Here is a 72,089-nt window from a genome sequence, read left to right on the forward strand (position 1 = left end):
CTATTAAAGTACACTCTTGTTGGGGAAAAAAGGAGAGGCAGAGGAGGATAATTTTGAAACGGGGTGGAATAAAACTAGTCTGTAACCCCGCACCATCTGTAGAACCCAATGGTCTTGTGTTATGTGCTCCCAATTTTAACCATGACTCTCCAACCTCCTGCCAAGGGTTGCCGCTGTAAAATGAATAATCCACACCTGAGCCAGAAGGATCTGTACTGCATTCAGCTCCTTTTCCTCTAAACCATGACCTCAGCCTCTTCTGGCCCTGGATGGATAGAATCGTGAAGAGGCCTGATAATAGCCTCTGCCTCTAGGGGCGTAGTTGTGGGAGGTCTGGTAAAAGCCTCGGCCTGACGCTCAACCCCGATAGCGTCCGGCCCTGGTAAAAAGGCCCCCACTGAACATTCTTTTCATTGAGGTATGGGCTTTGTCTAGAGTTGAAAAAGCAGAGACATATTTCCCCAGGTCCTTCACGAACATGTCTCCAAAAACAAGCCCATTAGCAATAGATCCTTGGTCAGTAGGAGCGGACTCCGCTAACTTGGAGTCAATGCACATTAGAAATGACTTTCCTCGTTCTGTGGACATAGCACAATTGGCGTTTGTAGCAGGCTGGTCTGGCTTATAGTGGGTACCTGATGGTACTTACACCTTGTGCCAGGTCCAGTTATCCCTTATTAGTAGATTAGAGGGGTTGTAGCAGCTTAGGCTGTTAGAGGTAGCTATAGCAAAGCAGCTTAGATACCACTTATATCATATAGGTACTATATCAGAAGAAACACAATACTCAGTGTTACTAAAAATAAAGGTACTTTATTTTAGTGACAATGTGGCAAAAATATTTCAGAGAATATACTCCCTTAGGAGGTAAGTAAAATACACAAAATATACACACAAACCAAAATCTGGTGAGTAAAACAGTCAGAAAGTAGTGCAAACACTGTAGAATACAATAGGATGCAATAGGCCTAGGGGCAACACAAACCATATACTAAGAAAGTGAAATGCGTACCATGCGTACCATGAATGGACCCCTAGGCTAGTGTAGTGTGTAGAGGGTCGCTGGGAGTGTTAGAAAACAGTAAGGATGTCCAAGATACCCCACCCCAAGACCCTGGAAAATAGGAGTAAAGTACTACTATTTCCCCAGAAACACACTAGACTCGTGATAGAGGATTTTGCAAAGACCACATTAGACTGCAAAGCACTGAAGACGGATTCCTGGACCTGAGGACCTGCAAAGGAAGGGGACCAAGTCCAAGAGTCGTGAAAGTGTCCAGGGGGGGCAGGAGCCCACTAAACCCTGGATGAAGGTGCAAAATGGCTGCCTCAGGATGGAAGAAGCTGAAGATTCTGCAACAATGAAAGGTACTAGGAACTTCTCCTTCGTGCAGATGACCCAAGGGTAGGTCGCTCCCCCTGCCGCTGCAGCTCCTCCAAGTTCCTGTGTTCCTGAGACCCACCTAACTGTAAGTACCCCCCTCCTCCCAGCCCCTCGCCCTGCCCCGCGCCACTCACCTTCTCTCCTGCTTCTTTTCCTCCTCTCTGTCTCTGTCTCTTCCTCCTCGCTCCCCCTCTGCAATCTTCTTCTGTGTTCTTCTGTTCTTCCCTTCTGTTCTTCCCTTCTGTTCTTCTGTGTTCTTCCGGTCTTCTGTGTTCTTCTTCTCTGTTCTTCTCTGTGCTTCTGTGTTCTTCTTCTCGGTTCTTCTGTGTTCTTCTGTGTTCTTCTGTGTTCTTCTGTGTTCTTCTCTGTTCTTCTGCTCTTCCGATCTTCTGTGCTTCTGTCTTCTGTTCTTCTGTCTTCTGCTCTTCCGGTCTTCTGTTCTTCTGTTCTTCTGTTCTTCTGTCTTCTGTTCTCCTGTCTTCGGCTCTTCTACCTCCTCCGTCTTCTTCCCCCGAGCCTGCCCTCCTGCTCCTTCCTCATCCCCCTCCCTCACTCGCCTCCCCCTCTCTCACCCCTAGCTAACCCGTTCGCTATCTACCTCCCTCACTCCTCCTATCTTCCTATCTCTCTAGCTCCCTATCTCACTATCTAACTCCCCCACTCTCCACCTCCTCCTACCTACCTATCTGTCTATCTATCTATTTCCCTATCTATCGACTTCTCTATCTATTTTCTCTATCTATTTCTCTATCTCTCCCCCCCTCCCGCCACCCCCTCTACTACCTATCTCCCTATCCTCTCACTCTACCTCTCTCCCTCACCCACCTCTACAACCCCCCCTCCCCTATCTTCACAACCCTACTCCTATCTCTCTCCCTAATCTCCAAACCTCCTAACACTCACCCTCCTCCACCCTAAACCCCCTCCCCCAGCTCCTCTCACTCTACCTGTCCCCCCCCTCCCTCGCGCTTTCCCGCCGCGACCTCCTGCACGCCCCCGCCCCCCAGCTCCCATTCGCCCCCAGCTGACCCCTCCCCCCCCTCCTACCTCTTATGGCGGCCGCTGCGCGACAGTGGTAGCGACCCTTGACCCAAGGGTAGGTCGCTCCCCCTGCCGCTGCAGCTCCTCCAAGTTCCCGAGTTCCTGTGTTCCTGAGACCCACCTAACTGTAAGTACCCCCCCTCCTCCCAGCCCCTCGCCCTGCCCCGCGCCACTCACCTTCTCTCCTGCTCCTGCTTCTTTTCCTCCTCTCTGTCTCTTCCTCCTCGCTCCCCCTCTGCAATCTTCTTCTGTGTTCTTTTGTTCTTCCCTTCTGTTCTTCTGTTCTTCCCTTCTGTTCTTCTGTGTTCTTCCGGTCTTCTGTGTTCTTCTTCTCTGTTCTTCTCTGTGCTTCTGTGTTCTTCTTCTCTGTGCTTCTGTGTTCTTCTTCTCGGTTCTTCTGTGTTCTTCTCTGTTCTTCTGTGTTCTTCTCTGTTCTTCTCTGTTCTTCTCTGTTCTTCTGCTCTTCCGATCTTCTGTGCTTCTGTCTTCTGTTCTTCTGTCTTCTGCTCTTCCGGTCTTCTGTTCTTCTGTTCTTCTGTTCTTCTGTCTTCTGTTCTCCTGTCTTCGGCTCTTCTACCTCCTCCGTCTTCTTCCCCCGAGCCTGCCCTCCTGCTCCTTCCTCATCCCCCTCCCTCACTCGCCTCCCCCTCTCTCACCCCTAGCTAACCCGTTCGCTATCTACCTCCCTCACTCCTCCTATCTTCCTATCTCTCTAGCTCCCTATCTCACTATCTAACTCCCCCACTCTCCACCTCCTCCTACCTACCTATCTGTCTATCTATCTATTTCCCTATCTATCGACTTCTCTATCTATTTTCTCTATCTATTTCTCTATCTCTCCCCCCCTCCCGCCACCCCCTCTACTACCTATCTCCCTATCCTCTCACTCTACCTCTCTCCCTCACCCACCTCTACAACCCCCCCTCCCCTATCTTCACAACCCTACTCCTATCTCTCTCCCTAATCTCCAAACCTCCTAACACTCACCCTCCTCCACCCTAAACCCCCTCCCCCAGCTCCTCTCACTCTACCTGTCCCCCCCCCTCCCTCGCGCTTTCCCGCCGCGACCTCCTGCACGCCCCCGCCCCCCAGCTCCCATTCGCCCCCCAGCTCCCATTCGCCCCCAGCTGACCCCTCCCCCCCCCTCCTACCTCTTATGGCGGCCGCTGCGCGACAGTGGTAGCGACCCTTGACCCAAGGGTAGGTCGCTCCCCCTGCCGCTGCAGCTCCTCCAAGTTCCCGAGTTCCTGTGTTCCTGAGACCCACCTAACTGTAAGTACCCCCCTCCTCCCAGCCCCTCGCCCTGCCCCGCGCCACTCACCTTCTCTCCTGCTCCTGCTTCTTTTCCTCCTCTCTGTCTCTTCCTCCTCGCTCCCCCTCTGCAATCTTCTTCTGTGTTCTTCTGTTCTTCCCTTCTGTTCTTCCCTTCTGTTCTTCTGTGTTCTTCCGGTCTTCTGTGTTCTTCTTCTCTGTTCTTCTCTGTGCTTCTGTGTTCTTCTTCTCGGTTCTTCTGTGTTCTTCTGTGTTCTTCTGTGTTCTTCTCTGTTCTTCTCTGTTCTTCTGCTCTTCCGATCTTCTGTGCTTCTGTCTTCTGTTCTTCTGCTCTTCCGGTCTTCTGTTCTTCTGTTCTTCTGTTCTTCTGTCTTCTGTTCTCCTGTCTTCGGCTCTTCTACCTCCTCCGTCTTCTTCCCCCGAGCCTGCCCTCCTGCTCCTTCCTCATCCCCCTCCCTCACTCGCCTCCCCCTCTCTCACCCCTAGCTAACCCGTTCGCTATCTACCTCCCTCACTCCTCCTATCTTCCTATCTCTCTAGCTCCCTATCTCACTATCTAACTCCCCCACTCTCCACCTCCTCCTACCTACCTATCTGTCTATCTATCTATTTCCCTATCTATCGACTTCTCTATCTATTTTCTCTATCTATTTCTCTATCTCTCCCCCCCTCCCGCCACCCCCTCTACTACCTATCTCCCTATCCTCTCACTCTACCTCTCTCCCTCACCCACCTCTACAACCCCCCCTCCCCTATCTTCACAACCCTACTCCTATCTCTCTCCCTAATCTCCAAACCTCCTAACACTCACCCTCCTCCACCCTAAACCCCCTCCCCCAGCTCCTCTCACTCTACCTGTCCCCCCCCTCCCTCGCGCTTTCCCGCCGCGACCTCCTGCACGCCCCCGCCCCCCAGCTCCCATTCGCCCCCAGCTGACCCCTCCCCCCCCCTCCTACCTCTTATGGCGCCCGTCCGCGCCTGGCCCGCGCCCAGCGCCACGACCCCTGGTCCCCAGCTCCCCCAAGCCCCGCTGATCCGCTACGACCCCACCACCCTCCACGCCCTCAACCCAGGGCGCTCCAAAACCTGCTTCCTAGCTCACCCCAAACGCACCCATGGACCCTTCGCCTGCAACTCCTGCAAACGCATCTTCCACCACGCAACTACCACGACCACAAGCCCACGCGCCATCAACCACCTCAAGTGCATCCTGGTCAACGCTCGTTCCGTCCACAAGCACGCCGTTGAACTTTGGGACCTCCTGGACTCCACAGCCCCGGACGTCGCCTTCATCACGGAGACATGGATGAACGCCTCCTCTGCTCCAGACATCGCTACCGCCATCCCCGAAGGCTACAAGATCTCCAGAAAAGACCGCACCAACCAAGTAGGAGGAGGTGTCGCCATCATCTTCAAAGACTCCATCAGCGTCACCACCTCCACCGAAGACCCCCCCCTCGCCGCTGAACACCTGCATTTTCAGATTCGCACCGACCCAAGGACCACCCTCAGAGGATCCCTCGTCTACCGTCCTCCCGGACCTCGCGCCTCTTTCAGCGACGCCATCGCCGACTTCATCTCCCCGCACGCCCTCGCCTCACCGGACTACATCCTCCTAGGCGACCTCAACTTCCATCTGGAACAAAACAACGACCCCAACACCACCACCCTGCTCGACAACCTCGCCAACCTCGGCCTCAAACAACTGGTGAACACCGCCACCCACATCGCCGGACACACGCTCGACCCTATCTTCTCCGCCAGCAAACACGTCTTCTTCAGCCACACCTCTGCCCTACACTGGACCGACCACAGCTGCGTCCACTTCACATTCCAACGCGAGACCTCCCACCTCCGCACTCAACCCATCCCTCGTCGACAGTGGAACAAGATCCCTGAAGAGCAACTCTTCTCCGCTCTCGCCGCCAACCAACCCACCCTCACCACCGACCCCAACGACGCAGCTCTCAACCTCACAAACTGGATCTCCAACTGCGCTGACAACCTTGCTCCCCTCAAACGCACGCATCGACAGACCAACACCAAAAAACCTCTCTGGTTCTCTGACACCCTCAAAGAATCAAAGAAAACCTGTCGTGCCCTTGAGAAGGCCTGGCGCAAGGACCACACCGCTGACAACATGACCGCCCTCAAGAACGCTACACGCGAACACCACCACCTGATCCGCACTGCCAAAAGGAACTTTTTCACCGACAGACTAGACAAAAACAGCCACAACAGCAGAGAACTCTTCAGCATCGTCAAAGAGTTCTCCAACCCCAGCGCCAGCGCCAACGCCGTCACGCCCTCACAGGATTTGTGCGAATCCCTCGCCACTTTCTTCCATCGCAAGATCAGCGACCTCCACGACAGCTTCGGACACCAGACCCAACCATACACCACTGAACCCGCTTCCCCGGACATCACCCTCAACAACTGGACCCACATCAACACGGAAGAAACCAAATCCATCATGAACTCTATCCACTCCGGCGCCCCTTCGGACCCCTGCCCGCACTTCATCTTTAACAAAGCCGACGACATCATCGCCCCGCACCTCCAGACCGTCATCAACTCTTCTTTTTCTTCTGCTACTTTCCCCGAATGCTGGAAGCACGCTGAAGTCAACGCCCTACTAAAGAAACCTACGGCTGACCCAAGCGACCTGAAAAACTTCCGCCCCATCTCTCTTCTACCTTTCCCAGCCAAGGTAATAGAAAAGACCGTCAACAAACAGCTGACCACCTTCCTGGAAGGCAACAACCTGCTCGACCCTTCACAAACCGGATTCCGAACCAACCACAGCACGGAAACCGCCCTCATCTCAGTCACAGACGACATCAGAACCCTGATGGACAACGGTGAAACAGTCGCCCTCATTCTCCTCGACCTCTCGGCTGCCTTTGACACCGTCTGTCACCGCACCCTAATCACCCGCCTATGCTCCACCGGGATCCAAGGCCAGGCCCTGGACTGGATCGCCTCCTTCCTCGCTAACCGCTCCCAAAGAGTTTACCTCCCTCCGTTTCGCTCAGAACCCACCAAGATCATCTGCGGCGTACCTCAAGGCTCATCGCTCAGCCCGACACTCTTCAATGTCTACATGAGCCCCCTCGCCGACATCGTACGCAAGCACGACATCATCATCACCTCCTACGCCGACGACACCCAACTTGTACTCTCCCTCACCAAGGACCCCGCCAGCGCCAAGACCAACCTACAAGAGGGTATGAAGGACGTCGCAGATTGGATGAGGCTCAGCCGCCTAAAGCTGAACTCTGAAAAAACGGAAGTCCTCATCCTCGGCAACACCCCGTCCGCCTGGGACGACTCCTGGTGGCCCACGGCCCTCGGCACCGCACCGACCCCCGCAGACCACGCCCGCAACCTCGGCTTCATCTTGGACCCTCTTCTCACCATGACCAAGCAAGTCAACGCCGTGTCCTCCGCCTGCTTCCTCACTCTCCGCATGCTCCGCAAGATCTTCCACTGGATCCCCGCCGACACCAGAAAAACCGTGACCCACGCCCTTGTCACGAGTCGCCTGGACTATGGCAACACCCTCTACGCCGGGACCACCGCCAAACTCCAAAACCGCCTGCAACGCATCCAAAACGCCTCGGCCCGCCTCATCCTCGACGTACCCCGCAACAGCCACATCTCCGCACACCTGAGACACCTGCATTGGCTCCCAGTCAGCAAAAGGATCACCTTCCGTCTTCTCACCCACGCACACAAAGCCCTCCACAACAAGGGACCGGAATACCTCAACAGCTTCTACGTCCCCACCCGCCCCCTCCGCTCCGCTGGCCTCGCACTTGCTGCCGTCCCTCGCACCCGCCGCTCCACGGCGGGTGGGAGATCTTTCTCCTTCCTGGCGGCCAAGACCTGGAACTCCCTCCCCACCAGCCTCAGGACCACCCAGGACCACTCCGCTTTCCGGAGACTCCTAAAGACTTGGCTGTTCGAGCAGCGATAACCCCCCTTTTCCCCCCTAGCGCCTTGAGACCCGCACGGGTGAGTAGCGCGCTTTATAAATGTTAATGATTTGATTTGATTTGATGTCCCACGGAGTGCTGAAGGATGCAGAGTTGTTTTTTTGGCAAAAGACTGCAAACAAGCCTTGCAAGCTGCAAAGGTCGCGTTTGAAGAAAAAGGGTGATGCCTGGGCCCAGGAAGGACCAGGATGTCGCCACTTGGGAGAGGAGGCAGAGGGGGGCCCTCAGCAACGTAGAGAGCCCAAGCACAAGAAGGTAGCACCCGCAGAAGTCCTTGAACACGGGTTCAAGTAGACTGAGCACAGCGGTCATCTCAGCACTACAAAAGACGGTCCCACGAAGCCGGAGGTCAACTCAGGGAGTTGAGCAATGCAGGACGGAGTGCTGGGGACCTGGGCTTGGCTGTGCACGAAGGATTCCTTGGAAAAGTGCACAGAAGCCCTAGCAGCTGCAGTTCATGCAGTGCACAGGATTACTGTCTGGAGAGGGGAGGCAAGGACTTAACTCCTGCGAATTTGGATAGTTGGACCACTGGACAGTCTGGGTCACTTGGGTCCACCACCTGTGTTCCAGGGGCCACGCTCGTCAGGATGAGACGGGTCCCAGAGTACCGGTGACGCTGAAGTTTGGTGCCTGCTGGAGCAGGGGGGAAGATTCCGTCGACCCACAGGGGATTTCTTCTTGGCTTCCAGTGCAGGGTGAAGGCAGACATCCCTCAGAGCATGCACCACCAGGAAACAGTCAAGAAAGCCGGCAGGATTAGGCGCTACATTGTCGCTGGTAGTCTTCTTGCTACTTTGTTGCAGTTTTGCAGCCGTCCTGGAGCAGTCAGCGGTCGATCCTTGGCAGAAGTCGAAGAGGGAGATGCAGAGGAACTCTGGTGAATTCTTGCAAGTCGTTATCTGAGGAAAAGCCCACTGGAGAGACCCTAAATAGCCCTCAGAGGAGGATTGGCCACCTAGTGAGGTAAGCACCTATCAGGAGGGGTCTCTGATGTCACCTGCTGGCACTGGCCACTCAGAGGCCTCACACCTCTGGATTCAAGATGGCAGAGGTCTGGGACACACTGGAGGAGCTCTGGGCACCACCACTGGGGTGGTGATGGACAAGGGAGTGGTCACTCCCCTTTCCTTTGTCCAGTTCCGTGCCAGAGCAGGGACTGGTGGTTCCCTAAACCGGTGTAGACTGGCTTATGCAAGGAGGGCACCATCTGTGCCCTTCAAAGCATTTCCAGAGGCTGGGAGAGGATACCCCTCCCCAGCCTTTAACACCTATTTCCAAAGGGAGAAGGTGTAACACCCTCTCTCAGAGGAAATCCTTTGTTCTGCCTTCCTGGGACTTGGCTGCAGAGAAAACCCCAGAGAGCTGGTTTGGCAGTACCCAGGGTCCAAAGTGGAGCCCTGGGGATGCATGAGATTGTCACCCCATTACCAGATTTGGCATGGGGGGACAATTCCATGATCTAGACATGTTACATGGCCATATTAGGAGTTACCATTGTGAAGCAATGTATAGGTATTGACCTATATGTAGTGCACGCATGTAATGGTGTCCTCGAACTTACAAAGTCTGGAGAAATTGCCCTGAATTGTGTGGGGGCACCTTTGCTAGTGCAAGGGTGCCCTCACACTTAGTAATTTTGCACCTAACCTTTACTAAGTGAAGGTTAGACATATAGGTGACTTATAAGTTACTTAAGTGCAGTGTAAAATGGCTGTGAAATAACGTGTGCGTTATTTCACTCAGGCTGCAGTGGCAGTCCTGTGTAAGATTTGTCTGAGCTCCCTATGGGTGGCAAAAGAAATGGTGCAGTTCATAGGGATCTCCGAGAACCCCAATAACCTGGGTACCTAGGTACCATATACTAGGGAATTATAAGGGTGTTTCAGGTTGCCAATTAGAATTGGTGAAAATGGTCACTAGCCTATAGTGGCAGTTCTAAAGGCAGAGAGAGCATAGGCACTGAGGTTCTGATTAGCAGAGCCTCAGTGACACAGTTAGTCACTACACAGGTACACACATTCAGGCCACAAACAATGAGCACTGGGGTCCTGGCTTGCAGGATCCCAATGAGACAGGCAAAAAAAAACTGACATACATGTAAAAATGGGGGTAACATGCCAGGCAAAATGGTACTTTCCTACACAACCCCCCCCCCCCCCAAAAAGAGGGACAATAAGGCTAACCTTGCTCAGATGAGTCTTCATTGTCTAAGTGGAAATATCTGGAGAGTCCATCAGCATTGAAGTGGGTACTCCAAGGTCTATGTTCCACTGTATAGTCCATTCCCTGTAGGGAGATGGACCACCTCAACAATTTAGGGTTTTCACCTTTCATTTGTTTAAGCCATAATAGAGGTTGGTGGTCTGTCTGAACAATAAAGTGAGTACCAAACAGGTATGGTCTCACCTTTTTCAGGGCCCAGACCACAGCAAAGGCCTCCCTCTCTATGGCAGACCAATGCTTTTCTCTAGGGGTCAAACTCCTGCTGATAAAAGCAACAGGTTGATCCTGGCACTCAGTGAACTGCCCTACCCCTAATTCAGAAGCATCAGTCTGGACTATGAAATGTTTGGAGTAACAAGGGCTTTTTAGGACAGGTGTAGAGCACATGGCCTGTTTGAGCTCATCAAAAGCCTTTTGACAGCTAGCTGTCCACAATACCTTTTTAGGCATCTTTTTGCTGGTGAGGTCATTAAGAGGGGCAGCTATATTGCCATAATTCTTTATGAACCTCCTATAGTGCCCTGTGAGGCCAAAGAAGGCTCTCACCTGGTTTTTAGTTGTAGGGGGAGCCCATTCCATAATGGTTTGGATCTTCCCCTGCAGTGGTGCAATCTGCTCCCCAGTCACCAGATGGCCCAGATAAACCACTTTCCGCTGCCCTATCTGGCTCTTTCAAGCCTTGATAGTGAGTCCTGCCTTTTGCAGGGCCTCCAAAACATTCCACAGGTGGACCAGGTGATCATCCCAGGTGGAGCTAAAGACAGATATATCATCTAGATGTGCTGCACTGAAGGCTTCTGATCCTTGCAGGACTGTATTCACCAACCTCTGAAAAGTGGCATGTGCATTTTTCAATCGAAAGGGCATAACAGTGAACTGATAGTGCCCTCCAATGGTTGAATATGCTGTTTTAGGTTTAGCATCTTCTGACAACTTAATCTACCAATACCCTGCAGTTAAGTCAAAAGTGCTTAGATACTTGGCAGAAGCCAGTGTATCTATTAGCTCATCTGCCCTGGGTGTAGGGTGAGCATCCGTTTTGGTGACTTGATTGAGACCCCTATAGTCAACACAAAACGTAATTTTCTCTTTACCATGAGGTTTGGGGACAAGCACCACTGGGCTAGCCCAGGGACTTCCAGAAGGCTCAATCACTCCCAGATCTAACATTTGATGTACCTCTTGTTTAATGCAATCTCTGACATGGTCAGGCTGCCTATAAATCTTACTTTTGACAGGCAAACTGTCTCCAGTATCGATTGTGTGCTCACACCAGGTAGTTGTACCTGGGATCAGTGAGAAGAGGTCAGAAAATAGATCCAAGAGATTTATGCAGTTCTCCTTCTGCTCAGCAGTAAGGCAATCTGCAAGCACAACTCCCTCCACTAAGGCATCAGCTTCAGTGGTGGAGAAGATGTCAGGGAGAGGGTCACTATCTTCTTCCTGCCCCTCATCAGTTGCCATGAGCAGGGTTAAGTCAGCCCTGCCATAATAAGGTTTTAGGCGATTGACATGGAGCACCATAAGGGGACTCTTGGCAGTGCCTAGGTCTACCAAATAGGTGACCTCACCTTTCTTTTCTACTATGACATGGGGTCCATTCAATTTGTCCTGGGGTGCTCTTGGGGCCACAGGCTCCAATACCCACACCTTCTGTCCTGGGTAGTACTGGGTCAGGACAGCCTTCTGGTCATGCCATTGCTTTTGGAGCTCTTGGCTGGCCTGAAGGTTTTTAGTGGCCTTTTTCATGTACTCAGCCATCCTGGATCTTAGTCCAAGTACATAATCCACAATGTCTTGCTTGGGAGCTTTTAAAGGTTGTTCCCAACCCTCCTTCACAGGAGCAATGGGACCTCTTACCGGGTGCCCAAAGAGGAGTTCAAAGGGGCTGAAGCCCACTCCTTTTTGTGGTACCTCCCCGTAAGCAAAAAGGAGGCATGGCAACAGGACATCCCATCTCCTTCTGAGTTTTTCAGGGAGTCCCATGATCATGCCTTTGAGAGTTTTATTAAACCTCTCAACCAGACCATTTGTTTGTTGATGATAAGGAGTAGTGAACTTAAGTTACACCACATTCCTTCCACATAGCTTTGAGGTATGCAGACATGAAGTTACTACCTCTGTCTGACACCACTTCCTTAGGGAAACCCACTCTGGAAAAGATTCCCAGGAGGGCGTTTGCCACTGCAGGAGCTGTAGTGGTCCTTAAGGGAATAGCTTCAGGATACCTAGTGGCATGGTCCACTACCACAAGGATAAAACTATTGCCTGAAGCTGTTGGAGGGTCAAGGGGGGCAACTATGTCACCCCTACCCTTTCAAAGGACACCCCAACAACAGGAAGTGGAATTAAGGGGGCCTTAGGTGTGCCACCAGTCTTGCCACTGGCTTGGCAGGTCACACAGGAGCGACACAACTCCTTAGTGTGCTCTGACATGTGAGGCCAGTGAAACAATCAAACAAGTCTGTCCCAAGTTTTACTCTGGCCCAAATGCCAAGCCAAAGGAATATCATGAGCTAAAGTAGTCAGAAGAAACTCCCTATACTTCAAAGAGATGACCAATTTCCTGGCAGCTCCAGGTTTAGGGTCCCTTGACCCAGTGTAGAGGACGTTATCTTCCCAATAGACTTTATGGCTATCAGTGATATCCCCATTCTGCTGTTTGACAGCTTGCTGCCTTAAACCCTCTAGTGTGGGACAGGTCTGCTGTGCCACACTCAGCTCTTCCCTAGCAGGCCCCCCTGCACCCAAAAGCTCAGCAGTGTCTTCTGCTAGTTCATCTGATGTAAGTTCTGCACAGGGAGAGGATTCCTCTTCCTCCAAAGGGGAATCTTCTGGAGAGGGAGGGATAGTGGGCAGGGATTTACCCATTCTACCCCTAGCTTTTGGGAGCACTTGGTCCATTTTCACAAGATCCAAGTTTCCCTGCCCTCCTTGCTTCTGGGCCTAAGCTTTTGTGAGAGCAAAGATATGCCCTTGATGCCCAGCATTGCTGCATGAGCCTCCAACTCCACTTCAGCCCAAGCTGATGTCTCCAAATCATTGCCTAGTAAGCAGTCCACAGGTAAATCAGTGACTACCGCAACTTTCTTTGGACCAGTAACCCTCCCCAGTTGAGATTCTCAACAGCCATGGGGTGGCTAAGAGTGTTGGTATGAGCATCAGTCACTTGGTACTGCTGACCAAGTAGGTGTTGTTCAGGGTGAACCAGTTTCTCAATCACCATAGTGACAGTGGCTCCTGTGTCCCTGCAGGCCTCAACCTCAACACCATTTATTAGGGGAAATTGCTTGTACTTACCCAAATTAAGGGGACAAGCAACCAAGGTGGCAAAGTCAATACCACCATCAGAGACGAAAACAGCCTCTGTGGTCTCCCTAACAAGACCAACCCCAACTACATTACCAATGGTGAGCCCAGCTACACCCTTTGATTGGCTATTTGTCGTATTCTTCCCACCACCCCTGCTATTACTAGGGGCACTAGAGGACACAGTTGGGGTGTTGTAGTGGGAGCCTTGGTGTTTTTCTTTGGACAAGTGGAATCACTTGCCCAATGGCCTTTACTCTTACATAAATAACACCATGGCTTCTTTTGATTGTTTGAAGAGGATTTGGACCCACCTCCCCCAGAGGAGTTTTGTGGGCCTGATGAAGACTCAGAATGCTTTTTATCTTTGTCCCCACCCTTGTCAGAAGACTGACCATCCTTCTTCTTGCCATCCTTGTCACCACCTATATGAGCTTTTCTGCTCACTCTTGTTCTGACCCATTTGTCTGCCTTCTTTCCCAATTCTTGGGGAGAGGTCAGGTCTGACTCTACCAAGTACTGATGCAACAAGTCAGACACACAATTATTCAAAATATGCTCTCTCAAAATAAGAATATATAGGCTTTCATAGTCACCTTATTGCCATGTAACCATCCCTCCAAGGCCTTCACTGAACAGTCTACAAAGTCTGTCCAGTCTTGAGAGGACTCCTTTCTGGTATCTCTGAACTTTATCCTGTATTGTTCAGTGGTTTAGCCAAATCCTTCTAAGAGTGCATCCTTCAAAACCTTGTAGTTGTTGGCATCTCTCTCTCTGACAGTAAGGAGCCTATCCCTACTCTTGCCAGTGAAAGATAGCCAGCCCACTACCTTTGAGGGACCAACTGTACCGTACAGGCCCTCTCAGGTGCAGCAAACCACTTTTTTATGTCATCCCCCTCCTTGTAAGGGGGGACAATTTTTTGTGCAGGTTTGTGAAATCTGTTTCTGTTACAGGATGACTATCAAGAACACTGCTGCTGCCACCATGGGGGACTAACCCCACCTTATGTCTTTCCCTCTCTACATCTAGAGACTCCCTGTCCAAGGTCAACTGCTGCTGTCTCAGCTTCAGTCTGGCCTCTTCCAACCTCAGATTTCTGAGTTCCCTGTCTAGGGTGTTATCCTCAGGGTGGGAGGTTTGGGAATTCTCTGCTACAGAGGTGATGTGGGAATTGGCAGAAGTGGACCTGTCTCTAACCGACTGAACTCTAGTTGCCTGGCCTTTTGGAGTGAAAGGTGCCCTACTGATGTGTGACCCCTCCCACTATCAGCTTCACTAGATGGCCTGTTAGCTGACAGGTCTTTGGAGGAACCCTAACCAGAGTCCTCAGGGCCCTCCCCTGATTCTGCCTGGGTACCCTCCTTCTCTACCTCCTGATCCTGGGATGGGCCAGACTGGTTATGGTCACTTTCAAGGAGAAGGCTAAGCAGAAGATCTTTGGTAGGGTTCTTAACAATACTTAAACTTATTTCTATGCAGAGACCCCTCAAACTTTTAAACATTAAATTGCCATACGTTTTCTCTGCAGATTTGGGAGTGGCCTCTACTACAGGCATAATTGCAAGAAAGAGTTTAGGATAGAGAGAAAAAAGTTTTGAAACTTTTCACAACTTTTTACAAACTTTTTAGAAAGTTTTTAGAAAGAGAGTTAGATGGTTTAAGTTAACTGTGTATATTTTTAAGTATTTGGAATATGGTTTTCTTATGAAAAGCCCCAATGACAAAGTGGTAAAGCAGTTACAAGTACTTATCCCACCGCTGCACCACCAATGTAGGAGGCTGGCCTGGCTTATAGTTGGTCCCTGATGGTACTTACACCTTGTGCCAGGTCCAGTTATCCCTTATTAGTAGATTAGTAGTGTTCTAGCAGCTTAGGCTGATATAGGTAGCTATAGCAGAGCAGCTTAGGCTGAACTAGGAGACAAGCAAAGCTCCTACTATACCACTTATATCATATATGTACTATATCAGAAGAAACACAATACTCAGAGTTACTAAAAATAAAGGTACTTTATTTTAGTGACAATGTGCCAAAAATATCTCAGAGGATATACTCCCTTAGGAGGTAAGTAAATACATTAAATATACACACAAACCAAAATCAGGTACGTAAAACAGTCAGAAAGTAGTGCAAAAACTGTAGCATACAATAGGATGCAATAGGCCTAGGGGCAACACAAACCATATACTAAGAAAGTGGAATGCGAACCACAAATGGACCCCTAGGCTAGTCTAGTGTGTAGAGGGTTGCTGGGAGTGTAAGAAACCACTAAGGGTGTCCAAGATACCCCACCCCAAGACCCTGGAAAGTAGGAGTAAAGTACTACTATTTCCCCAGAAACACATTAGACTTGTGATAGAGGATTTTGCAAAGACCACAACAGACTGCAAAGCACTGAAGACGGATTCTTGGACCTGAGGACCTGCAAAGGAATGGGACCAAGTCCAAGAGTCGTGAAACTGTCCAGGGGGGGCAGGAGCCCACTAAACCCCGGATGAAGGTGCAAAATGGCTGCCTCCGGATGGAAGAAGCTGAAGATTCTGCAACAACGAAAGGAGCTAGAAACTTCTCCTTCCTGCAGAAGATGTCTCACGGAGTGCTGAAGGATGCAGAGTTGTTTCTTTGGCAAAAGACTGCAAACAAGCCTTGTTAGCTGCAAATATCGCGGTTGAAGAAAAAGGGTGCTGCCCGGGCCCAAGAAGGGCCAGGATGTCGTCACTTGGGAGAGGAGACAGAGGGGGCCCTCAGCAACGTAGAGAGCTCACACACAAGAAGGTAGCACCTGCAGTAGTCCTTGAACATGGGTTCAAGAAGACTGAGCACAGCGGTTGTCTCAACATTACAAAAGAGGGTCCCACGAAGCCGGAGGTCAACTGAGGGAGTTGAGCAATGCAGGACGGAGTGCTGGGGACCTGGGCTTGGCTGTGCATGAAGGATTCCTTGGAAAAGTGCACAGAAGCCCTAGCAGCTGCAGTTCACGCAGTGCACAGGATTACTGTCTGGAGAGGGGAGGCAATGACTTACCTCCTCCAAATTTGGACAGTTGGACCACTGGACAGTCTGGGTCACTTGGGTCCACCACCTGTGTTCCAGGGGCCATGCTCGTCCGGATGAGAGCGGTCCCAGAGTACTGGTGACGCTGAAGTTTGGTGCCTGCTGGGAGGATTCCGTCAACCCACTGGAGATTTCTTCGTGGCTTCCAGTGCAGGAAAAAGGCAGGTATCCCCCAAAGCATGCACCACCAGGAAACAGTCGAGAAAGCCGGCAGGATTAGGCGCTACAATGTCGCTGGTAGTCTTCTTGCTACTTTCTTGCAGTTTTGCAGGTGTCCTGGAGCAGTCAGCGGTCGATCCTTGGCAAAAGTCGAAAAGAGAGGTGCAGAGGAACTCTGGTGAATTCCTGCAAGTCTTTATCTGAGGAAAAGCCCACAGGAGAGACCCTAAATAGCCCTCAGAGGAGGATTGGCCACCTAGTGAGGTAAGCACCTATCAGAAGGGATCTCAGACATCACCTCAATCAATCAATCAGTAATTTGTTAAGTGTGCTACTCACGCGGTAGGGTCTCAAGGCGGGGGGTGCTACTGCTCGAAGAGCCATGTTTTGAGGCACTTTTTGAAGGCTAGGAGGTCCTGGGTCTTGCGTAGATTGGTGGGGATCGAGTTACAGGTTTTGGCAGCGAGGTGGGAGAAGGATCTGCCTGCACTGGCCACTCAGAGGCCTCCAGAGTGCCCTCACACCTCTGGATTCAAGATGGCAGAAGTCTGGGACACACTGGAGGAATTCTGGGCACCACCTCTATCGTGGTGATGGACAGGGGAGTGGTCACTCCCCTTTCCTTTGTCCAGTTTCGTGCCAGAGCAGGGACTGGGGGTTCTCTAAACCGGTGTAGACTGGCTTATGCAAGGAGGGCACCATCTGTGCCCTTCAAAGCATTTCCAGAGGCTGGGAGAGGCTACCCCTCCCCAGCCTTTAACACTTATTTCCAAAGGGAGAGGGTGTAACACCCTCTCTCAGAGAAAATCCTTTGTTCTGCCTTCCTGGGACTGGGTTGCCCAGATCCCAGGCGGGCAGAACCCTGTCTATGTGGTGGCAGCAGAGAAAACCCCAGAGAGCTGGTTTGGCAGTACCCGGGGTCCATAGTGGAGCCCCGGGGATGCATGAGGTTGGCACCCCAATACCAGATTTGGCATGGGAGGACAATTCCCTGATCTTAGACATGTTACATGGCCATATTCGGAGTTACCATTGTGAAGCTACATATAGGTATTGACCTATATGTAGTGCATGCGTGTAATGGTGTCCCCGCACTGACAAAGTCCGGGGAAATTGCCCTGAACTATGTGGGGGCACCTTTGCTAGTGCAAGGGTGCCCTCAGTACTTTGCACCTAACCTTCACTAAGTGAATGTTAGACATATAGGTGACTTATAAGTTACTTAATTGCAGTGTAAAATGGCTGTGAAATAACTTGTGCGCTATTTCACTCAGGCTGCAGTGGCAGTCCTGTGTAAGATTTGTCTGAGCTCCCTATGGGTGGCAAAAGAAATGCTGCAGCCCATAGGGATCTCCTGGAACCCCAATACCCTGGGTACCTAGGTAGCATATACTAGGGAATTATAAGGGTGTTCCAGTGTGCCAATTAAAATTGCTGAAAATGGTCACTAGCCTATAGTGACAATTTTAAAGGCAGGGAGAGCATAAGCACTGAGGTTCTGATTAGCAGAGCCTTAGTGACACAGTTAGTCACTAGACAGGTACACACATTCAGGCCACAAACTATAAGCACTGGGGTCCTGGCTTGCAGGATCCCAGTGAGACAGGCAAAAACAAACTGACATACATGTAAAAATGGGGGTAACATGCCAGGCAAGATGGTACTTTCCTACAGCGTTGCCTAGAAGACAGATGGTTATAGGACCGAACAATCCAACATCTTATCCTGGTAATCTTTCCAGGCACGATCCAGTCCCTTCTTGGGATCTTTTGTAAACTTTTTCAAGAAGGTAGCCACACTAGGATCTAGCTCAGGAGTATCAGCTACTTTCCCAAGTAGCGAGGGCCGGGGACATTCCGAGCCCAATGTACTGCGCATGTCCTGTACATAATGAGCCACTTCCACACACTGCACCCATTCTGTAGACCTAGGATGAATAATGTTCTCAGGGTCAATAAGCAAATTTCTCTGCGTCACCTCCTCTTCCAGGGCGTGATGAGATTTACGCTTACGTTTACCCGGTTGTTTAGGTTCAGAGAGTTCTGAATCAGAATGAGAGTCAGATGATTGAGTCAGTTCCTTACGAGAATCTGAAGGAGGTGGAAACACGTCAGGACCATATTCATGATCGCTAAGGACCGCAGTTGCCATCTGCGAAAGAATCTCTGCTGAGGATAAAGATCCTAAGGACGCTCTAGGGGTCATACTTTCCTCATCAACCTGAGGTTCTCTAACCGTTGACCCAGAGGGTGGGGGTCCCATCAATTCTCTCTGCCCAAATCTAACCAAGGGCAGTGTAAAAGATTTTAAGACCTTAAAGCCTGATTAAGTAAGTCCTGTACATGGTGACCCAAACCCTGTACCAATCTTTCCTCCATCTGATCTTGGAAGGGAACTTCCACCTCTTCCTGATAATATTTATCCTCCTCAGCAAAATAAGACATGATAGGAGGCACAGAATGAGTTCAAGGGAGAGGAAAAACCCCTACAGGTCAAAATAGCAAATTTCTGCCCAAAATCTAATTGAGACACTGTCTCACAAAGAAGGCCCAAATAACTGTGGAGGGAGTACCTGTATAACCACCTAAGGCAAGGCTTTAATCATTTTTGCACCCCGTCGGGCATTCCAGGGGCTTAAAATGAAGTATTTTACACTGCGCGAGGCACACGATGAAATCCGATTCAAAAGATCGGTATTTTCGTCAGGTGCGCATGCACGAGGAAAAAAACATGGAAACAGAAAGCGGACAAGCTCTCCCTGCGGCACTCGGCGGATCTCTGACGGAGACCCACATTGCACGTTGTTGAAACTGGTTCGCCGCGCGCAATTGGAGGAGAGAAAAAACCCGCTGATTGCACGGTCGGCCACAGAGGTTCTGGTGTGTTGTCTGCCTCCCTCGCGCAACCGGTAGACGAAGTGTAACACTCTCCGGCTGCGTGGACGGTTATCAAACAATCAGGGCAGGGACCGCAAAGCGTGTCCCATGAAGTAAAGCCCTCAAAACAAGCACCGCTCAGCCCTGCTCCCTCTCCATGGGCCGGTGGAAACTAAACATAACAACAATACAATAAATATACAATGCAGAAAAAAGTAAAAAGTACTTATCTTTGGCTGCGCAGCAGCAAAAAAAGAGGAAGGACTTTTGTTATGGTGACTTTTATAGAGAGCAAGCCTGGGATTGATCAGGCTGGACTACAGCTGCTCTTGGGAAATGTAGTTTTGTTTTTTTCTGTAAGTTTATTGGCTGCTATTTAATGGAAAGACAAGCATAATCCGAAGCCTCGGGTCCTGCCATAGAATCAAACATTTTCTAGCTTATGCAACAAGAATTTTCAATTTTATTAAGGACATGGAGGCGAGGATTATGCTATTTCTTTCTTTACTGTCAACACACAGCAGCCAATAAAAAGTTAATCTACATTTCCCATGAAACCACAGCCTCGATATGACCCCCAATCAGGGCCTACCATCCCATATATATATATTAATCCTCAAAGTCGTCCTCTTTCTTTGCTCATCTAGAGAACTAAAACATCCAACGAAATCAAACTCCAACCATGCCCTCTTCTGGTCTAGGGAACAGCACAACCGGTGCAACATCGTCCAAGAAGAACATCAGGAACAATTCCCTCGAAGACGCTCAGGTAGTTGTCTCATCTGGAAAATAAAATCGCGCCATAATATCTCCAGTTGAAGAAAAAACATCATAATATTTTATAACACATCGGAAGGGACACTTTATACCATAATACATCATGTCATACATTAACTCTTAAGTTATTCATATCACAGGTGGGATAATCCTCGCCTCTGTGTCCTGAATAGAATTGAAAATTATTATCCTGTAAGCTAGAACATTTTTGATTCTATGTCAGGACCGGAGGTTTCTGATTATGCTAGTTTAAAGCTGATCCACAACCCCAGAGGCTACATCCACAATAGGTTTATGACAGAATAATTTAAAGGTGGAATCTGAAGTCCGATCTGTTGGCCCCAAAGACTGAAATGTCAATTCCTGCTTCTTGAAGTAACCACCTAACCCACCTGGCCAAAGTTGCTGAAGACACAGGCCCATAGGGTTTCTGCAAGGAAACAATAACTGCCAGGCTGAGTCCTACGTAATCCACGAGTGACATCCTCATACACCTTTAGACATTTGACCACACATAATTTAGACTTGTCTCTAAAACTTGGATAAGAAATAAATGTAGAATTTGATTTTGTGCATTTAGGAGTTCAGAAAGAAACTCTCGCAGTAAACACTCTACCTGCAATGTCCGCTTTAACGTCTGACACTCTCCTGCATGAAATCAGACAAAGTAACATAGCTAGTTTCGCTGACAGTTGTTTCCAGGATAAACCCTCGTTAGCTGGCCACGCTACCAAATATTTCAAGATTATATTAACATCCCACAAAATCAAATATTTAGGTTGGGTGAGATGCACCAAGGGAATACTGCGTAGAAGTTTACATATCAGTGGCTGTTCACCAACCGGTTTACCATCAATTCGGGGATGTTTAGCTGAAATAGCTGACCTAAAGTTATTAACCGTTCCATAGGCTAAGCCTTGAGTAGCCAAATGTGACAAAAAATCTGCAATCATTTGCACAGAGGCCCCGAAGGGATCCACACCCTCTGACTGCACCAATCCAACCATCGCTTCCATGTGGAAGCATATCTTTTATGTGTGCTAGGGGCAAAGGATTTGGCGAGAAAGAATTTAGTGCTCTCCGAAACCTGAGAGACTTGCTCTGATCCCCAATGATCCTCCATGCCATGAGAGATAACTGCCCTTCCAGAATGAGAGGATGTGGAAGGCCCATTGGATCCAATAAGAGATCCTCTGACCTCTGAATTTGTACCGGGGCTGCGCAACAAAGGGCCAAAACCACTGGGAACTAGGACTGCGCTTTCCATCAAGGTGTCACCAAGACCATCTCCGCCTTCTGATGAAGAAACTGGGAGAGAACTCGGTGAATCATAGAAAAAGAGGGAATTACCTGCTCCGAATAGGAAAGACCCCTGCGAAGATCAAGATCTTCATTCTCTGAAGAGCCCGATAATGAAAGGGCCCTGGAAAGATGGCCCAAATATAGGAAGCAAGAAGGCCCTCCAATCGGGCAAGAACCCTCAAGGAAACCGAAGGAACAGTCAATGCTTTCCTCAGTTCCTTCTTGATGGCCAATCTCTTGGTCAAGGGAAGCTTCAACTGAGTTGAAATTGAGTCTATCTTGAACCCCAAAAAATCTATCTGTTGGGAGGGAACCAACTGAGATTTCTCTGCATTTATGAGAAACCCCAGATCCCGGAGCAGCTGAATTGTCCAGGAAAGATGGAGGAGAACCAGACTTTCCTCTTGTGCTGTGATAAGAGTATCGTCGAGTTAAACTATAAGACGAGCACCCTTTTTCCTGAGTCACTGCACAACTGGACGCATAATCTTGGTGAAACACCAAGGGGCCGAGGACAGACCGAAGGGAAGAGCTGAGAACTCGTAACACCTCGTTTTCCAGAAGAACTGAAGAAAACGTCAATGAGGTGTGAAAATGGGAATTGTCAGGTATGTGTCTTTGAGATCTAGTCGGACCATCTAGTCTCCTTCCAACAAAAGATCGCGAAGGAGGTGGATGCCCTCCATTTTGAAATGTCGATACACAATCCATGAGAGGCGAAGGTTGAGCACTAACCAACAACCCCCTCCCTTCTTTTGGACCAAATATATTGTGCTGATGAACCCCCTGGGGTGAGGAAGGGAAGGAACAATCGCTCCTTTCTGAAGCAAAGCTTCAACCTCTTGATCTATAAGGGAATTCTCTTGTTGGGAAAAACGGGGAGGCGGGGGAATGGAAGACTGTTTGGGGTTTGAATAAAATTCCCGATGATGTCCCTGTATTGTTTCTGATACCCAAACATCTTGTGTGATTAGAGACCAATTGTGTACAAACAAACTCACTCTGCCCCCAAAATTACTTCCCCAGCAAGAAGAAGTGTTACCTGACTGGGCGGGGTTTTGGTTGTAATGTCCTCTTCTGTGAGGTCCTCTGGGGTTGCGACCCCTGTATCCTTGTCCTCTTGAAGGTTAGAAGTTAGAGTTAGATTGGAAGCCGGAGGATCTCTGCCTCTGTAGTATGGTCTGGAATTCTGGGGGCTGAAACGGCCTGACCTCCGAAGCGCCCGGCCCTACGAAAAAGGCCACTATTAAATACCTTCTTGATGGAAGTTTGGGCTTTATTCAAGGCCGAAAAGGTGGCCACATATTTGGCCAAATCTTTGACAAATCTATTGCCAAACAGAAGCCCGTTCGCTAAAGGACCTTCATCTGATGGCACTAACTCTGCCAATTTTGGAGTGATGCGAAGTAGAAGGGATTTTCTATGCTCCGTGGAAATGGAACAGTTAGCATTCCCTAAAAGACAAATGGCCCGTTAGGTCCATTCCAACAGAGTCTCAGGATCTATTATTTCCTGGGTCTCTTTTGCTTGCACTGCTAAGTCTAGAATCTTTGTAAGAGGTCCAGACATATCTAGCAATTTGTCCTGTCAACCTCTCCAGGCTCTGTCAATACCCTTCTTGGGATCTTTAGCTTATTTTTTCAGAAACGTTACCATATGAGGACCAAGTTCCGGGGTTTACGCAACCTTACCAGACAGAGCTGGACGAGGGTACTCAGACCGCAGGACATCTTTTTCAAAACCCTTTCTCAGTCTAGACTGTACATAATCTACCACTTCCTGACATGGAATCCATTCCGTGGCTCTAGGATGTACAATAGTGTCAGGATCAAATTGCTAATTTTTACTAGGTGGTGGCATTGAGGAGTCTTTGGCGTGGTGAGCCTTACGTTTACGCTTACCCTGGGGTTTATCTTGCACAGGAGACACGTCCGAATCAGAAGAGTCAGAAAAATGCGGACTAGTTTGGACGGAGGGAGGTTTGCGACTTCTGAAAGCCCCATGTTCATGATCACTCAGGACCGTGTTAACAGTCTGATTTAAATGGTCATGAGATGACCGGCCAGGCTAATTTACATTGACCTCTACCAGGATGGGGTTCCCCGAGCCTGCGCCAAAGCGCCTAACGCTAAAATTGAATATAGGTTGTGCAAAAGGACACAGTGCTTTCACTAAAGCTTTATTAACTTAGTCCTGAACGTGTAAGTTTAAGGCCTCCACAAGGCGCTCTTCCATGTGCTGGTCATCATCCATATATTGTTGGCCATGATATTCTGTGCACAAATAATATAATATGAGAGGTCCCAGATGCACAAATACCTTTATTGGGGGGAAAACCCAGGTGCCACGAATAAAAAAGTGTGTTTTCTGGTAAACTCAGTAAGAGGAGGAAGGCACCAGAAAATGTTTCCCTAGAGCAGACTCTGATGTATTTTTACAGTCCCGCCGTGCGTTTATATTCTGAAGGCACGCTGGTGTAAATTCAAAGGCATGAGAAGCCGATGTGGGAAAACTGTCTTCACTCGGTGAAAATGTGCTCACACAGAGAAAACACGTCTGTGCGCATGCGCGCTTACAGCGACTGAAAGCAGACTAATCGGGGAAGCCGCGCAGCCTTCAGAATTCTCTTCAATGGCAGGGCATATACAAAATACAACAAATCAATAGGCCTGGTCAAACGGCATGTTGCGAGCCGTCAATTTAAGAACAATAATGTTGAAAAACATGAACCCAAAAAGCGCATGAAGGCACAAGGCAACGCTGAATCTTTTGACTGGATTTGCATATACAAGTACAAGTCGTTAGGGAAATGAAAGTACTTAGCTCTGCGTTGCAGCAGCAAAGAAAGAGGACGGACTTCGAGGATTATGATATATATATGGGATGGTAGGCCCTGATTGGGGGTCAGACCGAGGCTGTGGTCTCATGGGAAATGTAGTTTGACTTTTTATTGGCTGCTGTGTGTTGACCGTAAAGAAAGAGATAGCATAATCAGAAGCCTCCGGTCCTGACATAGAATTGCCTCTTAGTTCACTACGGGCACCCTTGTCAGGGCAGAAGGAATTATTAATATTTCTAAATTCATATTTGAAAACAATAACTTAAAATACTTCTCAATGTAATACACTATTATCTGATATATTAAGGTGAATTGGTTTTGCCCTTTTGAATTCTGAAGAGACATTATCATATTTTTACACATTTATTGCAAGATGTCTTTAAAAATGAGGGAGTTACTAAAGTTAAGTGGCACAGGATACCCTAGTTACTTCCTTAGGTTCACTTCAGTTAAACTTTAGCTAAATGCTTCCCAGTTTATTTAATATATTTTAAAAATTAGTACTGAGTCGAGTAAACAGCAGCCCAGTGCCCCTGCTGATTAGAGGGCCACATGTAAAGGTAAGGGTCATACTTTGAAAATCTCAGCTGTAAACACTAGAACTCGTGTATTAGAATAGTGAGAAAACCTTTGAATGTATTTCATTACATATTGTTGTTTTTTTTGCTTAATTTCGATTGGTTGTGATCATGTGACCCATGTACTAATGTAGTGAATGTGTGACGCCTTGTGGAAAGCCCTATAAAAGGATGGGCTTTCCCTATGTAAGGAAGGGATCCCTGCCCCACTCTTTGAAGGCAAATCTATACTGGATATTGACCAGAACTCTCCTGAGTTTTGCTGTATTTTCTGTTGCATCTAGTGCTATTTGATTTAACCTAGATGGCCCAGCTTATGCATTTCTGTACTTTTAAATCTTAATTAAATCTAAAAAAACAATCCTTATCTGTTGTTCCTTACCAGAAATGCTTTGTTCTTGACTTCTGTACCTCTGTCACCTCACTTACTAAAAGAGAGATGGGTCCAGCGGGCAGCACCAAAGTCTAGTAGGGACTATTGTGAGAAAGTAGCCTCTTTCTAGCATAGTTACTCCCATTTTTGGCCTGTTTGTCAGTGCGTTTTGACTGGGTCACTGGGATCCTGCTAGTCAGGACCCCAGTGCTTATAGTTTGTGCCCTACATGTCAGTCTGTTTCACTGTTTTTTGTCAGTATGCTTGACTGTGTCACTGGAGTCCTGACAATCAGAACTCCAGTGCTTATGCTCTCTCTGTTTCTAAATTTGTCAAATTTGTCACTACATACTAGTGACTCTCTATTTCACTACAAATTTGCATACTGGACCCCCCTTATAAGTCCCTAGTATATGGTACATAGGTACCCAGGACATTGGGTTCCCGGGAATCCTTAAGGGCTGCAGCATTTCTTTTGCTACCCATGAGGAGACCATACAAACACTTCTTCAGGACTGTCATTGCAGCCTGAGTGAAATAGTATAAGCACTATTTCACAGCCATTTTCACTGCACCAGGTCACTTATAAGTCACCTATATGGCAGGCCTTCAGTCCCTGAAGGCTAGGTGCATAGTACCTGTGTGTGAGGGCACCCCTGCACTAGCAGAGGTGACCCCACGTCATCAGGCCCATTTTCCTGGACTTCGTGAGTGGGGGAGTGTCATTATAAGTGTGCGCTATATATAGGTCAATACATATATGTAACTTCACAATGGTAACCCTGAATATGGCCTTGTGAGGTGTCTAACAACTGGGAATTGTACCCCAATACTGATTCCAGTATTTGTTGCACAATCCCATGCACACAGGGGGCTCCACCATGTCCCCCCAGTACTGCGATACCAGACTTCTGAGGTTTTCACTGCAGCACCAGCTGCTGCCACCTCACAGACAGGCTTCTGCTTTCCTGCCGCTTGAGCAGCTCAATCCCAGGAAGGCTGAACAATGCATTTCCTTTAGGAGAGGGGTGTTACGCCGTCTTCCTTTGGAAATAGGTGTTCCAGGCATGGGAGGGCTATTCTCCCAAAGCCTCTGGAAATGCTTTGAAGGGCACAGATGGTGCCCTCCTTTCATAATCCAGTCTACACCGGTTCAGGGACACCCAGTCCCTGTTCTGACGCAAAACTAGACAAAGGATAGGGGAGTGACCACTCCCCCTGTGCATCACCAACCCAGGGGTGGTGCCCAGATCTCCTCTAGAGTGTCCCTGGGTTCTGCCATCTTGTTTGCTGGATGGTCAGGGAACTCTGGGAGCATCTGAGTGGCCAGTACCAGAAGGTGACGTCAGAGACCCCTCCTGATAGGTGCTTACCTGATTAAGTGACCAATCCCCCTCTCAGGGCTATTTAGGGCCTCTCCTCTGGGTGTTTCTTCAGATTCGGATTGCAAAACTCCAGCAGGACTCCTCTGCATCCTTTGCTTCACCTTCTACCGTCAGATCGACCGCAGAACTGCTCCAGGAACTCTACAACTTGCAACAAAGTATCCAAGACGAATACTGCAACTCTGTTACACCTGCTCCTGCCAACAACTGCAACAGTTTCCAGGCCGTGCACGCTCTGAGGACTGCCTGTCTTCATCCTGCACCAGAAGGACAGAAAAATCTCCTGTGGAGTGACGGAGTCACTTCCCTGCTTCAGCAGGCACCTCTCTGCAGTGATGACCAGTACTCTGGGTCCCGTCCACATTTGGTGAGGTAAGAGCTTGCCTCCTTGTGCCAAACAGTACCCCTGTGCACCGCGTGTTTTGTAGCTCCTAGGGCTTCTGGTGCTTCTCCAAGGAATCCTTTGTGCACAACCTAGCCCAGGTCCCCAGCACTCTATCCTGCGACGCTCAGCTCCCTGAGTTGTTCTCTAGCGGCGTGGGATCCCTCTGTGTAGTGCTGCGATGACTGCGATTTGCAACTCCTTTGTCCCGTGTTCTGGGACCCCTGTGGGTGCTGCCTGGTCTTCAGAGGGCTCTCCGAAGTGCTGAGAGCCCACTCTGTCTCCTCAGTCTGAGTTGAGACCTCCAGGTCCCTCCTGGGCCCAGGCAGCACTTTTTCCTGCCAAATGCGTCTCTTGCATGAGCCAAGGCTTGTTGGCAGAATCCAACGACGAACATCAGCCTGCATTCATCTACTCAACGTGGGAAATCTCTTGCACCAAGCAGGAACCACAGCTGTCTTGGTGCATCTCTGACTTTTTCTTCCAACTCAAGGTTTCACTTTTGCACCTTCATCCGGGTTAGCATGGGCTCCTGTTCTCCCTTGACTCTTCAGCGGCTCTTGGACTTGGTCTCCTCTCTCCGCAGGTCTTCATATCCAGGAATCCATCATTGGTGTCTTGCAGTCTTGCTTGGTTCTTGCATAATTCTTTATCACGACTTCTAGTGTGTTCTGAGGAAACTTGCTGAACTTTACTCCTGTTTTCCTGGGCTCTGGGGTGGGGTACTTTACCTACCTTTTGGTGTTTTCTTACAGTCCCAGCGCCCCTCTACACACTACTCTTGCCTAGGTGGGAAACCCACATTCGCATTCCACTATTTTAGTATATGGTTTGTGTTCCCCGTAGGCCCATTGTAACCTATGGTGTTTTGCACTATTTGCACTATTTTACGACTGTTTACTTACCTGATTTTGGTTACTAGTGTATATTTTATGTATAATACTTACTTCCTAATGGAGTATAGCCTCTAAAATATATTTGGCCTTTTGTCACTAAAATAAACACTGAGTATTGTCTTTACTTGTGTGTAAGTACTGTGTAACTATAGTGGTATTGCAAGAGCTTTGCATGTGTCCTAGTTCAGCCTTGGCTGCTCTGCCTACAGCTACCCCTAGACAGCCTGGCTTCTAGACACGGACTACATTTCACTGATAAGGGATAACTGGACCTGGTATAAGGTGTAAGTACCTTAGTTACCCACTATAAGCCAGACCAGCCTCCTACAACCATTGCTTCTGGTCCAGTGCCAGCACGAAAAGAAGGATATAAATGCATAGGTTTGCATGCTAACAGATCTGGTAGCAGAGGATGGTCCAACTGGATCCATCATTGACTTTACAAACCAAGAACTGTACCTTCATGGTATAGGTGTTTGTGCCCCAAACTCAAATCAACACAGTCCACTCCCTGATGCTGACCAGTGACATCTGTGAGGAGCTGGGTGGTCAATGCCGTAACCTGAGAATGAGAACTTGAGTATTAATAGGGAAACTGTGTGTAAATGAGTGCAGACTGAAAAGAAAAGCGGCGCATTCTGGGACACGTAGTGGGAGATGGAGCATTGAGGTGCAGTGGACAGATTTTCAACTAAATTACTACACGGCTTTGACGTTTGGATTGATAGCGAAAGTGTGGTCATTGTGTTTTTGACTACACTGTATGAAGTGCTTGCTGCGGCTTATCATCAGTAAAAGTACCTAAAGTGAAATTTAGAGATCTAACATGTTGTCGTATAGTCTGCTAAGGTGAGGTGTACTGTGCAGCGCTATCAGTTATACTAAGATAGAGTAGTTATGTTCCTACTGTAAAATTGTATTAAGGCTGATTAACGTTCACTCCCAAGAACACAGGAAGAAGCACATAGGTCAGAACAAATTCCAACAGGACTAGAGTCTGTTGTTGTGTTAATGTCCTTTTGATTGGGTAGCCGTTGTAGAGACTTCACTTTATACAGAAGAAGCAGACAAAAGTTATAAGAGAGCAAGAGGGAATGGAGTTCAGGAGAGCCTAACAGCACACAGGTTGTGTACATCATAGGGTGTTATTCAGGTATACGCTGACAGATGCTGTGGTTGGCTGACTTTTGACTTAACTGCTCTGTGATTGAAGAACGAACGAAGAACTCGGTGAGTGAGAGAGAGAGGAATAAAACAGGAGAGGCCATAGTTGATACTTAAAGTAGAATCATAGGGATACAGTCCTCAAAGAAGCAGAAATAAATAGAAAATACAAGTACATTTTCATCTAAAGGCACACCACCATTTGGTGGGGAGAAAGGGTTCCTCACATGTATGGCTCAAACAATGGCACCAGCACCATTAAAACTGAGAAATATGTGTAATTACAGTTTCCGTTGTATGGGATGTACAACATACCTTAGGTTAAGAATTAGAGGAGAAGAATATATGACTTGAAACCTCAGCCTAGGCCAATTCAATTCGAGGCTCTGAATCTGTGGGAACAGTTGTTGAGTGAGAAACATAGAAAGAGGTTTAGGCTAATAATCTGCAGGAAATGTTGTTGTTAGCTGAACATTCAGAATGATGAAAGGCAGAGAAGATGTGAGTGAGAAGAAGACTCTTACTTCGCGTTAGACAGTGAAACTCCAGGGTGGGAGAATCCCACCCCTTCAAAGAAGGTCAAAGATGAGTCAAACTCAGAAAGAGATAGAGAGCGCTCATATGTGAACTCCTGAGGTCCAGACCACTGCTCTACAGTGCAGCTACAGTAGCAGTTACTACACCCAATTCCTCATATAATATGAACTTGCCAAGGTGAGTGTGCCCTAAGCTACACTGAAATAGGAAGGACCCAGACCCCATCTGTCCCGAGTACCCCATCACCCACGACTGAGTCCATAACCGGCATGAGCCCCTTCTCGTTCCCTATAACCAGGGCCACTGGAATTATGCAGCAGAGGAAGACCAGATTATACAGCACGGTTGACTAAATTATGAGACAAGAAAAGGCAAATTACGCAGATTAATGCAGACATTTTTTTATAGTATTACCTCCTTATTTTATAATTTTCACACTGGATAACAGTGTATGAGAAAAGCGCTGACCATATTTAATACTAATTTCACCCCAAAATACAGCAATTAGCAACTGAAAGATGACCATTCAACCTTTGCAAAAAGCCTCAAGGTGCGCAGGAACCTGAGTCACCATATTTTTTGTAACTTTTGATCCATTTGAGCTGGAGACATTTTTTTGGTAAAAGTTGCGTATTATGCGCAGGTGATGGATTATGTGGCAAATCCTGCAAATCCATAATTATGCAAAAAATTGCTGCAGCTGCAGAATTAAATAATGCCAGTGGCCCTGCCTACAGCCATGAGTACCCCTCAAGCTCAGTCCGACCCAAGCAGGAAGCCCCAGGGCCGCACATGCTTTAGCTCCCGGAGACCCAAGAGGAGGAATCACAGGTACTCCCCTACGGGCCACAGTTTCTGGAACAATCCCAGCACCCAGTGGATCAGTCTCACTGAGAATAAACAATGCCCAGTTCAAGACTGAACATGAAGAGATAGTCAAAGATAATGTGGGGGTTAGGCTTTCTAGGCAACTACACTGAGAGTGAACTAATCTATTTAGGTAAGGAAGCTACAAGCATAGCACATGAGGTGTGCGCAAAGATGGAGACGTTAGGGGATGAGTGTGGGTGTGATCTGACTCAGAGAAAGAAGTTATGAAGGAATGCCAGAATAACAGCCGTGACAGGGACCTATGGGCACTGAAGCCCAGGGGGCTTGAGAACGCATGTGAAGTTATTGATGGAACACATCACATAATGGAGTAATGTGGAGAGGTTCAGGGGCAATGATCAAAGAAGGAAGGTCTAAGGTGGGATCCCACAGATGAAAAGAAAGGAGAGGACACAGAAGCGGCAGTGAAGGAGTATCCTCTAAGGGGGGATTCAGGGAGGTGCTTACATACATGTTCTATGGTCTCGAGCTGGCCTATTCCATTTCACAAAATCTTTCCCCAAGTTAGAGGATATCCCTGACAAGTGATACACTCAGATATGATTGTGACTATCTCCATGGTGTGGTGTTGTGGGACGGTTTGAACATGTTGTTCAAGATAGCAGCCTTGAAAGATTTGTGGTCAGAGTCTAAAAGGATTGTGAACTGGCCGACCTAGAATTCCCATGAGTGGCAAACACAAATGCCCCGTCCTTAATAGTAAAGAACAAATATGATGCAGTTATAGCCCACCTGTGAAGTGAAGGTTCCACAAAGGGAGATGAATTGGCCCAAGACATTTAGAACTGAACAGGAGTACAATGAATCAGTACATTCTTATTTTGAGTGACTGATGCAAGCATACATAGAACATAGCAGCATGAATGATCCCCTGGTTAAGAACGCGGGAGAAATTGTTGCCTCTTTTGTGCTTGGGATCTGACCCAAGACTAGTATTCAGATAATTCAGTGCATACTCTGTTGGCAGTTGAAGCCTCAGGACAAAATCTCGCCCTATGCCCGATACTGCAGTGGCACTTAGAGGCTATGCGAAAGGGTTTAAGGGAAAGATTCATGGTAGTGCTGATCAATCTTGAGCAGGATGGGGGAGTGAGAGGTGTGAGTGTGACAGATGACAGATTTCTTCTCAATACAAGTAGTCGGTTGCCAAGGAGTTGCCATGCCCTGTGTAGAAAACACATTGGGGCCTGGGAGGGGCAAGGGAATGTGAATGGTACAACCATTAGTGCTTTAAAGAAAGTTAGCCTATGTCACATTTGCAACAAGGCTGTTCACTGGAAGAGGGAGTTTAGATCTAATCCTGACCGGTTGCACATCAATGCTGAACTACCTAATACCATGGTTAAGGAGGGATCTCTCCTATGCCTAGACCCCAATAAACCCCAAAATTCCTAAGTCTGGGTTGCCCCAAGCCCCTGTGTCACCTATGCAGATGCAGAACAGGGCCCCTCGTTTCCAGCCCACTTTAAGAACTCAGCAAATTCAGTTTCCAAATCAGGCTCCACAGATCCCCATCATGTTTGAGAGCTCAGTTGCATTCTAACAGTCCCAACAACAGTGCTTGAAAGGGGAGGAGGATTGCATACTGACACAGTTCTGACCGTGCATCAGTGGCCCCTGTGTGGAGGGGGAATTTAATAATCATGCCGCTCCTTTTTGATTTACACCGGCAGAACTCGTTCAACTGTAGGAGAGGTTGTGGTCCCAAGCCTGCCCCTTTCTGGTAAAGAGTTGCAAGTAGTAGGTATTTCGAATCAGCAACACACAAATATAGTTTCAGCACCTGTCCCCATAAAGATGGGGTCCACACAAGATCAGCACCAGTTTGTCATTTGTGATTCAAGCCCCATAAACCTTTTAGGAAGAGACCTCATATGTAAGCTCAACCGTGTCTGATATTGCACACCTAACCGAGTCGAACAAGAGACTAAAGAGGCCGATACTGACTTTAAATTGAAGTCACAAGAGTCCAAGATTATTCCTGTTCTTACCACAGAAGATTAGCTCATCAAGCCAAGGAGCACAACCAGGGAACAGGTATGGGGCTTTACAAGGAATGAGATTAGCTTAATTAAAGGAGCTGCCCCATTAAATATTACTCTTAGGTCGGAAGCAGTTTTTCCCCTAACACACTCTTACAAATTGACACCAGAAGCTATAGCTGGCGTGATGCCAATCATCAAGAGTATGTGAGAAAAGGGAATTCTGATGAAAGTCATTGGGAGCCCATGTAACTCCCCACTCATGGCCATGCAAAAAGCTAATAAAAAGTTGAGGAATTTACGACAAATAAACCAAATAGTTGTTCCATGGTGTCTGTGGTATGGAACCCAGTGGTGATCTTTTTCTAGCTTCCCCCAGAAGCTGAGTGGTTCACGGTAATGAACCTAAGTCAGGAATTATTTTCCATTCCACTCCATGAAGAAAGTCAATACCTCTTCGCATTCAGGTTCCAAGAGAAAACTATCGGGTGGTGTTGTGCTCATCAAAGGTATACCGAGTCCTTCATACTTCAACCAAGTTAAGAATCTAAAGACGCTGCAACTGCTGTGCAATTCCACCCTAGTACAGTACATTAATGACTTGCTTGTGCCATCAATGACAAAAGACGTTTGTAGACAGGATACCACAGCCCTACTCAAACATATAGCTGAGAATGGGCACAGTTTCCCCAGAGAAATTGCAGTATTGCTTAAGAGAGGTCAAACACCAGGGACACTAGATTGAGAAAGGAGCAAGGAGGGGTGTCCCATAACCGCATTGAGGTCGTCCTTAACCCGTTCTGTGCGTGGACGTAATGGTTACATCCTACGGCACAGTGCTCATGTGCAGAGGACGTAACCATTACGTCCTCGGCACTGAGCTCAGAGGGTGCGCTAGCGCTCACTCTGTGGGCTTCCCTACCACCCCCCCAAGGCAGGGATGGGAGGGGAAGCCCTTACCCTTCCACCCCGATCCCCTCTGAACCCCCAGTGACGTCTGATGACATCAGCGTGCATTTGCGCGCTGGCCTGAGCTTCCAGCATTTCTCTTCCGATCATGTGATGGGGCCCCGAGAGGCTTCTAAGGGAAGGAAAGGAATTTCCTTCCCTTTGAAGTCTCTCAGAGCATTACAAAAGCTGGATCGTAAAGCGATCCGGCTTTTGAAATGCCCACTAGACACCAGGGATTTATTTTGAATGGAAACTGGCATGAGGGGAGCGACCCCTTCGGCAAGGGTCGCTCCCCAGGGGTGCAGTATTTTTCAAGGCCTTTTCTGCCCCCCCTTGGGGGCAAATCGGCCTATTGTTAGACCGAACTGCCCCCACAGTTATTGTGGGTTTTTTTTGTGGAGCGACCCCTTAGGCAAGGGTCGCTCCCTAGAGGGCAAATTATATTTAGGCCATTTCTGCACCCTTTGGGGGCAGATAGGCCTATTTTTATGAGGCCAGTCTGCCCTCAAGGGGGTCAGAAACCACTAGCCACCAGGGATTTTTTTATTTATTTTTACGACAAATTCACAGAAGGGGAGCGACCCCTTAGGCAAGGGTCGCTTCAGGGGTGGGGGGGGGTCTCTGTGAAATTTATTTTAGGCCATTTCTGCCCCCCCCCGGGGGCAGATCAGCCTATTGTTATTGTCGGCCTATTGTTATTAGGCCAATCTGCCCCCAAGGGTGGCAGAAACCACTTAGGCAGGGATTGGTGTGTGCATGTGTTTTCTTGAGGGGGGCAGCACCTTGGGTAAGGGTCGCTCCCATGGGGGGACATTACTGTTGGCCATATCTGACCCCCTTTGGGGCAGATGGGCCTATTTTTGGAAGGCCCATCTGCCCCCAAGGGGGGGGCAGAAAGCCCACCAGAGACCAGGGAAGTTTTTTTGTCCAAAATAAGAGGGTGGGGGTATGGCCATACCCCCACCCCAAATAAATGGGGCCAAAGTTGTTCTGCCCACCAGTGGGCAGATGGGGGCAATTACCCCTGATCCACACCTCAGGGGGGCAGAAAGTCTACTAGATGCCAGGGAATTAAAATATATATATATATATATATTGGGGTGGTGGCTACCAACCAGTATGGGCCTGGTTATGCCCCCACCCCAACTGAAGGGGGGTAACAGTCTTTCATCTCTCCCCCGCACTCTAAAACATCTTAACCCACAGCAAGCAAGAAGACATTTGATTATTTTGGGTTTTGGTTTTACATTTGGGCCATGAGAGCTTGGCTAACTCTCAAAATCGTCCCACTTTGAATTGTGAGGGCTGCACTTTATGGACTTTGGGACACTGCCATGTAGAAAAATCCACCAGACCTAGACACATCTGAAAACTAAACATACGGGTGATTCCAGGGTGATGTTTCACATGCACCCTGCACCATTTTTGTACCCACAATGCCCTGCAAACCTCCAACTTTGCTGGAAATCACACATTTTTCCCACGTTTTTGTGATGGAACCTTCCGGAATCTGCAGGAATCCACAAAATTCCTACCACCCAGCATTGTCTCATCTATACTGATAAAAATTCTGCTGCACTTGTCAGACTAAAAATGTTTTTTTTGCAAACTGCCCTTTTCGACCCCCTTTGGTTCCCCCTCAATATCGACATGTTTTTGGCTCTTCCCTTTCACAAGCTCTTGGCCCACCTACACAAATGAGGTATCATTTTTACCGGGAGACTGAGGGGAACATTGGGTGGTATGAAATTTGTCCCAGTGCGGTGATCCCGCACAGAAATGTGGTAAAAATGTGATTTGATTTTTTAGCTAAATTTGATGTTTGCTGAGGATTCTGAGTAAGAAAACATTGGGGGATCCACGCAAGTCACACCTCACTGGAATCCCTCGGGTGTCTAGTTTTCAGAAATTTCTGGGTTTGGTAGGTTTCCCTAGAAGGCTGCTGAGCCCAGGACCAAAAACGCAGATGCCCCCCACAAAAACAGGAAGTTTTGTACTTGATAATTTTGATGTGTCCAGATAGTGTTTTGGGGCATTTCCTTTCGCGGGGAGTAGGTCTACCCCCACAAGTGAAGTACCATTTTTATCGGGAGGCTTGGGGGAACGCTGGGTGGAAATTTGTGTCTCCTCTCAGATCCCAGAACTTTCTGTCACCAAAATGAGAGGAAAAACTGTTTCTTTTGGCCAAATTTTGAGGTTTGCAAAGGTTTCTGGGTAACAGAACCTGGTCAGAGCGCCACAAGTCACCCCATCTTGGATTCCCCTAAGGTGTCTAGTTTTCAAAACTGCGCAGGTTTGCTAGGTTTCCGTGGGTGCCGGCTGAGCTAGAGGCCAAAATCCACAGCTAGGCACTTTGCAAAAAACAACTCTGTTTTCTTTGTGAAAATGTGATGTGTCCACGTTGTGTTTTGGGGCTTTTGCTGTCGCGGGCGCTAGGCCTACCCCCACAAGTGAGGTACCGTTTTTATTGGGAGACTTGGGGAAATGCTGGGTGGAAGGAAATTTGTGGCTCGTCTCTGATTCCAGAACTTTCTGTCACCGAAATGAGAGAAAAAAGTGTTTTTGGGCCAAATTTTGAGGTTTGCAAAGGTTTCTGGGTAACAGAACCTGGTCAGAGCCCCACAAGTCACCCCATCTTGGATTCCCCTAGTTTTCAAAACTGCACAGGTTTGCTAGGTTTCCCTAGGTGCCGGCTGAGCTAGAGGCCAAAATCCACAGCTAGGCACTTTGCAAAAAACAGCTCTGTTTTCTTTGTGAAAATGTGATGTGTCCATGTTGTGTTTTGGGGCTTTTGCTGTTGCAGGCGCTAGGCCTACCCCCACAAGTGAGGTACCATTTTTATCTGGAGGCTTGAGGGAATGCTGGGTGGAAGGAAATTTGTGGCTCCTCTCTGATTCCAGAACTTTCTGCCACCGAAATGAGAGGAAAAAGTGTTTTTGGGCCAAATTGTGAGGTTTGCAAAGGATTCTGGTAACAGAACCTGGTCAGAGCCCCACAAGCCACCCCATCTTGGCTTCCTCTAGGTGTCTAGTTTTTAAAACTGCGAAGGTTTGCTAGGTTTCCCTAGGTGCCGGCTGAGCTAGAGGCCAAAATCCACAGCTAGCCACTTTGCAAAAAACAGCTCTGTTTTCTTTGTGAAAATGTGATGTGTCCACGTTGTGTTTTGGGGTAGTTTCTGTCGTGGGCGGCTAGGCCTTCCCACGCAAGTGAGGTACCATTTTTATCAGAGACATGGGGGAACACAGAATAGCAAAACAAGTGTTATTGCCCGTTGTCTTTCTCTAAATTTTTTCCTTTCAAATGTAAGACAGTGTGTAAAAAAAGACGTCTATTTGAGAAATGCCCTGTAATTCACATGCTAGTATGGGCACCCCGGAATTCAGAGATGTGCAAATAACCACTGCTTCTCAACACCTTATCTTGTGGCCATTTTGGAAATACAAAGGTTTTCTTGATACCTATTTGTCACTTTTTATAATTCAGCAAATGAATTGCTGTATACCCAGTATAGAATGAAAACCTATTGCAAGGTGCAGCTCATTTATTGGCTCTGAGTACGTAGGGTTCTTGATGAACCTACAAGCCCTATATATCCCCGCAACCAGAATAGTCCAGCTTACGTAGCGGTATGCTGCTTTAAAAAATCTGACATTGCAGGAAAAAGTTACAGAGTAAAACGTGGAGAAAAATGGCTGTTTTTTTCACCTCAATTTCAATATTCTTTTATTTCAGCTGTTATTTTCTGTAGGAAACACTTGTAGGACCTTCACAAATGACCCCTTGCTGAATTCAGAATTTTGTCTACTTTTCGGAAATGTTTAGCTTTCTGTGATCCAGCATTGGTTTCTCACCCATTTCTGTCACTAACTGGAAGGAGGCTAAAAGCACAAAAAATAGTAAAAATGGGGTATGTCCGAGTAAAATGTCAAAATTGTGTTGAAAAATTGGGTTTTCTAATTCAAGTCTGCCTGTTCCTGAAAGCTGGGAAGATGGTGATTTTACCACCGCACACCCTTTGTTGATGCCATTTTCAGGGAAAAAACCACAAGCCTTCTTCTGCAGCCCTTTTTTCCCCATTTTTTTGAAAAAACAAAAAAACAAATGTTTGCTGTATTTGGCTAATTTCTTGGTCTCCTTCAGGGGAACCCACAAAGTCTGGGTACTTCTAGAATCCCTAGGATGTTGGGAAAAAAGTATGCAAATTTGGCGTGGGTAGCTTATGTGAACAAAAAGTTATGAGGATCTAAGCGCGAACTGCCCCAAATAGCCAAAAAAAGGCTCAGGAGGGGAAAAGGCCTGGCAGCGAAGGGGTTAAGAAGAAATTCCTAATCACACAAAAAGAAGTGCACATGTTTTTTGGGCATGGTTGGCCACTGCTGACAATGGATCCCCAATTTTTCCCTTGTGGCGAAGCCCCTATAGCAGCTGACACACACAGATGTCAATGACTCTATCCCAAAGAATGACAAGAATATGGAAGCCTTCTAGGAGCTCAGTTAATTTACTCTGCAGGACACCCACTCTTGGAATAAAAGACTACACCAAAGATTTTTTGCTGTTCCGTCATGAAACGGGTGTGCACTGTCTTTGTTGACACAGACCCATAGTGATTCCAGAAGACTGGTGGCCCATCTGTCAGCTACGCTTGATCCTGTAGCCGCAGCTTTACCTGGTTGTCTCAAAGTGGTTGCAGCAGTTAGTCTGAGTATACAGCAAACTGAAGACATTGTGATGGGTCACCTGTTAATTGTCATGGTACCTCATTCCATTAAGAGCCTCTTGACGTAAACATGCATGCAGCATCTCACAAACAAGATGAATAACCCGCTATCAGAGAATTACTCGAGCTGCAGAAAATGTGTCCTTACGGTGTTGTAATATTCTCAATCCTGCAACCCTGCTGCCCACTCCATATGAGTGCAAGGATGCCCACAATTGCGTTGAAGTTACCGGATTGTGCACAGAACCGAGACCACAACAGATCACAGTTGTGAAGTGTGATGTCCATAGGAGCGGTGAGGATTTTGTCACCCAAGGGAACCAATATACGGACGAGTTGGCCTACTATTGCGCTCTTGAGATCATCACATGTAAAGGCTTGCACGCTTGTGTAGGCTTGCACGCTTACGCACACAACTATATTTTGAAACAAGAGAGGTTTTGAATTTTAAAAAAAATGGGAGGACCTAATTTTCCTCATTGACATACACTGAAGCAAAGGTTATTTTCATTTTTGGCTTGAAAATGTGTGAGTTTACTGCCTGATTCAGGTCTATTGCAATGTATGCTCATCTGTTTGTGTGCATGGATTTTTACGTGCTGCAGTTAGAATATTGATGATGGGGATGGTTGGGGGCAGGATGATTGAGGCGTTTTATACAAGCTAAGGTGATCTTACGTGAATATAATGCCTTGCTTTTACCTGAGGCTCCTGTGATTATTACAAGCTGAGCATGTAAAAGCAAGCGTGTAAACGTTTTCCAGGACTCCTGAGAAGCTCAATCAGGGGATAGACTCTGTAAGGAAATGCCTCCTTGGCATGGTTACCACCTAACTTTTTGCCTTTGCTGATGCTAAGTTATGATTTGAAAGTGTGCTGGGACCCTGCTAACCAGTGTTCTTTCCATAAATTGTACCTTTGTCTCCACAATTGGCACAACCCTGGCACTCAGGTAAGTCCCTTGTAACTGGTACCCCCTGGTACCAAGGGCCCTGATACCAGGGAAGGTATCTAAGGGCTGTAGCATGTCTTATGCCACCCTGAGGATCCCCCATTCAGCACATGCACACTGCCTCACAGCTTGTGTGTGCTGGTGGGGAGAAAATGACTAAGTCGACATGGCACTCCCCTCAGAGTGCCATGCCAACCTCACACTGCCTGTGGCATAGGTAAGTCACCCCTCTAGCAGGCCTTACAGCCCTAAGGCAGGGTGCACTATACCACAGGTGAGGGCATATGTGCATGAGCACTATGCCCCTACAGTGTCTAAGCAAAACCTTAGACATTGTAAGTGCTGGTTAGCCATAAGAGTATATGGTCTGGGGGTTTGTCAAACACGAACTCCACAGTTCCATAATGGCTACACTGAAAACTGGGAAGTTTGGTATGAAACTTCTCAGCACAATAAATGCACACCGATGCCAGTGTGCAATTTATTGTAACACACACCCAGAGGGCATCTTAGAGATGCCCCCTGAATACCAACCTGACTTCTAGTGTAGGCTGACCAGTTTCTGCCAGCCTGTCACACACCAGACATGTTGCTGGCCACATGGGGAGAGTGCCTTTATTACTCTGTGGCCAGGAACAAAGCCTGTACTGGGTGGAGGTGCTTCTCACCACCCCCTGCAGGAACTGTAACACCTGGCCCTTTTGTTACAGCGCCCCAGGGCATCCCAGCTAGTGGAGATGCCCGCCCCTCCGGCCACTGCCCCCACTTTTGGCGGCAAGGCTGGAGGAGATAATGAGAAAAACAAGGAGGAGTCACCCACCAGTCAGTACAGCCCGTAAGCTGCCCTGAGCTGAGGTGACCCCTGCCTTGAGAAATCCCCCATCTTGAGTTTGGAGGATTCCCCGAATAGGATTAGGGATGTGCCCCCCTCCCCACAGGGAGGAGGCACAAAGAGGGTGTAGCCACCCTCAAGGACAGTAGCCATTGGCTACTGCCCTCCCAGACCTAAACACACCCCTAAATTTAGTATTTACGGGCTCCCCAGATCCCAGGAAATCAGATTTCTGCAACCTGAAGAAAGAAGAAGGACTGCTGACCTACAAGCCTGCAGAGAAGGAGGAAGACGACAACTGATTTGGCCCCAGCCCTACCTGCCTGTCTCCAACTTCGAAAACCTGCTCCAGCGATGCATCCGACAGGGACCAGCGACCTCTGAAGCCTCAGAGGACTGCCCTGGACTACAGGACCAAGAAACACCGTGAACAGCGGCCCTGTTCAAAACCAGCTTCTTCTTTGCAGCAAAGAAGCAACTTCCAAGGACTTCGCGTTTCCCGCCGGAAGCGTGAGACTCTACACTCTGCACCCAATGCCCCCCGCCTCGACCTGCAGAAAACCAACACCTCAGGGAGGACTCCCCGGCGACTGCGAACCCGTGAGTAACCAGAGACGACTCCCCAGAGCCCCTACAGCAAGGCCTGCAGAGAGAATCCAGAGGCTCCCCTGACTGCGACTGCCTGTAACAAGGGACCCGACGCCTGGAACCAAAACAGCACCCGCAGCCCCCAGGACCTGAAGGAACCGAACTTCGATGCATGAGTGACCCCCAGGCGACACTCTGCCTTGCCCAGGTGGTGGCTGTCCCGAGAAGCCCCCCCCTGTGCCTGCCTGCACCGCTAGAGTGACCCCCCCTCCGGGTCCCTCCATTGAAACCTATACAAAACCCGATGCCTGCTTTGCACACTGCACCCGGCCGCCCCTGTGCCGCTGAGGGTGTGTTTTGTGTGCCTACCTGTGTCCCCCCCCAGTGCTCTACAAAACTCCCCTGGTCTGCCCCTGAGGACGCAGGTACTTACCTGCTAGCAGACTGGAACAGGAGCACCCCTGTTCTCCATAGGCGCCTATGTGTTTTGGGCACATCTTTGACCTCTGCACCTGACTGGCCCTGAGCTGCTGGTGTGGTAACTTTGGGGTTGCCTTGAACCCCCAACGGTGGGCTGCCTATGCCCCAGGACTGACACTTGTAAGTATTTTACTTACCTCCTAATCTAACCTTTACTCACCTCCCCCAGGAACTGTTGATTTTTGCACAGTGTCCACTTTGAAAGTAGCTTATTGCCATTTTTACAAAGACTGTACATGATATTGTTTTCATTCAAAGTTCCTAAAGTATCTAAGTGAATGACCTTACATTTAAAGTATTAACTGTACATCTTGAACCTGTGGTTCTTAAAATAAACTAAGAAAACATATTTTTCAATATAAAAACCTATTGGCCTGGAGTAAGTCTTTGAGTGTGTGTTCCTCATTTATTGCCTGTGTGTGTACAACATAGGCTTAACACTATCCTCTGATAAGCCTACTGCTCGACCACACTACCACAAAACAGAGCATTATAATTATGTACTTTTGCCACTATCTTACCTCTAAGGGGAACCCTTGGATTCTGTGCACACTATTTCTTACTTTGAAATAGTACATACAGAGCCAACTTCCTACAGACTGGAGCTGGGTGAAGCGAAAGAAATAGAGCATTCTAGAGCGCTAAAGAGGACTATACCCACAGCCACTGGAATTATGTGGCAGGAGAGGGCCAAATTACGTGGCAGGAGAGGGCCAAATTATGCAGCAAGAAAAGGCAAAATATGTGAAGTAATGTTGCACTTTTTTAACAGTATTACTTCATAATTTTGTCCTTTTTACACTTATTACCACTTCCTGGGCTAGGAGGCACATCACTGTACCAGTTTAATACACAAATATAGAAATAAGAAACAGAAAGGTGAACGGTCAACCTTTGCAAACGTCCTTCCGGTGCGCGGCAACCCAGGTCACTGCCTTTTTAGTAACTTTTAAACTGTCTGAGTTACAGACACATTTTTTGGTTAAAATCTGCAGATTATGAATCAGATGGTGGATTATGTGGCAAGTCCGGTGATCTCTAATTATGCGAAAATCACCGCAGCCACACAATTCCAGTGGCCCTGATTACCCCCAAAGAGCTCGCCATTAGCATTGACCTGGGCACTCCTACTAATGTGTGGGGGTCTTCCAGCATGAGAAGGTGGCGATCATTGCCAACCATCAGGGCAGCCACGCCTCCTCTAGCTAAGTAGTCTTCACAGACAATGAGAGGCTTATTAGAGGCGCTTCCAAGAGCCAGGTGGACCTCAACCCCCAGAACACCGTCTGTAATGCCAAGAGACTGATTGGCAGGTTTTTAAGTGACACACTGGTGAAGGATGACATGAAGCCCTGGCCCCTAAATCAAGTGAGAGAGAGAGGGAAGCCCCAGGTGCCGGTGGGGTACACAGGTGAGAGTAAGGCGAGTTCACCTTAGGAAATGTGTTCCATGGCGCTGACCAAGTTGAATCAGACGGATGAGACATATTTGGACCACCCAGTCTCCAATGCTGTCATCAGAGCACTAGAGAAGCTGGAGTTATTACTGGCTTGAACATGCTGAGAATCATCAATGAATTGACTGTAGCAAAGCAACCACTGCTTATGGACTGGAGAAAAGCAGCAGGCGAGAGCGCAATGTCCTGATTGCATTTCTGAACTCAAGGCCACAGCTGGAGACACCCACCTGGGAGGCGAAGGCTTTGACATCCACGTGGTCAATCACTTCATTGAGGAGCTGAAGAGAAAACAAGAAGGGCATCAGCCAGAACAAAAGGTGGTCAAGAGGCTGAGAATGGCTTGTGAGAGAGCCAATCAAACCCTGTCTATCAGCACTCAGACCAGCATCAAGACTGACTCCCTGTATGATGGCATCGATTTCTACACTTTTGTCTCCAGAACTCGCTTTGAGGAGCTGTGTGCAGACCAAGGACAACAAACTCTAGGGGAGATATGAGCTGAGTGTAATCCCACCTACCCCTTAGGTGTACCAGAGATTGGGTTGATCTTTGACATCTATGCCAATTGCATCTTGAATGTCTCTGCTGTGGACAAGAGTTCAGGCAAACAGAACAAGATCACCATCACCAACGACAAGGGCTGACTGAGCAAAGAGGAGATCGAGAATATGGTGCTGGAGGCTGAGAGATACAAAGCAGATGATGAGGCCCAGAGAGAGAAAATATCCATGAAGAATTCACTGGAGTCTTATGCCTTCAACATGAAGAGCACTTTGGAACATGAGAACCTTAAAAACAAGATCTGTGAGGGCGGCCAGAAGAAAATTGTGGAGAAAGGTAACCATACCATTGCCTAGTTGGAGAAGAACCAGCTGGCAGAGAAGGAGGAGTATGAGCACCAGCAGAAACAGCTGGAGAAGGTCTGTAATCCCATCATCACCAACCTCTATCAGGGCGGGATGCTTAGTCTGCACATGAGTGACATTCTACAGCCAAATGTGTGACACTGAGTGACACTTTCTTGCAAGTACATTAAAGCACCGACCAGTATTTGATTGCCTCTCTGTGAGTTTTCTATTACTTTAACCAGACATATCACACAAGGAACACACACCTAAAAGAAGCTCAACATATTGGTGCTGCCAATGCTTGTTAGCAGTATTAGGTAAATGAGTGATGATAATAATGATTTTATGGTGAATAATTAGAACTGAAAAATTTTCAAGCCTGAAAATATGGACTTTGAATTAAACATTACTAAGGTCTGAGGAAAGGATCTTCGAAGTGTCTCAATTACTCATGTTCTCCCCTTCCCACTAATTTTCTCTGCACTCTCTCACTTTGTTAGCCATATATGCTCCTTTTCCCCCTATGTCTTTTTGTGTTCTTCCATTACACAACTCACATTAACTCCTTCTTCATCACTGTCATCTTACTCTGTCTTTTTGTATGTGCTTTCTGGTCTCACAGATATTTTCTCTCTCTCTCTCTCCCTCCCTTTCCCTCTCCATCCATCCCTCTCTCATTTTTCTTTCCCTTAAGGAGAAGACTGAATGGTGTTTTGCAAGAGCTCTTAGAGAGACACAAATGTGGACCCCGCAGAGAGAGAGTTATGACTGGAAGAGTCCTCGTGTGAGGAGGAGAGACATCCATGACTAAGAATTTTAGAAAGGCTCCAGGTGAAGGCTTACGGACACACCTAGGAACGGCTTTGGGACCCTTAGGGAAAAGACAGGATGAGACACCTAGTCAGAGCTTATAGACACCCCAAGTAATAGGATACTGGGAAAGACCCAAAGAGCTAAGTAGCACCCAGACACAGTACTCTGGAGGAAACTCAAGGTGATGATTCAGAAATCTCAGGTGAGGGCCCTGGGTACTTCCGGCTAAAAGTGCCTGGAAGACACCACAAGTGAAGGCTCAGGCACACCTTGGCATAGGTCTTTTGGAAGAGCCCGCAAGGCGAATGTAATAACTCGCAACCAATAGTAGTAGTTGACCAGTTTATTGAACGTACTCCTTGCAGAACACCTCTTCACTTGACAGCTCTTTTCCTTCTCACTCACTCTTCTCACCAACATTCTAAGGTGCACTCCTGGTCGTACCATTAGCTAACATTCTACAGGAGAGCCTAGGAGCGCACCATTACCCTTGTACTGATGAAATATAAACATACTTGTAAGGATTTAGTCATGTAGGATTTAAGTTAGTTAACTACGTAAAACAGTGTTTATATAATAGGTTAATATGCTAAAATACATAGGTATTCATCATTACAACAATATTACAACAGCGAAGTATCAGAGACAGACAGGCCCTATGCAGCCCAAAGAGCACCAGACAGTGTATATAAAAATAAATGTGTAATTTTAAGTTTTATATGCCCTGGTAGTGAAACACTCCTAAATTCTTTTTTCACTACTGCAAGGCTTACCTCTTCCATAGGATAACATTGGTGTTAACTTATTACAGCCAGTAAGGTGTACGTTCGAAATGGGAGCATGTAACCAGTTCATGTTTGGCGTCTTTGGATTTGTAATGAAAAATCCTAACTTGCTAAAGTCAGATTTGAAATCATAATTTTGAAAATGCCATTTTTAGAAAGTTGGCATTTTTCTGCCTTAGCTATATTGGGCCAGATGTAGGAAATTCCGGCTTTGCGACTCGCAAATTGCGAGTCTGAGCGACTCGCAATTTGTGAGTCACAAAGCCGGATGCAGGATGGTGTCCCTGACACCATCTTCGAGGCACAAGGGGGTCGCAAAGGCCCACCTCATTAATATTAATGAGGTGGGTCGCAATTTGCAACCCCCTTGCGAGTCGCAGCACTCACAGGGATGGTGGCCTGCTGGAGACAGTAGACCACCATGTCTGTGACTGTTTTTAATAAAGCAGTTTTTTTTTTTTTGTAATGCAGCCTGTTTTCCTTAAAGGAAAACGAGATGCATTACAAACGAAAAAATGAAACGTGTCAGTTTCATTTTTTCAGAGCAGGCAGTGGTCCATAGGACCACTGCCTGCTAAAAAAAAATGTTTTCAGGGCCATTCACAAGGGGGAAGGGGCCCCATGGGGAGCCCTTCCCTTTTGCGAATGGGTTACCACCAGTGTGACACTGGTGGTAACTGCGAATTGCTTCGAAACCGCATTCGCAGTCACAAAGCAATTCTGCATCGCGATGCAACTCGCAAATAGGAAGGGGAACACCCCTTCCTATTTGCGACTCACATTCCCATTTTGCGAGTCGGTAACCAGGTTACCGACTCGCAAAATGGGAATGGGCATCGCAATGTGGATTTTGCACCTCGCAAACAGCGATTTTTGCTGTTTGCAAGGCGCAAAGCCTTGCTAAATCTGGCCCTTAGTGCCTGTGTCACTGATAGTTGGGCTTTTATAATTCTCTTAGTGTTCCTTCTAAACAGCCACACACAATAGTGTGTGCCTTGGTGTGCCATCACTGGACGGCTGGGAGAGTGGGGCTGAGCACAGCTGACTCACACATGAATAGGCTGTGTCCTGCCTCCATACAAAGGGCTGTACACCCCTTTGTTATTAGTCTGGAGCCAGGGCAGGGAGGGTAGGATCCCTGGAGACTTCAAAGGGAATTGCACAAGCTTCTCCCATCTTCCAGAGAAAGGGTACCAGGTATAAATATTAAACCTTAGACTCTTCAGTTCACTCCTGGACCTGTGGATCCTCTGCCAGGAAGAAGTACTGCTGTGCTGCTCCAATGACTACCAATCTTCTGGACTGCTGCTCTGAAGGACTGCTGCCCTGACCTCCTGCCTGGGCGAGAAGGACTGGACCTGCATCTGTTGAACCCAGAACCCCAAAGTGACTCCAACGGCTAGTTAGCTGACCATCTGACTACAGCCTCAGGGCGGAAGGCTCCATCAACCTTGAACTCAGCAAATGTACTCTGCAATCTGTGTCTCGCCAGCCAAGTGGTGCCACCCCAATCCTGGACCCATGGAAGTGGGCCTAAGGTGCTCTGCCAGCCTCTGTGGATCCACTGGAAACGATGCCTTTTATCTGCTGCGCTGCGCAACCCCGAGCAGAACCTACACATCTCTGCTGCTACGTGGATCCGTTTTGTCGCAAAGACCTGCATCGCAGCCCGTCACCTTTGCTGCTTGACACATCTGCAGTGCATCCCTCATTGACGGCAGCCTCGCCGACAACGCTAGACTCCGCATTGCAGCCTTGCAGCTACTCGAAACCAACACATTACCCCGACTGCGCAACACCTCCTGGATGCCGGATATCACATCGCAAGCCCTCATCAATGGGATCCTCAACGACAACACAGGACCTCGCACAGCAGCCTCACTGCGTCTAAAAACCAAAGTGTCTCTTCAACTGCACGAAGCATCTTCAGTGTGGACCCTCACAATACTCTGCAAACCAAGAATTATGGTACTTTGTTCAGCTGACCTAAATGGGACCCTATAGCCAGTTTGCGTTCCATCGCGGTCAGCCTTAACTTGTGACTTTGTCCTGGTCTGGCACTACCAGGTATCCACAGTTAGCGCTTTGTGCTTTTTGGCACTGTTTTCACTAAAATCTTTAAACCTGAATAACTCTGGTTCTACTGATTGGATATTTATAATTTTGGTCTTCTATTATTTATTAAATATTACTCCAGTTTCTTAAATCTGTTGTGGGATCCTTTTGTGGTGTGTTTGAAGTGTTGCACAAATACTTTACACATTGCCTCTGAGTTAAGCCTAAATGCTTTGTGCCAGGCTACCCGAGTTGAACACAGGTTAATTTAGTGTTTGATTGTGAATTCACCCTGTGAAGGATTGTGTTTGCTGCTTGAGAAGGATTCCCCCTCAACCAGGAACCCAATTTCTTACAATCGGCATAGCCTGAAAATGGTGTGGTAGGTTTATTTATTTGCTGTACAAAATATATAAAACTCTTTGGAGAGGAACATATCAACTGCACCAAGCAAGGAAAGATGAATACGGGTGAGCAATTATTGCTTATCTGTGGGGATTGTAATACCTATCCCTCGGATGATATTCTTTTTAAAGAGGCTTTGGCAGAGGGTTACTGTCAAGAACTTCCGAAACCACATATGAGCTGGGCGAAAGTGAATAAGAAAGGGGATGCTTCCCCTGCATTTCTTATGAAGCAGGGACTCAGTTTTTTTTGTTTTTTTTTTTTAAACAGTCACATTATTACTTCTGATAGTGCAGCAAAAAAGATCTTTGGCAATGGTTAAAAGGACTTCCTGGTTGATTTTATGGGTGATGTTAGACTGAGGGCATAATAAAACAGAAATGCGGGTGACGTGATATGCCTGCTCTCTATGGGCTAGAAGGAGGCCCACTAAAGCCTGATGCAGCAGCACAGGTGAGTGGCAATGTAGTCTGTGAGACTGGCCTGTCTGCCCTCATTGAGGTGTACCTGGCATCACAGAAGCAGTGCTGTGCCATCAACAGTATGTACAATTAATTAACAAGGGAGACAGGCTTGTGGCAGCAGCATCTTCTACTAAAACCAGGGGAGGGTTGAGAGACCATAACTTAGTTATGCCATTATGCATTCTAGAAAGAGAAAAAAAATGCACTTGACAACATATGTGTGTTTAAATATACTCATGTAAACAAAGACATTGAAAATAATGAACTGAGATGCATTTATAAATAGAAACATAGAATGATCATGTGCAAATCACTTCTATGCAATGTTATTCCATATGTGAATATTAGGATTCCTAATAAATCAACATTTTCTTAATTATTCCTCATTTATATTGTTTAAATGAAATGCATGTATAACAATGTATTTGAATGTGCATTCACGGTTATGCTAAATTAAGCTGGTGACGAGGCCTGAGATTAATCTTCAACATGGAAGTTTGCTCTCGCTGTGTATTTCTTTGCTTCCAGGTGCATCAGCAGAAGCCTTCTTGTAATGAAAAGCGCATTGTTAGCTATAAAAACACAGGTTGCCAAAGATGGGAGTGTTAACGAGGAGCTGTGCAGAAGAACTCTCCTCCGGATTCCTGTAGACGAGAAAAGATCCGAGGTCGCCCTGATAGCGGGACCAAGAGATGAAAGCCTAATTAAAAGATACCATTCACGACTGTGCATGTACCATGGAAAGTTACTGGTGGTGACGTCAACTATCTGAAATTGGAGGGGATAAGAGTGTTTTAGTTAGTTCTCTTTGACTTCTTTTTGCTTGACATATACCTTACTAGAGTGGTTAGGTACGGATAATGTTACTTACCCTGTAATCATCTGTTAGTGTCATGTGGTGCTGTAGATTCACATGCTCTGCATATTCCTGCTATCTAGTGTTGGGTTTGAGGTGGTGGAAGTTGTTTTTCTTCTAACAAGTGTTTTGAGTCATAAGATGGAGTGACCCCTCCTCTCGGTCATATTGCATATGGGCATCGACTCCTTTGTTAGATTGCTTTCCTGCAAGTGGGTGAGAAAGGAGTGGAAGGAATGTGTAGGAAAAGCGATGTACATGGAAAGTGTAAACATATATGTATCAATATATACATGTATGATGTAACTGCAGCGACCACAAGCTTCCGGGTACGAGGAAGGGTGCATGTGAATCTGTAGCACTACATGCCAGGAAGAGATGTTTACAGACTAATTAACATTATCTGTTCGATGGCGTGTGTGGCTGTAGATACACATGCTCTACATAGACTGTAAAGCAGTCTCTCCTTAAAAGCAGTGGCTAGCCCGTGGAAGTTGCAGCTGTTTGAAAAAGGCTATGTAGAGCTTCCTGACCTACACTGGCATGCTAAAACATCCAAACAGTAGTGTTTTGATAAGCAACATTACATATCTCAGCTATGGGAATGTTTCCAAGAAATGTCATAGTAGCTCCCTTCTTGCGGCTATAGTGTACTCTCAGAGAAACAGGCAAAGGTCTTTTGGCCTTAATGTAACAAGTCTGTATACTTTTGACAATCCATCTGGCAATGCCAAATTTGGATCTTGGGATGCCTTTATGAGGTGGTGAAAAAGTAACTAATAGTTATTTAGTTTTCCTAAACTCTTTAGTTCTGTCACTGTAGTAAATGAGAGCTCTCTTAACATCTAAGGTGTGAAGAGTTCTTTATGCAACAGAATCTGTTTGTGGGAAGAAAACTGGTAGCTCAATAGACTGGTTGTGGTGAAACTAGGAAACTACCTTAGGTAAACATTTAGGATTAGTTCTTTGAACCACTGTATCTCTATGCATTCGGAAGAAGGGTCCTTGTAAAGTTAACAGCTGGAGGTCACTAACATGTCTGAGTGAAGTGATGGCACTAGGAAAGTCACCTTCCAAGAAAGAAATTGAAGTGGACAAGAGTGAAGTGGATTAAACGGGGGACCCATGAGTCTTGTAAGTACAATGTTAAGGTTCCATACGGAGCTGGGGGCACCCTCAGAGGAGTGACATGTTTGAGTCCCTCCATGAAAGCTTTAATGACTGGAATTCTGAATAAAGAAATATGCGGTCTGTTTTGGAGATACAAAGTAATAGCTGCAAGATGTAGTGTAATGTAAGTACAAGCGAGATTTGCTTTCCGCAAGTGGAACAGGTAGCAGACATTGTCCTGTAATGTGGCTTTGATAGGATCAATCCATTTAGGCTGACAGTAGTAAACAAAATGTTTCCATTTTGCCTTATAACAGGCTCGAGTGGTTGGTCGATAGGCTTCCTTAAGAATATTCATACATTCTGCAGGTAAGCCTAAATAGACAAATTCTATGACTTCAGGAGCCATATCGCAAGGCTGAGTGACTTTGGACCTGGATGTCTGATTTGTTCTTCCTGCTGGGTGAGAAGGTCCGGACTGTTGGGGAGTTTCTTGTGTGTTACTACTGAAAGATTCAGATGGGAGACACATGGATCAGGGTGCAAGAGTTTGCCTCAGTTTAAGAACCAGAGAACAAATGTGAAGGAGAGGTGGAAAAGGGTAGGCAAATATCCCTGACCAACTCATCCATAGAGCGTTGCTCTTGGATAGTGGGTGTGGATACCTGGAGGCGATGTTTGGGCATTTTCAGTTTTCTGCAGTGGCAAAAAGATCTATGTGCAGAGTCCCCCACTTTCTTAAATATGTGTGGAGGACTTAGGGGTGGAGTTCCCATTTCTGGACTTGTTGCTGCATCCTGCTGAGCAGGTCTGCAAAGTCGTTGTCCGTTCCCGGCAGATATTCCGCCAGCAGGTGAATGTGGTAGTGAAGTACTCAATTCCATATGATCTGAGACAGGTGTAAAGACCATGCCCCCCTCACCCCCCCTGTTTTTGTAGGTAGTACATGGTGGTCATATTGTCTGTCCAGAGTAGGACAACCTAGTGAGACAGGTGAGGAAGGAAAGGTTTCAGGGCTAGGAATACCGCCTGAAGTTCCAGGTAGTTGATGTGAAGGGACTGGTGTTTGGCATACCAGAGACCTTGCACGGTCAAGTGTTGTAGGTGAACACCCCAACCCATCGGTGATGCGTCTGTGGTCAATATGATGTGAGGTACAGGGGCAAGAAAAGGCCGTCCCTTTAGGAGGTTATTGGTGTACCACCATTGACGAGATAGACACTGCTGTAAGGGACGCATGTGTAGTCTGTAATAGGGAACTACAGAGAAGCAAGAAACCATTGTCCCCAACAGATGCATAACAGTTCTTACTGTGCAGGATTGGTTTTCCTGAAACTGAGGGAGAAGTGTCAGAAAACTTTGGACTTGAGCTGGATTGGGGTACCCTAGTCCTAACTCTGCATTCAAAATTGCACGTAGGTAAGGTTGCACTTGTAGAGGTCGGAGATGGGATTTGGGAATGTTGAGAGTGAATCTCCGTTTTGTGAAGGAGATCCACTGTCATCTAAGTGTGTTGACGACATTGGTGCAGATTCCTTACCTTAGAATTTCCCCCAGGCGTCAGACTGGATCCGGAGATTTTTCTTCTAACAATACCCTAGGTAGGTGGCGTCGGTCGACTCTGCGGGTGTCGTAGGCCTCGTGATCGCCGTAAGGATGTCGGGAGTAGTATATAGCCGGTGCCCTCGGGCAGTGAGGTCAGTTTCTTTTAACGACTTTCCATGCCAAAGCGCAGAGCCACTAAGAACACTCAGATTGGTGCGCCAGAACTAAGGACCTGAAAGGGGGAAACCCTGTCCCTAGAAATCAGTTTGCATCAGGGAGGATGGGTGGGCGGTAAGGAATTTACAACTAGAATATGTCTCTACCAGATATTTTGTTACCGAAGGTAAGTAACTTGTACATCTGATAGAGACTTCTAGTTGCAGATTCCTTACCTTAGAATAGAGACCCAAGCAATGACATCCTCAGTGGTGGGCTGCTAACCCAGATCATACTAGAAAGTCATGTAGGACCGAACGACCGAAATAGCCATCTTGACGGACCAGACTGTGCAGGGACTCCCACGTAGCCGCCTGGCAGATATCCAGGACAGGAACTCCGCATGCTAATGCAGTGGAAGCAGCAATTGAATGGTGGAATGAGCACGCAAGCCTTCAGGACGATGCTTCTTGGCCAAGACGTAGCACAGTTTGATGCAAAGAAGCACCCATCGAGAGATGGTACGTTTTTGCACCGTCTTCCCTTTTTTCACACCCACATATCCAACGAAGAGTTGATTGTCCACCCGGAACTCTTTAGTATGATTGAGGTAGAACACCAACGCTCTTTTTCGGTCTAGACGATGGAGTCTCTCTTCCTCATGGGAAGGATGTGGGGGTGCGTAGAAAGTAGGCAAAGTGATGGACTGGCCTATATGAAAGGGTGTAACCTCCTTAGGAAGGAAGGAAGCCCTAGTGGGCAACACAACTTTGTCAGGGTGCATAGACAAGTATGGAGGCTTTGAGGAAAGGGCCTGTAGCTCACTCACCCTGCGAGCAGAGGTGATAGCGACCAGAAAGACAGTTTTGAAGGTGAGAAGCCCTAAGGGACAATTATGCATTGGCTCAAAGGGAGTGCACATCAAATAAGTAAAAACAAGTTTAAGGTTCAACTGAGGCATGATAAATGGAGTGGGAGGAAATAAATGGGTGAGCCTTTTTAGGAATCTACTCACAATAGGAGATTTAAAGAGGGAGGGCTGATCAGGTATCCTAAGAAAGGCCAAAATGGCACATAAATACCCTTAAAGGGTGCCCAAAGCAGAGCCCTGCTGGGCTAAAGAAAGAATGAAGATAAGGACCTCGGATAGAGGGGCAGAAAGGGGATCAACAGATTTGTTGGTACACCATGCCACAAATTTATTCCAACGAAAGGCGTATACAGTTTTAGTTGATGGACACCTGGCTGCCAAGATAACATTGCAGACTTCGGGTGGAAGGGCAAAAGCCGCCAACTGTTGCCCATCAGTCTCCACGCATGAAGGCGGAGGTTGGACAGATTCGGGTGAAGAACCGTCCCCTGTTGCTGCGACAGAAGATCCGCCTGAAGAGGCAGTCTGAGTGGAGGATCGATGGACATGCTCAATATCTCTGTATACCATACTCTCTGTGCCCAGTCCGGAGCCACCAAGATGACTTGGGCCCAGTCGTTCCTGGTTTTCTTGAGAATTCTGGGCAGAAGAGGTTTAGGCGGAAAGGCATAAAAGGAGGCCGGAGTTCCACTCGAGACGAAAAGCGTCTCCAAGCGAATGCCGCCTTGGAAACTCCAACGCGCAAAACAGCTCACATTGCGCGTTCTCTGCGGAGGCAAACAGATCTAACCAAAGCTCTCCTCACGGCAGAAAGAGATCTTGCGCCACCTCTGGATGGAGACGCCATTTGTGATCGGCTGTGCATGGGTTGCTGAGTTCGTCCGCTCTGGCGTTGAGGGAACCTGCCAGATGTTGAACCATTAGGGTATGTCCAGAGGCGTAGTGCCTCCTGACAAAGGGTCCCGGACCCTACTCCACCCTGTTTGTTGCAATACCACATAGCGGTAGTATTGTCCGTGAACACCTGCACCACTTTCCCTTCGAGAGATTTGAAGGAATGCTTTCAACACAAGCCTGATTGCACGAGCTCCAGCAGATTGATATGGAGCCCCAACTCCGCTGGAGACCAGAGTCCTCCGATCTCCACCTCTCCCATGTGGCCACCCCAAACCAGAAGTGACGCATCTGTCACTATAGAGAGATCTGGTTGGGGAAGGGAGAGGGATCTGCTGTGGACCAATGCGGATTCGAAAGCCACCACTGCAGGTCTTTCGCAGTCCCCTCCGAGATCTGGACCATGTCGGAGAGATACCCCGGATGCGTCCTCGGCCCCCTGGAACTTCAGGTCCCAGTGCAGATCCTGCATATGCCATCTGGCATGGGTTACTAGCAGGATGCAGGATGCAGGATGCAGGAGGCCATGAGGCCCAGCAGCCTCAGTCAGTCTCACCAAAACCCAAGACCGAGGCCGAAAGATCAGAATCATAGCCTGAATGTCTTGGACTTGTTTTTTGGGAGGATAAGCCCGAAACTGCACTGTGTCCAGAACCGCTCCGATGAAAGGGAGTGACTGAGAAGGGGTCAGGTGTGACTTTGGCACGTTTATAGTGAATCCCAGCGTGTGCAGGAGTTCCGCCGTAGTCTGAATTTGGGAGATGACTTTCTGGGGCAAGTCCGCCTTCAACAGCCAGTCATCGAGGTAGGGGAAGACTAAAACCCCTGACCTGCACAGATGAGCTGCAACCACCGGCATCGCTTTCGTGAACCCCCGAGGGGCACTGGTAAGGCCGAAGGGGAGCATAGCAAACTGAAAGTGTTCGTGACCTACCACAAATCGTAGGTAACGCCTGTGGGCAGGCGGGATGGGGATGTGGAAATAAGCGTCCTGCAAGTCCACTGCTGCCATCCAGTCTCCTGGGTCCAAGGCAGACAGAACCTGAGCCAGAGTGAGCATTTTGAATTTCTCCTTCTTGAGGAAGTATTTAGATCCCGAAGGTCTAGGATAGGACGTAAGCCCTTGTCCTTCTTTGGTATCAGAAAGTAGCAGGAATAACAACCACAATCTACTTCTGGCACAGGGACCTTTTCTATAGTTTCCTTGGCCAAGAGAGCTGCGACTTCCTAGCGGAGAAGTGCCAAATGATCCTCTGGAAGGTGAGGGAAGGATGGTGGAGCAGATTCTAATAGAAGGGAGTAGCCCTTTCGAACAATCTGCAAAACCTACCTGTCCGTGGTGATATGTCCCCAGTGGGGCAGGTGATGGCGAATCCTGCCACCAACTGGACGGGAGTGAGGGGAAGGACTAGGAGGGTTTGGAGGCTGCAGCGGGGGCAGAGGTGGACTGGACAGACCTCTGGGTCCCGGTCCCATGGCCACGTGGGATTCCCCGTCCTCGGCCATGCATAGGCTGACCAGCGTGCGAGGCATGGTGGCTTTGTGGAGGACACGACAGGGAGCCCCTTCCGTGGCCACGAAAGGGGCGAAAAGCAGATTGTGATGGGGGAGGGGCCAAGGAAAGACAGAGGGACCGAGCCGTAGCCCGGGAATCCTTGAATCTCTTCAAGGCCGAGTCGGCTTTGTCTCCGAAGAGACGGGGGCCATCAAAGGGCATGTCCATGAGTGACTGTTGGACATCCCCCGAAAACCCAGAAGTACGTAACCAGGCGTGGCGTCGCAAGGCCACTGTCGTAGCAACCTATCTGCCCGAGTCGGTCGTGTCCAGCCCACAATGGATTGTGAACTTTGCTGCATCAGGCCTCCTCCGGTATCTGTGGCAGGACTTACACAACCGTATCCCACAAAGAGTGGGTATAGCGGCCCAAAAGGCATGTGTTGTTCACAGACCACAGCGCAAGACTGAAGGAAGAAAACAACTTCTTGCCAAACTATTCCAGCCTTTTGGATTCCCTATCTGGGGGTGCGGAAGGGAATGCGCCTGAAGAAGAGGAAGACTGGATAACAAGACTCTCAGGCGTGGGGTGTTGGGACAGGAATTTAGGGTCATTCGGAGCGGACCGATGGTGGCATGCAATAGTCCTATTCACAGAAGCCCCTTTGTTGGGTTTGGACCATGTACCCAAAAGGACATCGGTGAGGGCTTCATTAAATGGCAAAAGGGGTTCTGAAGTAGAAGCCCCAGGCTGAAGCACCTCCGTCAGGAGATTAGACCTGACCTCAACAGTGGGAAGCTCGAGACCAAGGACCTCAGCTGCCCTACTGACCACCATACCATACGTTGCTCCCTCCGCCATAGCCACAGTAGGAGGAGACAGCATGCCAGCATCAGGAGAAGTATCCAAACCACTGGCTTTGCCCAATTCCTGAGCCCAGTCCATAGCAGGGTCATCCTGGTATTCATAAGGGTCCAGGGACCCCTCCAATTCCTCCCCATTTTGTACCCATTTGAAAAAGGGTCCGAATCTGACCTGGGTGATAACTCCGCGACCGATCTCGAGACCTTCCTCTCGAACGAGACCGGGACCTATGTGGAGTCGAGTGCCAGGCCACCATTAGCTCCAGGGACCGCTCCCTCAAAGCCTTCGGGTGCATGGCCCGGCACTCAAAGCACGACTTTGGGTTGTGGTCACGCTCAAGACACCACAGACAAATCCGATGAGGATCCGTCACCGACATCGTCCGATGACAGTCCTCGCATGGCTTGAACCCGGTCTTCGGGGACATCCTCGACGCACCAAAGTCGCACAGAAAAAACTCAACAAAACGGTCTAATTCGTCCAGAAAATAGCCAGGGTAGCTCTTCTCCGGATCAGCGCGTGGCGCAGAAAGAAAAGAACTGACGTCACTGTGCCAGGGAGGCGTCTATATACTACTCCCGACGTCATCACGGCGACCACGATGCCTACGACACCTGGGGAGTCGACCAACGCCACCTACCGACGCGCAAGGGTATTGCTTGAAGAAAAATCTCCAGATCCAGTCTGACGTCTGGGGGAAATTCTAAGGTAAGGAATCTGCAACTAAAAGTCTCGATCAGATTGTTCCTGTAAGAGTTTGTGAGTGGAATTATTGAGAGGTGTGAAAATGAGCTCCAGACAACAGTCATGATGGATAATAGTAAGGACTCATTGGTCTGTGGTGATGATGCCCCTTATGGAGTGAAAATGTCGGAGCCTTCCCCCGGGACATGTGGGATGTTCAGGGGGAAGGTGTAGGTAGTCACTGCTTGGCAGTAAAGGAGGATCCGCGTGTAGCAGTACTTTTTCCTCTTCCCCTATTATTGGAACCCCTGTAGGAGCCTCTAAAGTGTCCTCTTGTGTAAAAGGTTTGGTGTTGTCTGCTGTGTAAAGTAGAAGCCTGTGGTGGAGGATTTGTGTGTCCTTCTATTCCCTGGGTGATGAAAGGAGCCCTTTTGAATGGGAGTTTAGAGGGCACCTATGGCCTTGGCAGTGTCGGTGTCCTTTTTTAACTTATCAACGGTGGTACCCACCTGTGATCTAAATAGGTGCTCCTTTTCAAAAGGCATACTAAGAACAGCCTGTTGGATCTCAGGCTTGAAGCCTGAACCTCGAAGCAAGGCATGCCTTTTTAGAAGGATACTGGTGTTAATCCCCAGGGCTGCAGCGTCTGCTGCATCGCGGGCGCACCAGATGGAGTGGTTTCTGATGATTTGGCCCGCTGAGACAATTTGTTGTCCCTGTTTAAGGTGCTCCCCAGGTAGGTATTGCAGAAATTCCTCAATCTCATCCCAAAGTGCCTGATCGTATTGGGCCAAATGCCTGTGAGAATTGACAATGCCCCAATGATTTGCGCCTTATGCTGCTACCCTTTTCCCTGCAGCATCAAGTCATTTGCTCTCCTTTTCTGGGGAAGGAGAGTCTCACCAGTGGCTTGGCTATTAGCCTGTTTATGAGCAGTGGTGGCTACTATTGAATCAAGTGGTACCTGTGCCCTGATATAAAGTTGGTCACAAGTGGCCGCTTTTTATTTTTTTGTTCACCCTTGGTGTGATCACCCTGGAGCATTCAGGTTCCTTAAAAATGTCCTCCGCCTGTACAAGCATGCCAGGGAGCATGGGAAGATATTGGGTGTACCTATGCTTGGAGGAAAGCGTGTCAAATAAAAATTCCTGTTCTATTGGATCTATGTGCTGCTTTGGAATGCAGCCGTCTGTGAAATCACCTGCTGGTAGGAACTTAGTGTGGCACCGACGACAGAAACGGAATGGAGTTCGTTCTATCAGGGAACCATTCCTTTCGATGCCTGAGCCACGTGGAAGGTAGGCCTGAGACGAGTGCCAACGCCCGAAGAGCTATCGGCCGGAGCCCGAACCGACGAAATCAGAGAGTGCAAAGGTGGGAGAAGCGCGACCGGTTACAATACCATTGGAACTGAAAAAGAGACTGAAAAACAAACCAGGCTGAGTCGAAAGATGGCGAGACGGAGCACATGTTCAAACCAGAAGGCGAAGAGAAAATCTAACAAAGGAGTCAATGTCAATGCACAATATCAATGCGAGGAGGAGTCACTTAGGGCCTGATTCTAACTTTGGAGGACGGTGTTAAACCGTCCCAAAAGTGGCGGATATACCACCTACCGTATTACGAGTCCATTATATCCTATGGAACTCGTAATACGGTAGGTGGTATATCCGCCACTTTTGGGACGGTTTAACACCGTCCTCCAAAGTTAGAATCAGGCCCTTAATCTTGTGACTCAATACACTTTTTCAAAGAAAAATAAATTGCACCACTCTGAGTCCAACACTAGATGGCAGTAGTATGCAGAGCATTACTATCTACAGTCATGCATGCCATCAAATATATAGGTTCAATGGTTAGGCAAGGGAAACAAAGTTTGAACACGGAGCATCAAGTGTTATTCTTTATTTTCTGTATTGCTGCTACTGAAGTCTTGGTCTGTTTCAATTTTGTTCAACACTTTAATTCACCTTTGGTAATTCTGTACAGCATGTTTTTGAGACTCATTTACATAAGTATGGCTTTGAAATTGTAATAAGTCTTTTGAACTTCCAGTTTGCCTCCGAGATTCAATGCATGACTGTAGGAAGTTGGCTCTGTATGTACTATTTCAAAGTAAGAAATAGCATGCACAGAGTCCAAGGGTTCCCCTTAGAGGTAAGATAGTGGCAAAAAGAGATAATTCTAATGCTCTATTTTGTGGTAGTGTGGTCGAGCAGTAGGCTTATCAGAGGGTAGTGTTAAGCATTTGTTGTATACACACAGGCAATAAATGAGGAACACCAACTCGGAGACAATTCCAGGCCAATAGTGTAGGAGGCTGGCCTGGCTTGTAGCGGGTACCAAGGGGTACTTACACCTTGCACAAGGCCCAGGTATCCCTTATTAGTGTAGAGGGGTGTCTAGCAGCTTAGGCTGATAGAAAAGGTAGCTTAGCAGAGCAGCTTAGGCTGAACTAGGAGACGAGTGAAGCTCCTACAGTACCACTAGTGTCATATGCACAATATCATAAGAAAACACAATACACAGATATACTAAAAATAAAGGTACTTTATTTTAATGACAATATGCCAAAGTATCTCAGTGAGTACCCTCAGTATGAGGATAGCAAATATACACAAGATATATGTACACAATACCAAAATATGCAGTAATAGCAATAGAAAACAGTGCAAACAATGTATAGTCACAATAGAATGCAATGGGGGCACATAGGGATAGGGGCAACACAAAACAAATACTCTAGAAGTGGAATGCGAATCACGAATGGACCCCAAACCTATGTGACCTTGTAGAGGGTCGCTGGGACTGTAAGAAAACAGTGAGGGTTAGAAAAATAGCCCACCCCAAGACCTTGAAAAGTGGGTGCAAAGTGCAGCTAAGTTCCCCAGAGAGCACAGAAGTCGTGATAGGGGAATTCTGCAAGGAAGACCAACACCAGCAATGCAACAACGATGGATTTCCTGACGAGAGTACCTGTGGAACAAGGGGACCAAGTCCAAGAGTCACGATCAAGTCGGGAGTGGGCAGATGCCCAGGAAATGCCAGCTGTGGGTGCAAAGATGCTGCCACCGGATGGTAGAAGCTGTGGATTCTGCAAGAACGACAAGGGCTAGAAACTTCCCCTTTGGAGGATGGATGTCCCATGTCGTGAAGAGTCGTGCAGAGGTGTTTCCGTGCAGAAAGACCGCAAACAAGCCTTGCTAGCTGCAAGGGTCGCGGTTAGGGTTTTTGGATGCTGCTGTGGCCCAGGAGGGACCAGGATGTCGCCAATTGCGGGAGGAGACAGAGGGGGCGCCGGGCAAGACAAGGAGCCCTCTCAGAAGCAAGCAGCACCCGCAGAAGTGCCGGAACAGGGACTACGAAGTGGAGTGAACCAGAGCTCACCCGAAGTCACAAAAGAGGGTCCCACGACGCCGGAGGACAACTCAGGAAGTCGTGCACTGCAGGTTAGAGTGCCGGGGACCCAGGCTTGGCTGTGCACAAAGGAAATCCTGGAAGAGTGCAAAGGAGCCGGAGTAGCTGCAAAACACGCGGTTCCCAGCAATGCAGTCTAGTGTGGGGAGGCAAGGACTTACCTCCACCAAACTTGGACTGAAGAGTCACTGGACTGTGGGAGTCACTTGGACAGAGTTGCTGAATTCAAGGGACCTCGCTCGTCGTGCTGAGAGGAGACCCAGAGGACCGGTGATGCAGTTCTTTGGTGCCTGTGGTTGCAGGGGGAAGATTCCGTCGACCCACAGGAGATTTCTTCGGAGCTTCTAGGAGAGGAGGCAGACTACCCCCACAGCATGCACCACCAGGAAAACAGTCGAGAAGGCGGCAGGATCAGCGTTACAAGGTCGCAGTAGTCGTCTTTGCTACTTTGTTGCAGTTTTGCAGGCTTCCAGCGCGGTCAGCAGTCGATTCCTTGGCAGAAGGTGAAGAGAGAGATGCAGTGGAACTCTGATGAGCTCTTGCATTCGTTATCTAAAGAATTCCCCAAAGCAGAGACCCTAAATAGCCAGAAAAGGAGGTTTGGCTACTTAGGAGAGAGGATAGGCTAGCAACACCTGAAGGAGCCTATCAGAAGGAGTCTCTGACATCACCTGCTGGCCCTGGCCACTCAGAGCAGTCCAGTGTGCCAGCAGCACCTCTGTGTCCAAGATGGCAGAGGTCTGGAGCACACTGGAGGAGCTCTGGGCACCTCCCAGGGGAGGTGCAGGTCAGGGGAGTGGTCACTCCCCTTTCCTTTGTCCAGTTTCGCGCCAGAGCAGGGCTGGGGGATCCCTGAACCGGTGTAGACTGGCTTATGCAGAAATGGGCACCATCTGTGCCCATGAAAGCATTTCCAGAGGCTGGGGGAGGCTACTCCTCCCCTGCCTTAACACCTTTTTCCAAAGGGAGCGGGTGTAACAACCTCTCTCTGAGGAAGTCCTTTGTTCTGCCTTCCTGGGCCAAGCCTGGCTGGACCCCAGGAGGGCAGAAACCTGTCTGAGGGGTTGGCAGCAGCTGCAGTGAAACCCCGGAAACGGTAGTTTGGCAGTACCCGGGTCTGTGCTAGAGACCCCTGGGATCATGGGATTGTCTCACCAATGCCAGGATGGCATTGGGGGGGGCAATTCCATGATCTTAGACATGTTACATGGCCATATCCGGAGTTACCATTGTGAAGCTATACATAGGTAGTGACCTATGTGTAGTGCACGCGTTTAATGGTGTCCCCGCACTCACAAAGTCCGGGGAATTTGCCCTGAACAATGTGGGGGCACCTTGGCTAGTGCCAGGGTGCCCACACACTAAGTAACTTAGCACCCAACCTTTACCAGGTAAAGGTTAGACATATAGGTGACTTATAAGTTACTTAAGTGCAGGGGTAAATGGCTGTGAAATAACGTGGACGTTATTTCACTCAGGCTGCAGTGGCAGGCCTGTGTAAGAATTGTCAGAGCTCCCTATGGGTGGCACAAGAAATGCTGCAGCCCATAGGGATCTCCTGGAACCCCAATACCCTGGGTACCTCAGTACCATATACTAGGGAATTATAAGGGTGTTCCAGTATGCCAATGTGAATTGGTGAAATTGGTCACTAGCCTGTTAAGTGACAATTTGGAAAGAAATGAGAGAGCATAACCACTGAGGTTCTGGTTAGCAGAGCCTCAGTGAGACAGTTAGGCATCACACAGGGAACACATACATATAGGTCACAAACTTATGAGCACTGGGGTCCTGGCTAGCAGGGTCCCAGTGACACATAACAAACATACTGAAAACATAGGGTTTTCACTATGAACACTGGGCCCTGGCTAACAGGATCCCATTGAGACAGTGAAAACACCCTGACATACACTCACAACAGGCCAAAAGTGGGGGTAACAAGGCTAGAAAGAGGCTACTTTCTCACACAACCCCCCCCCCCCCCCCATACGAAGGACAATAAGGCTAACCTTGGCCAGTTGAGACTTTATTGTCTAAGTGGTGATAAGTAGAGAGTAGCTCTGCAATAGACTGGTTACTCCCTTTATCATCCACTATATGGTTACTTCCCTGTGGGGATGTAAACCACCCTGTTTGAAGTTTTTTAGCTAAGCAACAATGTGAAGATATATTTTCAGAGTTTCTATCAGTACGTTTTAGTTTAGAGCAGTGGGAATTATCCACTGAACCTATTTCTGGTGATGAGAATGCCAGACAGGGATGCTGTCTCAGAAAAGCCATAGCAGGGCAAAAACTTTGTCCATATGGCTGGAAGAGAGAACAGGGATGCTGTTTCTCTTGAGTTGGAGCGGGGCAGGGATGCTGTCCTAGGAGCTCCACACTAGGGCAGGGATGCTGTCCTAGGTGTTGTGAGGCAGTGCAGGGTTTCTGCACTAAAGTTTCTCTGGGAGGGTTGGAGGGATGCTCCATGTTAACTAAAATTGTGCGCTTTTTCTCACCAATGTTAGTTATCCCACAGAGAGGTACTTCCACCTCAGGGAGTACAGCTATGCCAGCTGATGATTCCCTTGGAACAGGTGCCACCCCAGGAGAGGTTTCTCCTACCACAGGAATGGTATCCTGACTGGCAGGGTGGTTAGGGGATACTGTGATACCCTTTTTACCTGTTGTTGGAGAGGGATTCTGAGTTTTCAGGCCTTCTCTCCTTTGCTTTTTCATTTCAGCAGAAATGAGAGGGAACAATTCCTCTGGGATGCCCAGCATGGCTGCATGGGCATAAAACTCTACATCAGCCCAACCTGAGGCCTCTAGTTCATTACCTAAGAGACAGTCTACAGGTAAGCTAGGTGACACTACCACCTGCTTAGGGCCAGTAACTCCACCCCAACTAAACTGAATTATAGCTAAGGGAAGAAACTTAGTGGAGTTATGGACATCAATAATCTTGTACTGTTGTCCAATGATGTGTTGTTCAGGAGGCACTAGGTTTTCAGTCACCAAAGTGATACTGGCACCTGTGTCCCTGTAGGCCAAGGCCTCAACACCATTTATTGAAACTGTCTGCCTGTACTTATCCATTGTAAGGGGACAAGCAGCCAGTGTAGCAAGGCCAATGCCACTAGGTGTGACAGAAACTGTCTTGGGACTGACTACCCCAGTTTCTATGATGGGCCCATAAGTGAACCCAACTACACCCTTAGTTTGACTGTTGCCAGCAGTCCCACCACTAGTACCACTACTGCTAGGGGCACTAGAGCTTGATGTATTAGTGGTGGTAGGCTCAGGGGGTTTACCTGGACATGACTTATCCCCTGGCCTATGGCCTCTGTTTTTACACACAAAGCACCAAGGCTTTTTAATGTGTGCAGGTTGTGAAGAAGAGGAAGAATTTGTTTTATCCCCACCCCCTGAAGAGTGTTTTTGTGGGCCTGGTGAAGACTCATTTTTAGATTTGTCCCCACCTTTGTCAGAAGACTTGCCATCCTTCTTCTTGCCATCCTTGTCACCCCCTGTATGAACTTTTCTGTTCACCCTTGTTCTGACCCATTTGTCTGCCTTCTTTCCCAATTCTTGGGGAGAGGTCAGATCAGAGTCTACCAGGTACTGGTACAACAAATCAGACACACAATTATTAAGAATATGCTCTCTCAGGATTAAGTTATACAGGCTTTCATAGTCAGAAACTTTACTGCCATGTAACCACCCCTCCAAGGCCTTCACTAAATGGTCAACAAAGTCTACCCAGTCTTGTGAAGACTCCTTTTTGGTTTCTCTGAACTTGATCCTGTACTGTTCAGTGGTTAAGCCATAACCATCTAGGAGTGCATTCTTAAGAACTGTAAAATTATTGGCATCACTTTCTTTAACAGTAAGGAGCCTATCCCTACCCTTTCCACTGAAAGATAGCCATAGAATAGCAGCCCACTGCTTTTGAGGGACCTCCTGTGCAACACAGGCCCTCTCAAGTGCAGCAAACCACTTGTTAATGTCATCCCCCTCCTTGTAAGGGGGAACTATCTTGTGCAGATTCCTAGAATCATGCTCTTTTACAGGATGACTATTTGGAATACTGCTGCTGCCACCATGGGGTCCAAACCCCAACCTCTGTCTTTCTTTTTCTAAGTCAAATGCTTCCCTGTCTAGATCCAGCTGTTGCTTTTTAAGCTTCAGCCTGGACTCTTCCACTCTCAATCTATTGAGTTCCCTTTCTAACAATCTGTTTTCAAGGAGGGTGGGTTGGGCATGCCTTGACACAGAAGAATGGTGTGAATGGACAGAGGGAGACCTGTCCCTAACAGATGGCACTCTAACAGCCTGGCCTACAGAAGTCACACTCCTACTGTGATGTGAAGTCACATTAGTACCAGCTATGCTAGGTGGCCTGCTAAGGGCCTGGTTGGGAAGGTATCCTTCTAACCCTTTTCCTAGGGGTGCCCCAGAATCAGAGTGGGAACCATCAGCTAATTTCTCACCAGAAGTGCCAACTAAGGTCTTATCTTGTTCAATGAGCATATTAACTAACAGTTGTCTTGAGGGATTCTTCCCTACCCCTAAACCTCTATCTAAGCAGAGACTCATTGCTTCCTTCCAGCTAAGGTTGTCATAAGCTATGCTGGCCAGTTCAAGAGTTTGGCCTGTACCAGACGTGATAGAAAAGGTTTAAGGGACAGAAAAAGAAAGAAAAAGTTTCAGAACTTTTTAAGGAACAGAAAAAAACTTTTTGAAAGTTTTAGAGGTACTTTTCAGCACTTAGAGAAAGAGTAAGAGAAGAAAAGCAAAACTTTTTGGTTAGGTGTACATACACTGAACTTGTTTTGTATATTTTTCTCTTATGAAAAGTACAATATGACAAAGTGGTAAGTAGTTGCAAGTACTTATCCCACCGCTGCACAACCAATGTAGGAGGCTGGCCTGGCTTGTAGTGGGTACCAAGGGGTACTTACACCTTGCACCAGGCCCAGGTATCCCTTATTAGTGTAGAGGGGTGTCTAGCAGCTTAGGCTGATAGATAATGGTAGCTTAGCAGAGCAGCTTAGGCTGAACTAGGAGACGAGTGAAGCTCCTACAGTACCACTAGTGTCATATGCACAATATCATAAGAAAACACAATACACAGCTATACTAAAAATAAAGGTACTTTATTTTTATGACAATAAGCCAAAGTATCTCAGTGAGTACCCTCAGTATGAGGATAGCAAATATACACAAGATATATGTACACAATACCAAAATATGCAGTAATAGCAATAGAAAACAGTGCAAACAATGTATAGTCACAATAGAATGCAATGGGGGCACCTAGGGATAGGGGCAACACAAAACATATACTCTAGAAGTGGAATGCGAATCACGAATGGACCCCAAACCTATGTGACCTTGTAGAGGGTCGCTGGGACTGTAAGAAAACAGTGAGGGTAAGAAAAATAGCCCACCCCAAGACCCTGAATAGTGGGTGCAAAGTGCACCTGAGTTCCCCAGAGAGCACAGAAGTCGTGATAGGGGAATTATGCAAGGAAGACCAACACCAGCAATGCAACGACGATGGATTTCCTGACGAGAGTACCTGTGGAACAAGGGGACCAAGTCCAACAGTCACGGTCAAGTCGGGAGTGGGCAGATGCCCAGGAAATACCAGCTGTGGGTGCAAAGAAGCTGCCACCGGATGGTAGAAGCTGTGGATTCTGCAAGAACGACAAGGGCTAGAAACTTCCCCTTTGGAGGATGGATGTCCCACGTCGTGAAGAGTCGTGCAGAGGTGTTTCCGTGCAGAAAGACCGCAAACAAGCCTTGCTAGCTGCAAGGGTCGCGGTTAGGGTTTTTGGATGCTGCTGTGGCCCAGGAGGGACCAGGATGTCGCCAATTGCGTGAGGAGAGAGGGGGCGCCCAGCAAGACAAGGAGCCCTCTCCGAAGCAAGCAGCACCCGCAGAAGTGCCGGAACAGGCACTACGAAGTGGAGTAAACCGGAGCTCACCCGAAGTCACAAAAGAGGGTCCCACGACGCCGGAGGACAACTCAGGAAGTCGTGCACTGCAGGTTAGAGTGCCGGGGACCCAGGCTTGGCTGTGCACAAAGGAAATCCTGGAAGAGTGCACAGGAGCCGGAGTAGCTGCAAAACACGCGGTTCCCAGCAATGCAGTCTAGCGTGGGGAGGCAAGGACTTACCTCCACCAAACTTGGACTGAAGAGTCACTGGACTGTGGGAGTCACTTGGAAAGAGTTGCTGAGTTCAAGGGACCTCGCTCGTCGTGCTGAGAGGAGACCCAGAGGACCGGTGATGCAGTTCTTTGGTGCCTGCGGTTGCAGGGGGAAGATTCCGACGACCCACTGGAGATTTCTTAGGAGCTTCTAGTGCAGAGAGGAGGCAGACTACCCCCACAGCATGCACCACCAGGAAAACAGTCGAGAAGGCGGCAGGATCAGCGTTACAAGGTCGCAGTAGTCATCTTTGCTACTTTGTTGCAGTTTTGCAGGCTTTCAGCGCGGTCAGCAGTCAATTCCTTGGCAGAAGGTGAAGAGAGAGATGCAGAGGAACTCTGATGAGGTCTTGCATTCGTTATCTAAAGAATTCCCCAAAGCAGAGACCCTAAATAGCTAGAAAAGGAGGTTTGGCTACTTAGGAGAGAGGATAGGCTAGCAACACCTGAAGGAGCCTATCAGAAGGAGTCTCTGACGTCACCTGCTGGCCCTGGCCACTCAGAGCAGTCCAGTGTGCCAGCAGCACCTCTGTTTCCAAGATGGCAGAGGTCTGGAGCACACTGGAGCAGCTCTCGTCACCTCCCAGGGGAGTTGCAGGTCAGGGGAGTGGTCACTCCCCTTTCCTTTGTCCAGTTTCGCGCCAGAGCAGGGCTGGGGGATCCCTGAACCGGTGTAGACTGGCTTATGCAGAAATGGGCACCATCTGTGCCCATGAAACCATTTCCAGAGGCTGGGGGAGGCTACTCCTCCCCTGCCTTAACACCTTTTTCCAAAGGGAGATGGTGTAACACCCTCTCTCTGAGGAAGTCCTTTGTTCTGCCTTCCTGGGCCAAGCCTGGCTGGACCCCAGGAGGGCAGAAACCTGTCTGAGGGGTTGGCAGCAGCAGCAGCTGCAGTGAAACCCCGGGAAAGGTAGTTTGGCAGTACCCGGGTCTGTGCTAGAGACCCGTGGGATCATGGGATTGTCTCACCAATGCCAGGGTGGCATTGGGGGGGCAATTCCATGATCTTAGACATGTTACATGGCCATATTCGGAGTTACCATTGTGAAGCTATACATAGGTAGTGACCTATGTATAGTGCACGCGTGTAATGGTGTCCCCGCACTCACAAAGTCCGGGGAATTTGCCCTGAACAATGTGGGGGCACCTTGGCTAGTGCCAGGGTGCCCACACACTAAGTAACTTAGCACCCAACCTTTACCAGGTAAAGGTTAGACATATAGGTGACTTATAAGTTACTTAAGTGCAGTGGTAAATGGCTGTGAAATAACGTGGACGTTATTTCACTCAGGCTGCAGTGGCAGGCCTGTGTAAGAATTGTCAGAGCTCCCTATGGGTGGCACAAGAAATGCTGCAGCCCATAGGTGTTAGACCTGACAGCCTTAGGGTAGTCACCCCTAACTTTTTGCCTGCCTCCCTCCACTTTTTGGACACTGTTTTTGCTGGCTTTTAGACTCTCCGCACTTTACCACTGCTAACCATTGCTAAAGTGCATATGCTCTCTCCCTTAAAACATGGTAACCTTGAATCATACCTGATTGGACTATTAATTTACTTATAACTCCCTAGTAATGTGCACTCTATGTGCATAGGGCCGGTAGATTAAATGCTACTAGTGGGCCTGCAGCACTAGTTGTGCCACCCACTTAAGTAGCCCCTTTTTCCTTGTCTCAGGCCTGCCATTGCAAGGCCTGTGTGTGCAGTTTCACTGTCACCTCGACTTGGTATTTAAAAGTACTTGCCAAGCCTAAAACTCCCCTTTCTCCACATATAAGTCACCTCTAAGGTGTGCCCTAGGTAACCCCTAGAGCAGGGTGCTGTGTGGGTGAAAGGCATGACATGTACCTGTGTAGTTTACATGTCCTGGTAGTGTAAAACTCCTAAATTCGTTTTTGCACTACTGTGAGGACTACTCCCTTCATAGGTTAACATTGGGGCTGCCCTCTACAGTATTGAAGTGGTAGCTGCTGACCTGAAAGGAGTAGGAAGGTCATATTTAGTATGGCCAGAATGGTAATATAAAATCCTGCTGACTGGTGAAGTTGGATTTAATATTACTATTCTAGAAATGCCACTTTTAGAAAGTAAGCATTTCTTTGCACTTAAATCTTTCTGTGCCTTCCAATCCACGTCTGGCTGGGCTTGGTTGACAGCTCCTTGTGCATTCACTCAGACACACCCCAAACACAGGGTACTCAGCCTCACTTGCATACATCTGCATTTTGAATGGGTCTTCCTGGGCTGGGAGGGTGGAGGGCCTGCTCTCACACAAAGGACTGCCACACCCCCTACTGGGACCCTGGCAGACAGGATTGAACTGAAAGGGGACCTGGTGCACTTCTTAGCCACTCTTTGAAGTCTCCCCCACTTCAAAGGCACATTTGGGTATAAAACAGGGCCTCTGCCCTACCTCATCAGACACTTGCTGGAGAAGAAACCTGAACCAGAAACTACATCCTGCCAAGAAGAACTGCCTGGCTCCTCAAAGGACTCACCTGTCTGCTTTCTACAAAGGACTGCTGCCTTGCTGTTGGCCTGCTGCCTTGCTGAACTCTTGTCTGGCTGTGAAAGTGTTCTCCAAGGGCTTGGATAGAGCTTGCCTCCTGTTCCCTGAAGTCTCAGGACCAAAAAGACTTCTCTTTTTCACTTGGACGCTCCGTGCGCCGAAAAGTTCGACGCACAGCTTGTTCCGCGGCGAGAAAAACGCCGCACACCGACGCTGATCGACGCGACGCTCTTGGGACGACCGGAAATCCGACGCACGGCTTCGCAAGGACAACGCCGCCCGACCTCTAGAGGAGAAATCGACGCGACGCCTGCTGTGAGATCGTAATTTCGACGCACAGCCCCGCAGAACGACGCGCAGCCGGAAAACAAGCAGGAAAATCCACGCACAGACCCGGGTCATCTGGTAATCCCCGCGACCCACAGGCCAAGAGACTGTCCGCGCGCCGGAAAACAACGCACGACTTCCCCGCGTGGAAAATAACGACGCAAGTCCGTGTGTGCTGGGGAGAAATCGACGCACACACCCTTTTTCCACGCACCTCTTCCTTTGTGGCCCTCTGAGGAGATTTTTCCACTCCAAACCAGGTACTTGTGCTTGAAAGAGACTTTGTTTATATTCTAAAGACTTAAGACACTTTATATCACTTTTCAGTGATATCTCTACAATTTCCCATTGCAACTTTATTCTTTTGACCTACAATTATCCTGATAAATATTCTATATTTTTCTAAACACTGTGTGGTGTATTCTTGTGGTGCTATATGGTGGTATTGTATGATTTATTGCACAAATACTTTACACATTGCCTTCTAAGTTAAGCCTGACTGCTCGTGCCAAGCTACCAGAGGGTGGGCACAGGATAATCTTGGATTGTGTGTGACTTACCCTGACTAGAGTGAGGGCTTTTGCTTGGACAGGGGGTAACCTGACTGCCAACCCAAAACCCCATTTCTAACAATAGGGATCTCCTGGAACCCCAATACCCTGGGTACCTCAGTACCATATACTAGGGAATTATAAGGGTGTTCCAGTATGCCAATCTGAATTGGTGAAATTGGTCACTAGCCTGTTAGTGACAATTTGGAAAGAAATGAGATAGCATAACCACTGAGGTTCTGGTTAGCAGAGCCTCAGTGAGACAGTTAGGCATCACACAGGGAACACATACGTATAGGTCACAAACTTATGAGCACTGGGGTCCTGGCTAGCAGGGTCCCAGTGACACATAACAAACATACTGAAAACATAGGGTTTTCACTATGAACACTGGGCCCTGGCTAGCAGGATCCCAGTGAGACAGTGACAACACCCTGACATACACTCACAACAGGCCAAAAGTGGGGGTAACAAGGCTAGAAAGAGGCTACTTTCTCACAAATAGGTTTTTGTATAGAAAAATATATTTTCTTAGTTTATTTTAAGAACCACAGGTTCAAGATTTACAAACAATACTTTAAATGAAAGGTACTTCACTTAGGAACTTTAGGAACTTTGAATTAGCAAAATAGCATATACAGTTTTCACATAAATGACATATAGCTATTTTAAAACTAGACAGTGCAATTTTCAACAGTTCCTGGGGGGGGGTAAGTGTTTGTTAGTTTTTGCAGTTAAGTAAACCACCTACGGGGTTCAAGTTTGGGTCCAAGGTAGCCCACCGTTGGGGGTTCAGGGCAACCCCAAAGTTACCACACCAGCAGCTCAGGGCCGGTCAGGTGCAGAGGTCAAAGTGGTGCCCAAAACGCATAGGCTTCAATGGAGAAGGGGGTGCCCCGGTTCCAGTCTGCCAGCAGGTAAGTACCCGCATCTTCGGAGGGCAGACCAGGGTTTTTTTTTTAAGGCACCGGGGGGGGGGGACACAAGTCAGCACAGAAAGTACACCCTCAGCGGCACGGGGGCGGCCGGGTGCAGTGTGCAAACAAGCGTCGGGTTCGCAATAGGATTCAATGGGAGACCAAGGGGTCTCTTTAGCGATGCAGGCAAGCAAGGGGGGGGGGCTCTTCGGGGTAGCCACCACCTGGGCAAGGGAGAGGGCCACCTGGGGGTCGCTTCTGCACTGGAGGTCGGATCCTTCAGGTCCTGGGGGCTGCGGATGCACAGTCTTTACCAGGCGTCGGGTCTTTGAAGCAGGCAGTCGCTGTCAGGGGGAGCCTCGGGATTCCCTCTGCAGGCGTCGCGGTGGGGGCTCAGGGGGGTCAACTCTGGCTACTCACGGTCTCGTAGTCACCGGGGTGTCCTCCCTGTGGTGTTTGTTCTCCACAAGTCGAGCCGGGGGCGTCGGGTGCAGAGTGCAAAGTCTCACGCTTCCGGCGGGAAACGTGTGTTGTTTCAAAGTTGCTTCTTTGTTGCAAAGTTGCAGTCTTTGTGGAACAGAGCCGCTGTCCTCAGGTGATCTTGGTCCTTTTAGATGCAGGGTAGTCCTCTGAGGCTTCAGAGGTCGCTGGACCCTGTGGAACGCGTCGCTGGAGCAGTGTCTTTAGAAGTGGGGAGACAGGCCGGTAGAGCTGGGGCCAAAGCAGTTGGTGTCTCCGTCTTCTCTGCAGGTTTTTCAGCTCAGCAGTCCTTCTTCATCTTAGGTTGCAGGAATCTAGTTTCCTAGGTTCTGGGGAGCCCCTAAATACTGAATTTAGGGGTGTGTTTAGGTCTGGGAGGGCAGTAGCCAATGGCTACTGTCCTTGAGGGTGGCTACACCCTCCTTGTGCCTCCTCCCTGAGGGGAGGGGGGCACATCCCTATCCCTATTGGGGGAATCCTCCATCTGCAAGATGGAGGATTTCTAAAAGTCAGAGTCACTTCAGCTCAGGACACCTTAGGGGCTGTCCTGACTGGCCAGTGACGACTCCTTGTTTTTCTCATTATCTCTCCTGGACTTGCCGCCAAAAGTGGGGGCTGTGTCCAGGTGGCGGGCATCTCCACTAGCTGGAGTGCCCTGGGGCATTGTAACACGAAGCCTGAGCCTTTGAGGCTCACTGCTAGGTGTTACAGTTCCTGCAGGGGGAGGTGTGAAGCACCTCCACCCAGAGCAGGCTTTTGTTTCTGTCCTCAGAGAGCACAAAGGACCTCACCACATGGGGTCAGAAACTCGTCTCTCAGCAGCAGGCTGGCACAGACCAGTCAGTCCTGCACTGAACAATTGGGTAAAATACAGGGGGCATCTCTAAGATGCCCTCTGTGTGCATTTTTTAATAAATCCAACACTGGCATCAGTGTGGGTTTATTATTCTGAGAAGTTTGATACCAAACTTCCCAGTATTCAGTGTAGCCATTATGGAGCTGTGGAGTTCGTTTTTGACAGAATCCCAGACCATATACTCTTATGGCTACCCTGCACTTACAATGTCTAAGGTTTTGCTTAGACACTGTAGGGGCATAGTGCTCATGCACATATGCCCTCACCTGTGGTATAGTGCACCCTGCCTTAGGGCTGTAAGGCCTGTTAGAGGGGTGACTTACCTATGCCACAGGCAGTGTGAGGTTGGCATGGCACCCTGAGTGGAGTGCCATGTCGACGTAGTCATTTTCTCCCCACCAGCACACACGAGCTGGCAAGCAGTGTGTCTGTGCTGAGTGAGGGGACCCTAGGGTGGCATAAGACATGCTGCAGCCCTTTGAGACCTTCCCTGGCATCAGGGCCCTTGGTACCAGTGGTACCAGTTACAAGGGACTTACCTGGGTGCCAGGGTTGTGCCAATTGTGGAGACAATGGTACA

General features: G+C 48.3%; 1 pseudogene; it reads left to right on the top strand.

Annotated features, from left to right (window-relative positions):
• The first annotated feature begins 19,117 nt into the window (after positions 1-19,117).
• LOC138301818 (heat shock 70 kDa protein 1-like) lies at positions 19,118-43,378 on the top strand (annotated as a pseudogene).
• The last annotated feature ends 28,711 nt before the right edge of the window (positions 43,379-72,089 follow it).

The sequence above is a fragment of the Pleurodeles waltl genome, chromosome 6 (assembly GCF_031143425.1).
Source record: "Pleurodeles waltl isolate 20211129_DDA chromosome 6, aPleWal1.hap1.20221129, whole genome shotgun sequence".
In the NCBI taxonomy this organism is placed as follows: Eukaryota; Metazoa; Chordata; class Amphibia; order Caudata; family Salamandridae; genus Pleurodeles; species Pleurodeles waltl.